The 69,225-nt window shown below is 39.0% G+C and overlaps 1 protein-coding gene across 1 annotated transcript; it reads left to right on the plus strand.

Annotated features, from left to right (window-relative positions):
• Positions 1-2,449: 2,449 nt before the first annotated feature.
• LRCH1 (leucine-rich repeats and calponin homology (CH) domain containing 1) lies at positions 2,450-54,340 on the plus strand (the record flags this gene model as incomplete). Its single annotated transcript, XM_010157910.1, is given in 18 exon segments — positions 2,450-2,576; positions 7,939-8,044; positions 8,552-8,688; positions 10,455-10,582; positions 12,333-12,417; positions 15,897-16,002; positions 17,522-17,634; positions 21,086-21,153; positions 22,210-22,296; positions 25,054-25,143; positions 25,258-25,306; positions 27,661-27,708; positions 28,923-28,995; positions 34,970-35,074; positions 40,554-40,663; positions 44,468-44,605; positions 46,385-46,462; positions 54,134-54,340. Coding segments are annotated over 18 exon segments (1,855 nt in total), but the record flags the coding sequence as incomplete, so codon positions are not given.
• Positions 54,341-69,225: the final 14,885 nt, after the last annotated feature.

A 69,225-nucleotide genomic window follows, 5' to 3' on the forward strand; every position in this document is an offset into this window, starting at 1 on the left:
TTTTTTCAGAGGAAGGGGCAAAGAATTAGGCACCTTTGTCTCTTTTCCATTAAAAATGTGTGTGAATACTAATCGATATGGAGAATTGCTACAGGTTAAAGTGCAGGTGGATGCATATTTGCTTTTGAGAGAGGGAGTGTTAGCACTTTCACTTGAGACAAGGTGTGGAGGTTTACTGGCAGTTGAGTATGTAAAAAAACTGTAATGATGAAGATATAATTAACTGGTCTTTGTGAGAATGAAGTTTGGGCAGGGGGCAAAGTGGCTCTTGGGCTTTTAAATTCAAGATATAAAGGCTTGATCATTTGTTACGTAAACACTGAGGATGTTTCTCAAGACTTCTGTATTGTTACTGTACTGCAGTTTTGGCCACTGAGGAGTACTGTACTGAGTTTTGGCCACTCTAATTTTTGCTCTGAAAATTGAAATGTCCTGTGTATCTGCACACATGTAAGGCGTAGGACTTGAAATTTTGAAATAGTATTTTAGAGATACACAGAGAAAGTAAGACTGGATGAAATTGTTAGGTTTACATAAAACATCTTAGTAAACTTAAGAATTAGAATGAGCTCTATTAGAACAGTGTAGTGAACTAGTGAATTAGAACTTGACAGTGATGGAATTAGTGGGAATACGGACAGACCCTGAATAGTCACAGAGTTAATATCACATAAATTACACAATCAAAACGAAAGGAAATTTTTCAAGTTTTACTAAATAAGGTAATTTCCCTCAGTTTAAAATCTCCTCTTTACTTGGATGTGCCCTTCCCCTGTGTAAGTTGAACAGTCAGCAGTCTGTAGAAGAAAATTATATCCTTGACTTGATAACCATATTGCTTCTTGGCAAGAAAAATGTCATAGATTTAAAATTAATATTTTTCTGCCTGTTACCAGCAGAGTCCATATGCTAAATAGAATTAAAGTGATGCCAAGAGATATACATACCCTTTGGACCTTGGTGGATACTGTTCCTGTTTTATTTAAAGAAATTCCCTTTAAATTAATGATGATTTATTACTCGCCCTGGTTATGTGCTGTTCCTTTTCCCTTAGTGGGTTGCTTCTTAGTTCTATAGAGATTAAAGATTATTTTTGCTTATTTTTTTTTCCCTCATCTGCAACGTAGTATAACTTTGCAGACTTCCTCAATTTGAGTTCTTTAGAACTTAAAATTATTTCTACTTATTTTTTTAGAATAAGTTGTGTCTTGGTCTTCTGTAAAGACACTAGAATTGAGTAGCCTGACTCAACAATAAGCCATGATTCTTTTTTTTTTAACTACTGCTGGTTAGTAGCTGGATTTCTCATTTTTAATATCCTTGGGTTTGTTATTTGATACCTGCCTGTCCCCTAGCCTGTGTCAGATAGAAATGATGATAGTTTGCCTTGTAAAACATTTTGAGACTGTTGTGTGGAGCCTGAATATACGTCTTTATATCAGTTTTGTAGTAGACCACTGGACTGGCAGTTGAAGAAGAAAATTTTGAGACTTGTGGAATTTTGAACTTTGTTTCCTTTTGTTTCAATTCATTGTTGCAACTCTTACTGAAATTACACAGGACAATTTTTGCCATCTGTTTTCAGAGTTCAGTCATGCATATTTGTTCTCTGGAGCCTTAGTAGTTATGCAGAAGCTAACTAAAATAGTTCTTACTGTGATAACATTTTAAGTTATGTTCATTGCTTTTCTACAGGTGAACATCCATTAAAAAGAAAAAGTTGTATTTTAAGAAAACCTTCAAATATTCTAGTAAAGACAGTAGTTAATATGTTATTCTGCTGATCTTTAAAGTTTCTTCTGTGAAAATCTGCTCACTTTTTTTTTTCTTAAAAGAAATTGTTTTATCCATTATAGCTATAAGTAAAGTACAGAGGTAAAATTGCTCAATATGAGTATTGGATAGAAATGATCCATTGGCCACAGAATTTTTCACTGTATTCACCTGGATTAATATCATAGAATCATGGAACAAGTACCAAGTAATCTTCAACTCGAAGTGCTTTAAAGTAACTGAGAAAATAACTATTATCTGTGATTTATTTATTTGTCTTTCAGTTGGAACAAAGGACATCCACTCTACTGCCACATAAAACCATAGGAATGTTTAAATACTTGCAAAATACTGTCTCAGTTGACTTTCCTTGTATTCATTAGGAAGGGAAACAGCTGTTCTAGGTGACAAACAGACTTGTTACAATATTATTAAACTGATACAATGCTTTTTTTCCAGAGTGGTAATTAGTGTTTAGTCAGTTGTTTAGTCAGTTCAGATATTTTTGATGTGCAAGTGTTTCTTCATGATTCCACTTGAAAATTTAAGTTTTATATGTATAAATCTGACCCATCAAAATGAAGGAAGCCTACAACTCTCAGGCTTTATGTGAGTATACAGTAGAACGTCACTGGTGGTTTTAATGGTTGGGATTTTTTGTTTTGTTTTGTTGCAGTCGAAATCAGCTTTCTTCTTTGCCAGCTTGCCTGTGTGGTCTTCCTCTAAAAGTCTTAATTGCAAGTAACAATAAGCTAGGTTCCCTTCCAGAAGAGATAGGTCAGCTAAAACAGTTAATGGAACTGGTATGTTACTGATCTTTTTTTATTTGTTTTATTTTTACCTTTTTTTTTTAATTATTTAACTAGAAATTTGCATTGCAAATATCTTCGAACAAATGCCTAATATTATAATGCTGGTTAAAAACTTAACTTTTGACCTTCTCAAGTGTGTTGGGTAGTAACACAATAAGAGTTTCCATGTTCTTCAGGACCCTTCTGAACAGCATCGTTGGCCTTGGTTCATTGAAAACAGCTTCTAACTTCATCATCTTTACTCAGTGCCTGCACTGGCTCCCTGTTTTGCTGTATGGAGTAGTTCAGAGTTCTGACCTCAGGCTCTGCAAAGCTGTATCCCCCTCTGTAGCACACTCCCCTTCTGCTTCCGTTCTTTGTTACCACATGGCATTCCACTAGTGATACTGGTCTTATCAGTCTATTTTCATTCTATTTCACTATTTTTTTTTTCATGCAACCCTCCTTTCCTGGGACACCCACCTAAACAGATTTACAAAATGATTATGTTCCTCTTGTTTTTGAAGCTGTCCATGTGACTACTGTTTCTGCAAGCAGTAGTTCTGTCATATATTGCCTAATAAATGGGAATGTGAAAAGGCAACAATTATTCGGTACCTTCACTTAAAATCAATTTAATTGCACATGTTTTTTTTAAGTTTGTATATGGAAAATGTTTATAAGAATACTTCCTTTTCTTGCCCTTTATCTTCCTCTTTTGTGTACTGTAGGCTGAGACTCTGAATTCTGTGCGGCATGTGCGTTATCTTCTGGTTATTTCTGTTCACCTTGACCTCTTTAAGAAGCAAATTGACAAATAAACTACTTTTTTCACTGATAATTTATGCACAGTAAAACAATAAGATTTGAACTTTTTCTCAGCTGCTGTTGTCTCTGTTGACAGCGTTCATCTTGCACATCTTTTCTGTATCTGAAAGTGCCTGTGTATCATATTTTTATAGTATTAGTTTCTCGGCTAAATTATGTTATAGAAATTGAAGTCACCTTGCTTTAGGCTCCAGCCCTGCTACTGGTTCTTCATTTGTGGACTTAAGTGGCAATTGTGGGGCTTTTTTTCCTTCTAGTATCCTTTTTGTACATCATCCTGCATTATCAGGCTTCTATTATTTTTTACAACTGATCTGACTGTTGGTGGGGGTTTTGGGGTAGTTACCTTTTTTCTTTCTATGTTATACCTGAGCTAAAGACTACCAACTTCATTTTGTTTTGTTTTGGAAGCATTATTAATTTATCTAATCAAACAATTTAATTTTTGTGTGTGATGGGATTAATTAGATTACTAAAATTGTTTTGATTTAATTAACCTTCAATAAAAATATGTTAAGGTATACCATTGTTTCTGTTTACTTAAAATAGATTCAGAAAAAGATTATGGCTCTGGTCTTCATATATATGAAGTTGAACAGTATTAAACACATCTCAATATAGGGGATAGGTTGACTTCATATATAATACCTCTTGATTGCCTCTAGGTTAAATGTAGCCAAGCTTAGTGGTTGGGGGTCTCATGTGAAATAATTGAAAGACTTGGCCTGACTGTCTGGTCAAAATCATTCATTTTATTTATATTAACTGAGATCTGTGATAATATTTTCAGTAAAGAGCTGCTGAAGTGCCCTCATATCTAATTTCTCCTCCAATATCAAGTCAGAACCTTTGCAGCAAAATGAACTAGCATTGCTGATGCTGGAAGTGTTTCATTTGTTAGTAAGAGTTTGTACATAGCTTAATAGTAGCCCTTATCCTTATTTTAGAATTTTGAAAAGTTAAAAACTAGAGGCTTGAAAATCAATCTGGATTATACTCAAAGGAGATAGTTTGTTTTGTTTTATTGAGCGGTTTTTAATTTTTTTTTTAATGAATCCTTTTTAAATTAATTTCTGGAATAGTGGATTTTCATATTTCTTTCCAGTTACAGTATGGTTTCCATGTTACTCTGTCATGAAGAATACAAGAATTCTTGCTCTAAAAATATTTCAAGTGAGAGGCTATAGCAACATGCCACTTTGGTAGTCTAGAAGAATTATGGAAGCTGAAGAAGGTTTGAGGCTAGTTCTTTGTGATTAGAAGGCGGAGGGGGGAGAAGTGAATGACAAGTTATTCTTAAATTGGGCGCAGTTCTGTTCAGTTGACCTGGCTGATTACTTTGATGCCACCTTAAGTGTTTGCTACATTTCCAGTGAAATGAATTGCATTATTTAGCTGGAAATGACTGGACTGTGATGTATGCAAATAGTGCTGGGATTGAGAGCCACTGTCTGTATTGGCATATATAATACAGATGAGAAGGTGGTCATTGTTCTAAAACAAGTGAAAAGATAAAATTAATTCTTAAGTCATGCTGCAGTTGTTGCTCAAAACATTCAGCTCTGTGAGAGCAATGCCAGCCTAAATAGCATGTGGCCTCCAAGCGACATCGCAGCCCAGCCCTCTGGCAGGGCACGCTGTTGTTGTGGGACACAGGCAGTGCAGGAGCTAAGCTTGCCCATGGGATCAATCCCGAGAGGTGACAGATGGCACCTGTGGCTGCATTTGCCACGTTCTTGTATTACTAGGACTTTGCCAAGCACCCTCAGGTTTTCAGTGTTTTGCAGCTTTTCACAGGCTGCGTGCAGTGAAATCTGTCTGTGTGTAGCAAATGGATTATTTTTTCTTGTTATTTAGCTTCTTAAAACAAATTTTACCTCTGTAGTCACTTCTAATTGACACAAGCATAGGTTGCTGCAAATTGGATCAAATCTTTCCAACTAACTTTCTTGCCTCCCTCCTCCAAAATGGAGTAGGTGGTTCTTTTTCTTTAACATATATAAATCTCTGTGTCACAAGTATAACTTAGATAGCACATGCAGTGAATTTTTAGGTATTCTTTTAAATTTTAGTGTTCAGATATCAGGAAGAAATTCTTCCCAGAGAGGGTGGTGAGGCACTGGAACAGGTTGCCCAGAGAAGCTGTGGATGCCCCATCCCTGGAAGTGTTCAAGGCCAGGCTGGATGAGGCTTTGAGCAACCTGGTCTAGTGGAAGGTGTCCCTGCCCATGGCAGGGGGGTTGGAACTAGATGGTCTTTCAGGTCCCTTCCAATCCAAACCATTCTGTGATTCTATGACAGCTATTTTACAAGCATCAAAATAACATATAAATTATTCTCTCTGCAGGATATATTCAAACTATAATGTTAAATTTAAACAGGCCTTACACTGATCTTGAATTGTGTCTGTGTTGTCATGACAGGACGAAATATAATTAGTGCAACAAGTCAGACCTTCAGCAAAAACGAGCCCCCAAAACTTGAGTAGGTGTTTGGATTTCAGTTGTCCATGAAACGAAGTTCCAAACTGCATGGATATCTAGGATTTTTAAAAAAAATTATTAGCCTGAAAACCATAGGCATTTGACTTGGATAGCGTTGCTTCCGTTACTGCCAAGGTAATGGGAAAGATGAACACTGTCTCTGTCACATACACACTCACGTAATTTTATAATAGTCAAGTTCATAACTAGAAATAATGGTATGCATCCTTGTTTTCCACAGCTGTTCAATCAAAACAATTTAAAAAAAAATTGGATTGCAGTATTTAGTAGGATAAAGGATACTACTGCCTTTAGAGATCTTTTGAATGCTGACATGCTGTCATAACAGATCAGTCTTACTGAGGATGTTTTGAAAGGTTGTAAGTGGACTTTGTTTTTGAGGCTACACACTGCCAGGTTTTTGGGTTTTTGACAAACACACACCTCCTTCCTTTAAAATTCTGCCTTTCCCTGACTTGTCCTGGTGTGTGTTACACATGGGCTAGAATTTCTCTGCCACAAGGTGACTTTAAAATCTAAATTCTGTGCTCTAAAAGTTGTGTATCTAATTATGAACTTGTTTAAAGTCTGTAGATTAAAAAGAGGACAGTAAAGCTTTAAAAATAAATGATCTGGGAATAGTGCAATTAACCGTACTTTGTGGCAACTTGGGCAAAAGATGCACTCATTAACTGGGATTTTTAATTTCCTTGTTGAAAAGCTAGAATTACTTCCCGACTCAGTTTTGACAAGGGAAGGAAGCTTTGGCAGCAGTGGGATTCTGTTGCGAGAAGGAACTTGTCTGATACAGCAAGTAGCGTTGCCAGGTCACATTTTGCTTTTACTATCATTTTTGTTGACTAATTTTTAGATTTGAAGATAGTGTTAATGAAACACTTTTGACTGGTATTAAAGCAGCAGTCTTCAGAGAGATGACTTGGAAATCTGACTGACTTTTAGGAATTTTGTAGTCTGAAGGTTCCTAGTTACTGTATAAATCTATCATTTGAAACAATCAGGAGATCAGGAGTGAACATCCTAAAAGTATTCCTTTGGCTCTGCAGGAAAATTCCCCACTTCGTTCTCATACAATGAAGCACTGTTTTCCTATTTTTAAGGAATGTTACCCAAATTTACAGGTTACCTGGAATGTAAGCAGAGGTTTCAATGTCCTTTTGATTTCACGTTGAATATAGATGGTTTGGCAATAAAAATGTCAGCTAGTATCTGAAAACTATCTAATTTTAGGCTGACTTAATCCAAGAAATTGATCTTTAGTACACATTCATAGTAGTTTCATGTTAGCAATAGTGTTAAAGTATAGTATTTATTACAGTAATACTACCATATATAAACTTGTTACTTGAGATTATGCTTAGTATAGACAATCAGACTTGGTTAGATTAGGCTCATAAGGAGTACCTTTTAAAACAATTATGTTGAATACCTGTAAAATACCAAGCAAGTCTTTATTATGTCCTCCTTTTTGATGTGATAATCAAACATAAGCCTTTCTTGAGCATCATTACAGGATGCTATTGCTGTTTTATGGTGGATTTTGTGGTTCTTTTGTTGCTGTTTGGTGTGTGGGTTTTTTTTTTCTGTTGGTTGGTTTATTTAACACTCTTGAGTAAATACTCCCTCTAGGACAACAGGAATCTTTTTTTTTAAAAAAAAAAAACACAACAGATTCACACAGTAGCAATTTATACTTCACCTAAACATATTTGGTAATACTGTCATGGTACTGAGTTCTTCAGATGAACAAAAGTTAAGATCAAAAAGGCAGAACATCTCAAGTAAATGGTTTTTAATGTTTCTAAAGAAATTAACTTTCAAAATCAACTTCTTCTCCAAATAAGTATTTGCCCTGGTTTTTGAGTAATGTGTAAACATTTTCTCATGTATCTAGTTTTGCATTGTATAGACAGAACATAGATAGTTGCGTGTTTTCAGGTTAATAAAATGTTGCAACAGGAATAGCAAGTTAGCTACAGTTTTACATCTGTATTATTTAATACTTAGGAAGCAGAAGTTCATTATTTATGTTACTTTTGCTTTAGGATGTCAGCTGTAATGAAATCACAGCATTGCCACAGCAGATAGGTCAGCTGAAATCTTTAAAAGAACTGAATGTCAGAAGAAATTACCTCGAAGTTTTACCCCAAGGTAAAAAAAAAAAAAAAAATCCTAATACCTTTATGGTAGCTCTTCTTATTAGAATTTTAATAGTATGTTTTATCATGTAAGTGAATATGATTAAAAAGTAGTAATTACCTTGTGTCCAAGCTTATTCTATTTGAGTTTGCAGAATATAACATTCAGTGGTGCTCTCTTGCTCGCTAAATAAGCGTGAGTTTTATAAAATGAATTATCTTTATGATTTAGGCATCTTCTAAGTTGCAGAAATACTTGCCTGTGAATGCAGTATAGGAACTGTCAGCTGAGTTGCGGGAGAAAAAAAAAGTTGAAAGGATTTATTTTAAAATTTATAATCATTTGTTTATTGATAACACTGTTCATTTCCTGGTATAGAATGAGGCAAATGTTGACTGTATTCCTGTCTGAGTTTGCATTTTCCTGTGTGCAAAAGTAGGTTTATTCAGAAAAAAATTATTACCTTATGGCAAAACTAAATAAAGTTATAACACCTTCTCTCTTTTTTGTTACATTTAGAACTAGTACAGCTCCCCTTGGTAAAGTTCGACTTTTCCTGCAATAAAGTGCTTGTGATTCCAATTTGTTTTAGAAAGATGGCACAGTTACAAGTATTACTGCTTGAGAATAATCCTTTGCAATCTCCACCAGCACAAGTAAGTGAATTGTACCTTAATATTGGGTGGACAAAAATAAATTATAGGGTATAAAATGTCACATTTCTGCAGTTGCAGACTTCTGAACTTCAGTCATCACCAACATTAGTTGTTGATATAGAAATAAGGCATTAAAAATATCATATGTTCTGTGTATGAGTTTGTGCACCAGTTGAACCAACGTGACTCTAGAAGAATTCCATTCTTTTCGATTCTCGTTTATTTTTGTCATTCCTATCTGCATCTAAAACTTCGTGTTCTAATATGTATGTAATTTTGAAAAAGAGAAGTGAGAAACTTCCTGGATACATTTTCTCTGTTAATATGAGACCAGTTCTAGAAGGTTCTACAGTGGTTTACCATTAACTTAAAAACTCTGCAGACAGTCTAGAATGAGATCCATATGAAATCAAACTCCTGAACTGTTGGCCATGCTGAGAAATCATGGTGCTTGTTGCTTAAGGACAGCAGGTTCAAACTACGTCTCTGAAAGCTACAATTGTTCTAGATCAACAGCTATTGAAATGCTTGAGAGACTTTATTGCACTGGGGAAATGCTTTTCGTAGCAGCTCCGAGGGATGAAAAACTGAACATGAGCCGGCAGTGTGCACTGGCAGCCCAGAAAGCCAACCGTATCCTGGGCTGTATCCAGAGAAGTGTGGCCAGCAGGTCGAGGGAGGTGATTCTGCCCCTGTCCTCTGCCCTGATGAGACCCCACCTGGAGTGCTGCATCCAGCTGTGGAGCCCTCAACATCAGAAGGATATTGACCAGTTGGAGCGAGTCCAGAGGAGGCCACGAAGATGATCAGAGGGCTGCAGCACCTCTCCTATGATGAAAGGCTGCAAGAATTGGGCTTGTTCAGCCTGGAGAAGAGGAGGCTCCGAGGAGACCTCATTGCAGCTTGCCAGTATCTGAAGGGGGCCTACAAGGGTCTGGGCGAGGACTTTTTACAAGGGCTTGTAGTGATAGGACAAGGGGTAATGGGTACAAATTGAAATCAGGGAGGTGTAGATTAGATATCAGGAAGAAATTCTTCCCAGAGAGGGTGGTGAGGCGCTGGCCCAGGTTGGCCAGAGAAGCTGTGGATGCCCCATCCCTGGAAGTGTTCAAGGCCAGGCTGGATGAGGCTTTGAGCAACCTGGTCTAGTGGAAGGTGTCCCTACCCATGGCAGGGGGGTTGGAACTAGATGATCTTTAAGGTCCCTTCCAACCCAAACCATTCTGTGATTCTATAACCAGTGGCGATGCCGTTACTATGCGGAAAAAATACGGAGCACGTTTCAGCAAGCACTTCAGCTAGAAGTGTGCAGTTAAAGAAAAAAATTCTAAAATACTGGTGAAATGCATCATAAAGATGCATGGACACTAGTAAAATCCATGTGACTAAGAGTATAAAGAACATGCTGAATAATTAGATGTCATTATTAACTAATTCTGAAAAATAATAATTCAATTTACAGTTAGTAATAGGCTGTTTGGTATATTTTATAATTATTTTTGAGTGAAAAGCCTTTTTTTTTTTAGTAGAATACATTCTTTTCTTGTTTTTTGTCTTCCTGTGGGTATTTATACCAGTACACACAAATAATTTATTGGGTAGTTGAAGCAGTTTTTAGTAATTAAAAAAAGAATAAAATCCATCTACATAGTATCAGTTGTGACGATGTGAGTTGGTTTTCAGGGAGCTTTACGTTGAGTTATGTCTGGAATAAAGTATTTCTTTCATTCTAGTTACAAGTCTAGCTGTTTTTTCTTGTCTAACAGATTTGTACAAAGGGTAAGGTGCATATATTCAAGTATCTGACTGTACAGGCCTGTCGGATTAAAACAGCGGACTCATTGTATCTTAATGCCATGGAACAACAGCATTTGCCACAGCCCGTGGAAGAGAGGTATGTATGAAACTCACAGAGGTTTTTCATATAATACTTGTGAACAAAGTGAAATAAGTTTATTTATATCTTTAGCTTCTAGACTTTCATTTGTTTAGATGCTGTTTAGAGTGTACCTTTTTGAAGAGAGATTCGTTTTGCTGTAATATATTTTATTTTAGTGAAACCCTTGTAAGAGTTTAGAACAAACTATTTCTAACAGTCGGTTCTGATTAAAGTTAGCATATAGGAACGATCTCATGAATGTTGAGGCCCTTTAAAGTGAAATGTGCTAATTAGGAAAGTGAAAGACAGTCTTTAATGTTTTATATCAACCACCTGGGAAATGTCGTCTTGCATTGTAGTTTAAGGACAGGAACTAGCTACAAAGCAGCTCCTTTTTATGAGACTTCCCGTAGCTAATTGGAGACCAGTTTTTAGCCAGCTCTTTCTTTGCTGCTGTGGGAGGTATAATATAACCAGTCAGAGAAAGTAGGATAATGCCTTACTTTTGGAGAAAAGTACTTAATAAAAACGAAGTGTTGATGTAAATAAAAATGTTGCTGCTAACACCCTTGGAAAAAAAGAACTGTGATGGAACTTTCCTGTCAGGCAAATAGGTAAGGTGGCAAATAGGTAACAATTTTCAAGCAAATTGTTTTCTTCCATATGTGTTTTCAGACACTGTTGTGGATTTCTGTCAGATAAATCCCAAAAGTAGGAAGAATCCAGCTTTCCCTTTGGGAAAACACCTTCTGGTTTTTCTAGGTCTTTTAGTATATAAAAAAATTAATGGGAATGTCATGTCCTGTATGACATTTTGGTCATATAGGAGCATACAGGTTAGGGTAGGGGGATGGTACAAGTAGGTACCAGTTGGTAACTAACAGCCCAATGCTCTATCACATAATACTTATTAAATTGTTTTTTTGGAGTTTAGCTTTACGCTTCTAAAGAAAAAGCATATCCAGCTTAGGATTTCCATATGCAGTTTCTACTCAAAATCCTTAGTGTTTACTGATTTACTGATTACTAATTTAAGATTGTTAGATACCCTGTTCATGTGAAGACTGATAAAGTTCTTTCTAAATTTCGGTGTCAATCTAAGTTCAGGATTAGAACTTTTAGTATTGCAAATGAGAGGATAATAAAGCGTAATAAAAAAAGTTAGGTGATGAGTGTATTGTATCTAATAGTGTACTTTCAAATGAGCAGAGGTCGTACTAGTTAATGAAACCAGAAGAGAGAGCAGTTGCCATTATTATAGTCATTGTCTTAAAAACCTAAATTTCAAAGTCTATTTTAAAGCACAAGAAGGAGGTTTCTGTGTTAATAATTACTCCAAGCCACAGGGAAATATCAGTTCATTTTTAATGCACCAATGGTTACAGTCAAATCAGTTGACTCCAGTTTGAGTTCAACTAGTTCAGTTGATTATCCCGTGGCTAAATGACTTCAGTCGGCCTCCTGTGCTACTTAGCTAGTAACTTAAGCCTTTTTTACCTAGTGTATGGAAAAAAGTAAGCTTTATAGGAGATTATTTCTGTTGTTTTCATTAATCATTAGGCTAACCAGCCATTCCATCTGGTCTGTTTTACTATCACCAGACAGCAAATATGTAGTTTGTAACCATACTAGGCTGTTTTGCCCTCTACCAAGACTGGTTGCAATTTTGCATTGATTAAAGTGAAAGCAGGACAGAATACGAATGGTAAATGCTATGATAGCTTTTTATTGTCTTTTTTTTTTTTTTTTTTTAATTCACATCTAGCATTGATGACATCTACCCAAGTAAAAAGGACTCAGATTCAGGTGTTGGTAGTGATAATGGAGATAAACGTTTGTCAGCAACAGAGGTAAGTTGCTTGAGTTTAGTGTCCAGTTCTCCTTCCATCCACACCCATATTTTCATGGAATCACAGAATGGTTTGGGTTGGAAGGGACCTTAGAGGTCATCTAGTTCCAAACCCCTGCCATGGGCAGGGACACCCTCCACTAGAAGGTGACTGTCTTTTAAGCTGGGTAACAACACAAATACATTTTTAGCCATCAGAACTCTGCAACCACATCCTCGGCAAGAGTTTCTTGGTAAGAAATAAGTAAAACAAAGATAAAAGGAGGCTGGGGTTTTGTGGGGTTTTCTTTGTTTGTTGTTTGGTTGTTTGGTTTTTTGGGTTTTTTTTGTCTGTATGCTTTCTGGAGAGGGCAGAGAGCTACTTGTTTATAAATGGTCAACAACCTACCAATAGTGAAAATTCGCTACAACTTACATAATCTGGAGAATGAGGACCAAACCAGAATCCACATGTGCTGTTTCCATTGAAGTAAATGTCCTAACAGGTTACATGCCCGATGGCTTTCACATGTTTTCTCTGACTGATGATGTTTTCCTGATGGGAATTCACAGGAGTTCAGTATGCCCAGTCCCAGTATGTTGTGTGGTGTCGTGGCTATGGGAGTTTGCTGTAGTGTAGGAACTTCAGAAACTTTGCAGATCTTAGTGTGTTTACATGCTCCGGCAGTTAGGCAGTGCCAGAAAGAAGCATTCAGAACTTCCTGAACCTCGTTGTCTGACTGAGCAAAGAGAAAGGATGGCTTTCTGAGACTAGTGTTATCCAAAGCAGTTGTAGCTGACTTTTCTAGACCTTTTTTCTGGGGTGCACTGCTCAGCCGAAACAGGGCACTAAATCTGATTGGAGTTGAACCGAGTAAATAATGATCAATAAGTAAATAATTTGCAATATAATTCAGTAACGATCTTTTAGCAATGTACAGATAATGAAATTTGTGGTCTAACCTTATGGGAAATATTCAGGTCACTTAAATAAAAGAAGGGCCTTCTTGCTGCTTAGAATAATTTTACACTGATTCTTTAGTGTTTCTTTCCTCCAACAGGAGATTCTGTTGCTTTGGAAATAAATGTATAAAGAATCACGAATCAATGTATAAAGAATCGAGCTTAGATGCTGAATTTGTAGCTACTACAGATGCAAACTGAAACCAAATCCACTTGCATCGTGATGGATCTGTTAAATACAAAAGCACTAAAAACCCCCCACAGTGGTTTCCAAGTATTTGGGCAAGTTTCTTGCTAGAATGAAATGCAGCTACTAATAGAGTTATTCTAATTTCTAGCCAGACCTCTAATGTTTTCCCTCTAGTTCTTAGAGCATGCATTCCATTCAGAGAGGCTTGCAAACTGTTTTGCCTTTCTTACACTTCCTAAAGCTGAGTTAGCTTGTTAATGAAACTGTTACTCTGGAATTTCCTCTTTGGCTATAAATAAAACCTTTAGAAAATAGATCCTTTTTCCTGTAATCAAAACGTAGCAATTGGAATGCTGCAAAAATTTGGTTTGAAGACAAGCAATGGTGAACCAATAAATTTTTATTAGCACAAAGACTTTGTATATGAGAACTATTTACTCATTCCATCCCTGCCTGACTACTGCTCTGGTAAGGAAAAAATAGATGCTGAGATCAGTAATCCCAAATGTGTTCGATAGTAAATTCACCACTCACTTTTCCTTCTGAGGCAGCCTTTAATACTTGTGTTACACATGAGGGTTGTGCAAGAGATCCTTGCATATTGCAAATACACATTCACGTACATTGTTAAGTACAATCAGAAATCTCTATATCAAACATTAGATAAACATTAAATGATCAAAGTGATGATTAAAACACATTTTGAGGGGTTTTTATAAATACAGCAGACATACAAAACCAAATTACAGCTTAGTCTGATGCCTAATGGCTTTGGAGTTTCAGCTCCTTTACAGAAAATAATGCAAGGTCATTTTGCATTTAGGTAACTTAAAACCAGTAACTGAAATGAATCACTTTTTTGATTGCTAATGTATTTTTTAGGAAGTCTGCTAATTAGCTCTGGGTCCATAAACATACAAGGGAGTACTTGATGAAATGAACAATTTACATGTTTCTGGCTAGTTGATAGCGTCATTACAGGCTCAGTTCTTCGGAGCTATAGTCATCTTGGGCATTTCAAGTGAAAGATGTTTTGTGGCGTTGCTGTAAAAGTGATTGTGGCAACTTGGGAGGCAAATTGTGCTTTAAGATAGTGCACTTGTACTTCATCTTTTAGGAACGGTGTAGCATTTCAATTCATTTTCCACCTCCCTTTGCCCTTATTTTTTCCTTAGTTAGAATTCGTTAGAACAACAGGGTACTCGTTAAGATCCAGATGGTGTCCCTGCTTCATTTACTCGTTAGAGTGACGGTTTAGTACCAGCAAGAATGTACATGAAGATTCTTTCAAAATACATCATCTGAATTCAGTGTTGGAATGATGTTAGGTATTTAAAATGAAAGTTGGACTCTTCATCTGTCTTTTTGATCCCTATATGTCTACTGTTCTCTTGTTAGCTGAATAAAAATAAAACTGTGGACAAAGAGGTGGGATACAGTATTCCGCCTGTGAAGGAGTAATACTTTTGTATTATCTCAAGCTACATTGGATAGTTTCTATTTTGTGGTGTACTAGCAGGAAGCACCTGGAAAATCAATTGCAGAAGTCTATAGGTCCAGAAAGTGAGACATAGCCTGTTAAAGAATGATTTTTATTTCCAAACTGAATGATCCATGACTTTTTTTTTTTACACCACACTCAAATATTTTCCTAATATCTATGTGTTACTGTGCTGAGAAAAAATCCTGTGTGTTTTAGTGTTCAGAATTTGCAATAATGCATATAAGAACATTTTACTGTGATATTTTCAAATGATAGTTTCAAAATTACCAAAATGTGAATCTTTGATCTACAGTAACTAAATTTAGTACTGAAATGTCACATGAAATAGAGCCTGGAAGAAAGAGAAGGAACTTCGCTGTAACCTTGGCTGTCTGAATGAATTTACTCTGTACATGTCTTTTTATAAGGCTTTATCACGTCCTGAACATCCTTTTGAATTTTGTTCTCTTTAAGCAGAAGAATACATTCAGTGAATTTATAGAGTTAACAACATGCAGTTTATTCACAAAGAACAACATTTATGGTGGTCCATATTTACAAAAGGTGTTAATTCAGGGTATTCTTGACAAATAGGAAAACCACGTGTATATTTGATACAGCTTTTTAAGAGGAAAGCGATTTGCTCTATCTCTTGCCACAAACCATACCTGCAGGATTTCCAAAAAAAAAAAAAAATGTTTCTACATGGAATATGAACGTATAAACATAGAAGGAATGGCGTAATTAGATGCTCTGGTATCCTCTCCCATATTAGTTTCCCATGCTTTACTGAGCATTCTTCTTAATATGTGTGTGTTTATCAGTCTTGGTTTAAGCTGAAACCAGTGTTTCTCTTATTTCTTAGCCATCCGATGAAGACACTGTCAGCTTTAATGTTCCAATGTCGGACATCATGGAAGAAGATCAGGTTGTAAAGGAAGATTCAGGTCACCATGCTAACTCAAGAAAAGGTTGGAATGTAAAAGAGGTGGAAGTTAAATACAGGGAAATTCTGTTGATTATTATATGTGTAAGGCTGTAAATTCAGTTTGTAAAAATGACACCCTAAGAAGCATCAGTCTTTCAGGAGTCTACAAACATCATCTTTAAATTTGTTCCATTTTATTTACTGATATTTTTCCTTGGAATTTTAGGTGTTTAATTTTGCGTGGGATAAATGCCTTATTAAATTGATTTTTCTTGATGATTTTCTAGTTGAACATCAGGTATATTCACTACACTGTGCGTTTTAATTTTTTTGTAATAAATGCCTGCATCCCCAAAGGCTTTGAGCATGCATATGCAGTCATGTTAAAAAAAAAAAAAAAAAAAGTTCTACTTAGAGCATTTTTAACTCTGCTTAATTGAGGTCCTTATAGTCATTTTCCATAGCAACTCCAACGAAGTTGTTCCACCTTGTCGCAAGAGTTAGTAAGTTCTGGTTCTGACTGAGGGGAGAAAAGTGAGAATCAGTTTAAACCTTTCTTCCCAACCGGTAATATCAATGCGTAATAACTTGTACCAAGTGATAACCCAGATTCTGAGTTAGTAATGTACAGAAGCAGAGTCCATTTCTGTAGCTGGACTTAATGCATATAAAAAGCTTTATTAATCAAAGTCGGTGTTACCTCTGGAAAGAAGTAAATCTCTTCAGAATTTGAGAGAAGGTATAATTTTATCTAAATTTTATTGAAGTAACTTATTTTTCTAAATTATATCTACATGCTGATAAACAATGTTTCTCCAACATTTGCACATGCTAATGGTAAATGGCAGGATGAAGCCAGTGAGTTGCATAAGGAAACCACCATAAACAGGAGATCAGCTTTTCCCTGTTGCTACACACTACATTAAGTGAACCTAAGTTGAGATACTCATCAGAATTTATTAGAATATGAAGTGAGGTAGTAAGAGCATTACATCCTACAGTGTTTATTAGCACATTGGAGAGGGTAAGTTATAGGATAAGACCCCATTAAACAGAGTAGAAAATTACTACTGCCCCATACCCCTGGAAGTAGTAGATGTAAGCAAGAGATTGGCCTATGCTCTGAATCATTTTGTTTGAGTTCTGCTAAGAGTTAGTGTGTTTGTTTCCAGAGTAACGACTCTGAAATTACATTAAACTGCAAGTAGGTGAGATATTTGAATGTCTTAAAATACTCTGCAGCTGTCCATCTGTGTTCTTGCACTGGTACTGGCAAGACGTACTTGGTGTGGTTCAAAACTGACTCCATCAATGCCTGTTGTGGTGCCTCTGATCTACAACTGTATGAGCCCAGGGTATTGATTTATTGCAACTTCAAAATCAGTTGACATACCTCATGAAAATGCAGAAGTCTTTGCTGATTTGAAGGTTTGAATATGCTTTGAATGTAAACTTGGTTTGGTTTTGAGCTTTATAATTTAATACTATTAAATTATGTTGAGTAACAAATGTTGACCTGAACCAGAAATCATTCTTCTATCTTTTTTTACTGTCATTATTAGTGGAATTCCATCAGGGATCTTCTCACTTGATTGTCAATGATAAGTCAAGAGAAACAGGAAACCAGTTTGATGAATCGGATACTCTTACTACTGAATTTATGAGTTACATTAAGGCAAGTTTGTGACAATTTTAAGGGGGGGGGAGAGGGATATCTTCACTACTTTAATAAGTATAGTGCGAACAGGAATGACAGACTGAAGATGTTTTAAATAGGAGACCGCAATTGATATTCATTGTTGTAAAAGATACAGAAGGCAGAAATAAGCAGTTAGGTTTAAAGCGATGATAATTAATCTAGGAAGTTAATTTACCCATAACTCTCTAGTATATGTGAGAGTTATCTTTTAATTATGTTTAAGGCTTTAAAAACACTGGCAAGTACGTGCTCTATGATACACTTTATATTTTGAATTGAGCAATTTTTGCATTTGTTACTGAAAGTCGTCTTGGAATTTACTCATGTGTTAGCTGTGGTGGCTGAAGTTGTGAAATAACATTACAGTATTGAAAGACTTTTTGTCTTGAACGTTTTAAAATTACTATAGTAGAAAAGGAGAGATCTATAAAGACAAACGACACTCATGAACTTTGTAGATGATCTAGGTGATAGGAGAGTGCTGGTTGCACTTGTCACAGGCAGTTGCTTAATCTGTTTGAAAGTATTATTCTCATCCTTCTCTCATGGTTAATGAGATGTGACTGCCTAACAGTCATGTGACGTCTTCCTGACGAGTGACTTCTTGTTGGGGAACTACCAACTGTGCTTTCTTTTCAAACTGTTCTTCGTAATGAATGACCTTTTAGAAATTGTTCTGCTGTGCCTCTTTGGTTTAAGTTGTATTTTCCCCATTTGTATTGTTATTTTTTTTTTTCTATCTGTGGCATTAGGTTTAGTGGAATATGTCCAGACTTAAGTGTCTGAGAGAGGCAGAGACATGTACTACGAATCATTAGTGATTGCTGTTGTGGGGTAACTCATGAAATTCGCTTGCTTTTTTATATAGCAAGAACTGCCTTAAGAATTTCTAAATTAAATGTACTTAGGAAGACTGAGGAGTTTTTGAAAGATTCTAGAGAAATTTTGAGCAAGCGGGTTTTCTTGCTTTGAAGAACTTGCTGGACACTTTTCCTAGATCCGTTGTAATGCAGAGATGTTTGAGAAATAGCTGTATTTTGTAGCATTCCTGTGGACATGATGTCTTCTCTTGATTTATAGGCCAGAAGGGATTATCTAGTATGGGTTTTTTTCGACTTTTTCTCCTTCTGTGGAGATTCTTAAGGGTGCAAAGAGGTATTGCATCACTTCTATCCTTTATAGGAAAAAAAGTGCTGGGGAGTAATAGTGGAAAGAGAAAGGATGTTGCCTTTCAGCTTCTTGGAAACAGACTGCTGGTTCTGTAAAAGATCTCTTTATCTGAGCAACCTTTTTGTTTTTTTCTAGCAACAAAACTCTTGCAGATCATCTTGAGCTAGTTGCAGTCTGAGGTGGCAGACACAGAGGATTGGCATTTAAAAACAATGGGGGGAAAAAAACAACAAACTTTTCCCTTTTGTAGTTACTGAAGACATGTAGTTAAGAGAGAACTTTACTTACACAGAAAATTCATGTTGCTTATTTTTTGTTATTTACAAATACAAATGTGAATTCTGTAGAGTTGATTATTATGGAAGTTATTTATGGATGCTGGATGTTTAGGACACTATAGGTTGCCTTATATTGACTTGTTCTTCTGTGACTCTTATACTAAAAAATGATTGAGGGATTTTTCAAGATAATTAAAATGCTATTATTAGTAGTATTTCATGATAGTTAATATTAACAAATGATTGTAGGTTTCCTGCATACAGATTTTCAGCAAGTGCACACGTTTGAGGTGAACGAGCTAGGTAAAAGGGGATAGAACACTTTCATCCTCCCCTGACAAAGGGGTACACACATCTGAAGCTGACTGTACATTATATTGTGTTTATACTTTGTATTTCCTTTCCTTGTTCTTCTCACTTCATCATCTTGATTTTCAGTAGTGTACCATTTGAAGACTTGGAAATGCCTTCTGTCATCATAATATTAGCTGAAATAACATGTTGCAGACAGTGGTTCACTAAAACACAGGTTACTTTATTGAATGTCAGTAGAAGAATATTGCTAAAGCATATTTAGAGTTTAATTTATTTTAATTTTGACATCTTCTTAACGTTATGGCAGTTGAGATCAGCAGTTGGTAACTTGAACAGGTACCATGTTCATTTCAACCTGAGGATTTTGAACTCAGGGCCCCTTCTTTCTTGTGCAGATTTCCGAGTCTGTTGTGTTCTTTGGTTTAGGTTTAGTCATGTACTAGATGCCTTCTGGGACACAGGGGGTCTTCTAAAATTGAAATTCTGGTTAACCAAAGCATATCTAAAATAAGTACAGCCTGCAGTGCAAGAGAGGACCTTAGGCTTGCAGGATTTTGTAATTTTTCAAATGTTAGTCCTAATTTATTTGGCTTTATTTATCTTATCTATATAAATATACCCAGAGACTGAGGATCACCCTCTAGAATAAACATTGCAGTTTTGTCATCTTATGATATGTGCCTTTTTTATGGGAAAAATCAAGTAATTAATTCCTGTAAGAAGGAAAGTAAAGACTGGCTTTGTGCATTGGAACAGGCCATCTTTGGGTAATGTTAGAGAAGCTGGTTCACTCTTCAGTGACACATCTGGCAGACTTGAATAGCATTTATTGGTACAGAGTGATGCGACTGATGTGCCAAATATGACTCAAAAGAGGATAAGCCTCTCTTTTCTGCTGTTCATTCTCTGCTAGCACAAGTGCACGTCCATTCAGAGAGCCTTCTGTCTTTACTGGCAGCTGAACTGCAGTGTTCCTGCCTGTCTGAGGTGAAGGAGAAAAGAAAGTTGCAAAGCACCAAATGGAAGCATAAAAGAGGCAATCAAGTTTTCTAATAAGTAGCACTCCATAGTTACAGGTAGGACAGTGAGGGCTCTCGTTTACGCCTACATTGTACCCAAAATAACCGGTTGACTGAATTGTTGTATGCAGATTTTATTCTGATTTGTTTTAAAAAAAAAATTATTCAGGGCTGTTAAAATTGTCAAGTAGCAATCCTGTTAATAATTATGGATGAAGTACATAATTGCTACTGTTTGCATATTTGGAATTTCCTTGCTCTGTAAACAAATCTGGCTGTGGGAGGAGAGCAAGTAGGAGGTGAGTTAGGGTCGTGCTTAATTGAAGCATTGTTTGCATATACCACAAAAGCATAAATGAAATCTACAGTGTAGAATAAAGGATTCTCATGCTGCTTGACTTTCTTCTAACAGTTAAAGGAGGGTAAGGGCTGTTGACCTCAATTAAATCTGAACAGTGAATAGAAGGTCTTGTAATCAGTATTGCTCTACTAAGGGAATAGAGTGAGGAGTGGAGCAGAAGCACTGAATTGCTTCAACTAGCCACCCTAAACTGTTACGTAAATTAGGTCAGAGCTGAGTCTGAAGCAAAATTTATCTGCCTACTTAACTGCAAAGTTCAGTTCTCAGTATCACTTTGTCTACAGAGCAGAGCAGCGGAGTGTGATGAATTATTGAGGATAGAAGAGGACACACAATGGCAAACAGACGAAATGTAAGTATTTTTTATGTGTCTATAAGTAATTAGCTGTGTCACTTCCTTAGTCTGACCAGAACTGGCATTTCCTTACGGTTAATGATTTTGTAGACTTGGAGGCATGACAGCAGCACAGACTTGCACTTCATGTGCTCTTAAGTTTTATACATTATTGTGGAATAAAATGGATGTTATATTACAACTAAATAATTTGTATGCACCAATAATGCTGTCATATTTTTACCTATGTAGAGTGCAAGCTTTTTAATTAAGTATTTTGATATTTAGTGTGTTAATGGCATCGGTAAGAAAGGATTTCATGAAAACTTGTAGGATCTAAATTTAATGTACGTGTTAAAAAGTGTAATTTAGTTGGAAAAAATCCCTCAATCTTTTTTGCTTCTTTTGTCATAATTTTAACCCTGAAGCAGTCATTAATTCATAGACGTTAATTCAAGAGCAGGGCAAGTGAACATCAGTTGCTGAGGGCATTTAGCATGACTGTGGTCACTCCCAGAATAGCGGAGTCTTACACGATTTAAAAACCAAAACTGAAGGAAGGGAAGAATAGGTACTTTCTGAAGGAGCCTTATTGGCAGAACTAACAGGTAATTATGTTTCTAAACCCCAAAAAGAATTGCACATGTGGAAAAGCAAAAGAAGGCATGCTGGTCTTTTTAAAAGAATCGTCGTATTTTGTACTTGTGTTAAAACAGTACATGTGATGTGTGGAGTTAATGTCAAATAGATTCATTTTCAGTTTTAATTCATTTTCATTTTCAGTAAATTCATTTTCAGTTTTAGAAGTCTGTTTGATTAAACACCAAAAGTTCATCTCATTTCTTTATGTGTCTTTGTCCTTCACAAAGCCCCTCAGCGTAAGTGCTGGAGATTTTTTTCAGAAGAAAGTTCCTTTAATTCAGCACATACGAGTGTGCACGGAGGCCGGTTTTTTTCCCCCCTATAGTGTTTGCATGCCAGTTGGAAGACACAGACACAGCTCATAAATTTCAGACTACCCTTGATAATTGTTGTAACACGTCTTTTTTTGAATGCTTTTGTTTTCTGTTATAGAATAAATTTATCAGAAGAACAAACTATTGATATAACAATGATAGAACAACTAAGAGAAGCAGTAGATTTATTACAAGATCCCAGCAGGTATGCTTACACTAGCTGATGTGTTAATGTATTTAAAATTCTTGTAAATTACTTCAGAGCTCTTTTTTAACTAAGTTCTCTCAAGTTATGCAGGGCTTTGTTAACATATTGATGTTTTTCAGGAGGAGCTCACATAGTTAAGAAGGAAACCTGCATTCTGTCCCTAGACAAGATTCCCAGTAAATAAAGGATTTCAAGTTTAAAAGAAACCTAAATTTAGAGGTGGAGACACCTCCTAACCATTCATTTAGTGTACACTACTGTGATTTTCTGAAGTTTTGTCTAGGATAGTCTAACTTTTTCTAGGGACTGTAAACTCTCCTCTACTTATTAATGCTTGATGTATCATGTGGGGATTGGAGAAGGTCTTTGGACCAGCTTCATCCCACCTCAGTGCAGCACATAAATCAGGTGCCTGAATTAGTGGTCGAGTTTCTGTAGTGTCCCTCTAAAAAAGAGAAAGAGGAAGAGGCAGCTAGAGAAAGCTATTTAGAGTTCCCATGACTACAGAAGGCGAGGCCTTATAATTTAGGTGCCTGTTTTAAGTGGCTGAAGTCAAGTGGAATGACTCCAGATCTGTGAATAAACAAAAGAATAAGTATGTTAAAGAAGATAAATGCTTGTCCTACTAAAAAAGACTGACAAGAGTGGTGTAGCTAGTTCTGTCCAGATGCCTTCTGTTGCCTTTTTTTTTTTTTTGTGTAACCAGCTTCAGAAATTAAGTTAATTTCAAAACCAGGTAACTCATCTTTCTACATTACTTCTATGAGTTAACTGGTTGAAAGCTTGCTTTCTCTTAAGACTAGAAACCTCCTTTTCACTTCCAGCCTAAAGTATCCTTGTTTCTTCTTCCTCCCTTGGCTAGTTCACTGTAGCTGTTTGTTCTTGCAAATACACTGTTATTTAGTTTAAATGCCTATTTTGATACGGCTTTTTTGCCGAGCAGACCTTTGTACTTTTTAGGGCAGAAAGTCACTCCTGTTAGTATTTCTAGACTCACAACTATCTGGCTTCATTTTGAATCATATAAAGAATACTTGAATTTTTGAATTGTACACTAAATACTTGAATCACAAGTATTTTTGCTTACTAAAGTAATTCAAATTAGGAAAGCTTTTTAGTTTCTGTGGGATAGTATACCATTGCTTCTCCACCTCATATGGGGCTTATTACTTTGTGGGAGAGGTGTTGCAATTAAAGGAAAAAGTCTGGTTTGGAAAAAAAACCAAACACATTAAAAAAGTTTGTTGTTAGTCTTAAAAATTTTGTCCTTTTTTGTCAAATACTGCCCCAGTATTTCCTATAGATTTGGGTTTTCTTATTAAATTCAAAAGGGCAATAAAATATAGAAACTTAACCTGTTTCTCCATGCGTATTCAGATGTGCTTTCATTAGTAATACTACATTAAATTTGAAATGTGGCTTTTAAAAGTGGCTAATCATGTCATGCATGTCTGTATTTTTCTACTGGTTTTTTTTTTACATTGAATGGTATTTTTTGGAGTTTTTTTGGGGTCTTGTGGGTGCACTTTCTTTTTTTTAACCTTAAAATATGAGTATTTATTTTTAATTTACTGAGTGCTATATACGCTTTTCAATGTATGCCTCCTGTATGTTAACATACAGCCTTACCCAGCAAGATACACCTGAGTGCCTAATACTTGCCAAATGATGCCTCAGACTTTCAATCCTCTGGGCCCTGTGTTCCAAATCATTGCTTTTGTAATTACTGGATTACATGGCAGCTTTATATATACTTGCATTATTTAGAGCAGTGTGAGAAAATTTTGATTTTCATACTGAATAGTTTTTGTGTCTTTATCTTGATCCACAAAGGAATTTAAATGCTTCCATTACTCCTTAGTTTAAGATGCACAAAAGCCTTTGGGTGCTTTTAACTGAAACCTAGGGCACGTCAAAAATCATATCTTTCCCCAAAGAGGTTTCCATTGTGCATCAGTGTAACTCTGATCACCTAGTCAGGTTAACTGAGTTGAAATAACAAACTCTAGCCAGAGTTATCTTTAACTCACACTGAAGGCCATTTATTAGGTAGAAGCCACTACAGGGGCTGCAACAGCAGGTGATGCTGACACATCTAACATGCACTGACTAGAGTTCAGTGTTGAGCATATCAACTGGGGCTATTTTCACCAACAGATACTACTATTAAACTTGTAAAATGCTTGTCCAGTTACTGTTGTCCTAGAGTTTCGCAGAGTTTCAAATCTGCATACCCTATGTGCACATAAACAGCATCTCAGTTCTGGAAAGGAAAAAAAAAAATTCAGACTCAACCTTTTTCAGTATTCCAGATGTTTGTTTCAGATTCCCGTATTCCCTTTCCTATATTCCCTGCTTTCTTTTCTGATCACTGTCTGTTGTGAATTTATTGTTGTGCTGCTTTATTTTCATCCACTGTAAAAAAAATTTGAATATCTAATCAGGGCTGTGGCTTCTCTTTGAACACAGGGTGCTAGAAGTTGGATGTAGAAGTCTGCAGTCTTCTAGATAATGGCACAAAGCTATTGCTCAGGGTGACATTTTGCCAAGGAAAGCAGTAACGTTGCTTTGACTGAACTGATGGTAGCGAAGCATCAGCAGGCATTTAAAAAAGTTTTTAAGAGATAAGACTGAGCAGGTTAGAAACATGATTAGAAAAGTATTTCATATATCCATTTGTTTGAAATTAAGTACTGAACAGAATTGTTACCAAAGCTATACCCCAGTGCAATGTTTTTATTTCAAACCTTGCAGATTAAGCATGGATATTTCAGAGAGCAGTGGTGTGAATCTATATCCCATGGAACCAGCAACAGCTTTAGAATTTCAGGAGTCTACAGTAAAGTGTGTTTATCTACCTTTCTTTTTAGACAAAATAAAATGCATTTGTTAGATTCATCATATTCAAGTTTCTATGCAATGAATTACATATTTGCATTTGTTTATCTTTATACATAGCGGTCAAATGCAGATGGAGATGTCTTCCCTTGGTCAGGTACGTTAATGAGTGTATTATTGCAGCATATTTGGGGGGAAGACAGGAAATGAGCCAACAATTTAATCAATTATTAATCTACCAAGTAGGGAGTAGGTTGGAGGATAAAACTAATTGTTCTTTAACATTTTTATGGAATTTTTTAATTCTTTATATGTGCATATGTAATTTTTTTTTCTAGGTTTATCAGTTATTTTTCATCTTAAGCTTTTTTTTTTTCCCTGTGTGCAGCTTTGAAGTGTGCCAGTTCATAGCTCAGCTACGCATACCCATCTACCATCTCAGCCCCCTATCTCCCTGATTTGTGTAGGAAAACAGTACATACATTAAAGGATAACACAAAAATATTTTGTAAACTTAAAATTCACGTTTTACCAGAGCCCTGTCACTATAGCTACAGTGTATATAAAGTACGATTTGGAGTTTTACATTGGGACATATGCTGCTTATTATTTGATCTGTATCCTGCTGGTGAACTGGAATTCTTTGTGACGTGCTTTGTTTAGATTTACATTATCTACCTATTAGCACTGAAACTGCAAGTATATAGTATCTGCTTACATCTTTGTTCACTTTTCATCACAGTATTTGTAGGAAATACTTCTGAGGTAGTGTTATGCAAAGAAAGATATAGTTCTGTTTCCGGTGATACACAATCTAAAGAGTTACTTATCTTGCAGAGAGAAAATGCTGAAGAAGAACTAGAATTTCAGAGGAGGAGGGGGTTGATTATGGAGAAAACAAAGCCCGAAATGAGAACTTGTGAACAGGGTGAAAAATGGTCGTTGAGTCAGGTATGGAGGTGTCTAGATGCTCTAAGTGTGGAAACATGTGGAATGGATCATTGCATTCTGTCAGTTTGTGTGTGGAGATAATAGTGGGTTTAGGCCTGTTGTGGTTGGGTTTCTTGCCTTAGCCTGGATCTCAAGGTTTGGCTGTAAATGGGAAGTTGATTAAGACCCATGTCTCAGGAAAAAAATGATATAATGAAATTAATAAAACTCTCTACATTGTAGTAGTTGTAGTGGTTGCATTCCCCTAGAAAAAATAAGTTGCCCCTAAGTTAGATCTTCAGTAAAATAGAACAGCTGATTCCTTTTCCCCCTCATACCAAATACTCTTAGAATCACAGAATGGTTTGGGTTGGAAGGGACCTTAAAGACCATCTAGTTCCAACCCCCCTGCCATGGGCAGGGACACCTTCCACTAGACCAGGTTGCTCAAAGCCTCATCCAGCCTGGCCTTGAACACTCCCAGGGATGGGGCATCCACAGCTTCTCTGGGCAACCTGTTCCAGTGCCTCACCACCCTCTCCATGAAGAAGGTACTGGTACTTCAGGTACTGGAAGGTGCTATAAGGTCTCCCCGGAGCCTTCTCTTCTCTGTTGTGAGAGAGAGCAGAGCTGCAGCGATAGGCATAACCAGCAGGTCTGTCAGAAGAACATAGGCCCTGAGCACAGGAGTGCTCAAGCATGTGAGACCGCAGGTAGAACTGGCTGGGGTCAGGTGAATAAGGTTTTTTCCTGTTTATTCTAGGTATTACAGTGGTTGAGATAATATGAAAGTTGTCTAAAGCTGAAGAATTTTTGTAAGCTTGAAAAGTAGCCAAGAAAGGTCATGAAGCAATATGGGTGTGTAGTCTTAGTCTTCCTTCCCATCTTGCTGACATTTTGGAAAGCTCAGTGACTGTTGGGACTAAGTGTTCCTAGTGCTGTCTTTTATTTTTGTTTCTGTTTTTTTTTTTATCAATTAAAAAAAAGTTGACCCTAAGGAAATGATTTTGAGTTGAATTGTAATTTGGTTTTGCTTATGCTGGCTCTGGTTTTGCTGATGAGTTATGAGTGATACAGAATTAATGATTGAATTTCAATTTTGTTAATGTGATTTACATGTTTCCAATCTAACTATAGTAGAACTGGTAACAGAAGGTATGTTATATTGCAGTTATAAAATGAGCTGCTTACGGAATGCTTCTGTTTCCATATCCATATTAAAAATCTGGAAACGATTTTTAAAATCGATAAAAATCATACGAAACTCAGTGATAGTTTCATTGCAAAATCTGAAACAAAATTGGGCACTGCATGTGAACTAAGAAACATTAAAATATTATAAAGGCAGTTATAATCACTTAGGATTGAAGCTGAAAAACTAATCACAAATCTGCAAATAATTTCCGCAAGTGTTCTTTAAATTGTTGTTCAACTAGCAATAACAGTATTTATTATTCATGAAAATTAATTGTTTCTGTGAAAAAATAATTAAGTATTAATGTGCACCTGAATACCATGAGTGAAATATTCTTTTGTGGTATATCACTAATACAGTTAGTGAAATGGTCTTTTTTTTTTCCCCCAAACATGTAGAATGATATAATTGTTTGGAATACAAGTGGGCAAACCTCTCACAATGAGGTAAGATGTTGGTACCATTTGTTTTCTCTTACATGTTATATACGAATGGTTCATACACTGAATGAAACATGAGGTTAAATATCACAGAAAATATGACTGAGTTCACCAGTAATGGCTTTGTTATGGTATATTTGGCTTGTTTATTTTATACTCTAGTATAAAGTATAACAAGATACTTTCTGATAAGCATGTTAGTTATGCAGTTTAGCATAAAACGTTAATTTATTTTTACATTTTATAAAATTTACATTTGTAAAATGCACATTTTCCTTTTTTTGATTCTTCCTTGTTCCACAACAGTTTCTGTTGACTTCAATGAAATTTCTTTTTTAAAAGTTGTCATGCCCTTGATTAATTTTCAGAGAGGAGTCTGATTTTATTGATCCCATCACTGTCACAGTGTAAATCTCAGCAGAAGGTCAAAAAGGTTAACTGTAGGAAGCTCCTTATGGAGATATTTTTTTTCCCCCTTCATGTTTTCTGTGAAGGAATAGCACTTTTCACTCCGCATTGCACTATGTATAAGCATCTTGCAAATTCATGAACACCCAGCCACCTTCCACCAGTCTTAGTGATGGAACTTTTATCGTTCCTGGCTCCCTGAGGAATCATTTTTTTAAACAGGATTCCCATTATGGAGTTTGGTTATAGGACTCTTCCTGTGTTATCATTGGTGGTATGATTATCCACACCTTCTCCCCGAATGTTGCTACTCCATCTTATCTGCTGCAACTGTTAGCCTAGTTTCAGACTCAAGGGCAATCCTGCTCGGAGGTGTATGCATAACTTCCTCTTTTCTGCTTTTTAGACAGAAATTGAGTGTTTCATGAAAAGTACCATGAAGAAGGGTAATTAATTCTGTGAAAGACACAAATGCATCTATGGAAAAAATGTCTTTCCTTTGTTTTTCTAAATGTACTATGCCACACAAATCTATGTTTGATGGAACCAGGTGATTACATAGGAGAAAACTAGGAAATAACAGAGCTTCTTTTTAGCTGGGGAGAGTTTCTTGCTGTCTTTGGTCAGAAACTCATCTTTTCCAGCAAAGGAATGAAAAAGTGAGATTATTGTAGGTTTGAGGCTATATTGTGATCAGATTATGGTGGAGTAGTAGTGTGCGGTATCGTTAATTTCTGTATTTTATACAGTCAGTTGTGCTGAGGTACTCTGGATGTTGCTCTTACTTAGATTTATGTTCTTGAATTACACAGAACAAGGATAAGAGTCCGACAATGTCTCCTACTACAAACGCCACAAGCCCTTTTGGCCTGAAGCCACGATCAGGTAATGTGGGAAAGAAAATGAACCAATTTGTGTGTCCTTCTTTTTTTTACATCTGTGTTATTAAGGGAAAAAATCAAGACATCTATTAAGAAGGCAGTGATGAAACATTTTCTATGCAACAGTTAGAAGAAGATTAGAACATTTTAAGGCTATATGTTTGAATCAAGATTGATTTTGTAACAAGTAAGTATTTGGCACGTTATATATGGATCAGTTTTCATCACTTCATAATAAATTAGGTGTTTTATGAAATTATATGTATGTTTAAAAAATGTGTGTATATAAATACACGTATTTTATATGTGTATACATATATCTCATCTATGCTGACACAGTAATTGCGATACGATTTTTGCCTAATTGGTAAGTAGTGATACAGTTTAGATTTTGTTGAATAATTTATGTGAATAATTAGGCTTGTTTGGAAAACGCTTATGCATTGCTCTGAGAATTGCTCATGGCAATGAGTCTTTCAGTAGTTATTCTTGTGTAAGGATCAAGCGTTATAGGAAGAGTAGATGTTTACTTCAGCCAGCAGCTGAGTTTAATGAATTTGCAATGAATTAAATCTGCATAACCAGCAATCTTTTAACAAGCAGCAGTTTGTTTAAAAAAAACAAAACAAAACAAAACCCCCAAACCAACCACAAAAGGAAACCAAAAAAACCACCCATTGATGCATTTGAGGGCTTGAATAGCAACATCCTTTAAAAACAGGCTTAGCTACAGGAGTAAACTCTGTTTTTATCTTCTCCATGCTGAGGTAGCTAGTAGTGTTAAGTCATCTTGCATCACCTCTGAAGAGTAACCGTAGCTTTTTCAGGATGTTTCAGTGTCCTAAGACTAATTCGGATTTCTCACGCTCACCACAAGTGCTTTTAATCAAATGCTGGTAAACCATGACAAACTTGTAGTTTCCATAACACAGTATGTTGGCAATAATGGCAGCAGTTTCACAATTGAATTTTTAAGAACTTGTACCCATAGATTTGACTTTTTTTAAAGAAAGTTTTAAAAAGCAAAGAAAATGGTGTTGAACCAACCTTGTTTCATCAAGAGTATATTTTAAATTTCTCATATAGTTATGATACACAGTTTGACAGATCTGTTCAGTTGCATTTCTTAGTTGGTTGGACTGTTAAACTCCTCCTCTTCTTGTATGTTCCTGATGCTTTAGAGGTGTTGTTAGTTCTCTATATATTTAAAGTACAGGTTAAATGATGAGCAGATGGGTCCTTAATAAAACACTGAGTAGTATTGCACAGTCCAATGGCAGCATTGTGATAACACTGTTAGGAGAAGGACTTGTGAAAGCAAACAGGCCCATGCCATGTTGCTCCTTTCATGGGATGTAGCCTGTGTTCTACTGAGCTGCCAGTGGAATCTGGGGACTGGAGGCAGCCTTGTGAGAGAGAATGCAAGCCTGTGACTTCTTGTTCAAGTGTTGGCTTAATGTGAGCTTCCGAATCTTGGTATGTCAGTGTGCCAAGATCATAGAATCACAGAATGGTTTGGGTTGGAAGGAGCCTTAAAGATCATCTAGTTCCAACCCCCCTGCCATGGGCAGGGACACCTTCCACTAGACCAGGTTGCTCAAAGCCGCATCCAGCCTGGCCTTGAACACTCCCAGGAATGGGGCATCCACAGCTTCTCTGGGCGACCTGTTCCAGTGCCTCACCACCCTCTCTGGGAAGAATTTCTTCCTGATATCTAATCTAAACCTCCCCATTTTCAATTTAAACCCGTTACCCCTTGTCCTGTCACTACAGGCCCTTGTAAAAAGTCCCCCCCAGCTTCTTTGTAGCCCCTTCAGGTACTAGAAGGTGCTATAAGGTCTCCCTGGAGCCTTCTCTTCTCCAGGCTGAACAAGCTCAACTCTCTCAGCCTGTCCCCATAGCAGAGGTGCTCCAGCCCTCTGAGCATCTTCATGGCCTCCCCTGGACTTGCTCCAACCAGTCTATGTCCTTCTGATGTTGTGGGTTCCACAGCTGGACACAGTACTCCAGGTGGGGTCTCATAACAGCAGATTGTCTTATAATTAATGATTATAAAAGGTCAGGGCAAAAATAGCGTAGTGAATCTTTTCACAGAGGATTCCCAGGAAGACTGGATTGCAGTGGTCGCAGTCCTTTGCAAAAAATCCTCCAAGTCACGTGATGGAAGACCAGACGTCCTACAGTTCTTCCCCTGTCTTTACTGAAGCTGTGTATAGCCCCATTTAAGTACCAAAATCAGTTATAATGTTAATTTTCTGCAGCGTCCCAATTCAAATTCATATATTTGAATCTCTTTGAGTATGCCAGCGGGTTGCAGAAAACTTGATAATCTGAATTTATTTTCCTTTCCATATCGTATACTACATAGTCACCAACCTAGAGCCATTACTGCACTATTTTACACCTCATCACATCCAGTTTGTCATGTTACCTTAGATTCATACTACAGTAAGACAAGGGAATTTGGCAATCATAAAACTTTAGGTCCAACTTCAGATAAAAAGACATTATATTGGCTAGGTAGCACAATGTAACAAAATTAAACCTTGCAAAGGGGTAGTGAAGTAGTAGTGAAGCTGGATATTGTTTCCTCTCCTGCTCCCACCCTAGGGTTACTCTAAAAGTAGTATTAAAATTTGTTTTGTCAGTGCATCAGAATAATTTACAGATAGTAGTAGTACATGACTGAAAATACTGGCGTCTTGGTGAATCCTACATGATTTTCCTGTTAAAGCTGGTTGGCTTCCCATATCTCTAGTTTCTCCACTGTATTTCCTTTATAACTTTGTGCAAGTTTTGTGTGAGTTTGAACCATCCTATCACTGTCTGAATTTGTGCTTGTTAATTATATGCTGCTTTATTGCTCTAGAGCTGAGCTAGTCTTGGAGTCCAGCAATTCCATGATCCAAGGAAGTTTTTGAGCTCAGTTTATAGCTTATTTTAAGAGCTGCTTTCCCCCCCCAATTAAGTTCTTCCTGGCCTTAGGGGAAACCTTGAAACTCATTGGAAATGAGTTTTAGCTATTTAACTTCATTAGAGTTTAAATTTGAATTACTTGCTTCTATAAATCTTTTGAATCTGAGTGCAAGGCTAAAAGAACATTAAAATATTCTAACTAAAATGTGTACATCATGCACTGTGGAAAAAATAGTGACAAATTTTCAGTGGAAATGCATGCAACCATACCTTTCTGAAATTTGAGAGTTTATTTGCACTGTGTTTATTTTCATCCACTTTAAATGAATGTTGCTTTCTATTTGACGCACACACCCCACATCCCCCCCCTTAATTCTTAATTTCATAAGGATTTATGTCTCTTGGAAGGGTGAAAGTAAACAGTCTTAGACTTCTAGTAAGGATTCCATTTTTTTGAAGTATACACACAAATGGAAGTGTTTCCAGAGGATAAACCACAGTGGCTTAAACTTCTGGGTTAGTACATACGGGTATGTGTTCAGGACTGAAGGTCCTTTTATTCTTTCATTTTGAAGCTAGGCAAAACATTGGAAAAATTTATATCTGGTGGCTGACATGGTCCCCAAACAAAATATTTTGGAAGGCGATGAATGTGTTTTGACTTCTTGACAGATTCTTTTCAAGGGTTAGATGTTTACATAAAAGGTCAAAAGAGAGATTTTTAATTTTTCAGAATATTTCCTGCTGTATTTCAAGTGCTTTCGTAGAGTGTGGGCTTCTCAAATTCACATTAACTTTGAAAACCTAAAAAAATTACTACAGAAAAGAACCAACAACCACGTTTTCTTAGAACCATAGGTTTGCTCTTGGAAAGTGCCTTTGCTCTCTAAAAAGGAATCACTCAAAATAGTCAATTCATGAATCAAGCACAGGGAGTTTAAATTTATTAACTAAAATGTTTCGAGTGGTGCTGATTGTCAGAACAGAGTGTTGCAAAGTTCTTGTCACAGTATCATTACTGTGCAACAGCTTGAAGCCTGAACATATACTACCTGTCTTGCGGTACTCACAGATATTTTTCTGCTGTTGTCCTCTGTCACTTTGAGGTCATAGTTTCTTCTGATGGCAGCACAGAGAAACAAACAAAATAATTGTAGCTTCAGAGGCTAGAAGAAGCACTGACAAAACTCCAAATCACACAGCAGTTTGTGTTGTGAAATGAAAAGTTGTTCCCTTGCAGCTGTTTGCTTAGCGTTATCTTAGGTGGGAATCCAGTGTCTTCATTTTGGTGACTTGCAGGGGATTTGAAGCACGATGTTAGTATCTGTGGATGTGTCTGCCTCCCTCCCTTTCAAATTCCAAGTTTGCTGGCACACCTAATGATCGTTAGAACTTGGCAGTATTTTTCCCTCTCTTGAGTGCTAGTTACTGGGTTTCTAATCTCTGGATATTTATTCCTTTCATACTTTTTTCTTCCCTAACTGCTTTATCCATATACTTTGGAAAATAATGAGAATCCTAATTGCCAGCATAATTAAAGACTGTTTTTCTTATGCCATAAATCTGTAATCTGTTACCCAGTGTTGACTCTGCTCAGAGGTTAAGTTGTCCTGACTCAGGTGCAGCTGATCTGGTGTCCCAACAGCCAAAAGCAGTAGACTGGCTTTGGAAAAGGCATCGCCAAAGAGAGCGAGCCCTTGAAGGGTTGAATGTGAAGAGAAGTTTAAGGTGAAGTTTTATACAACACTGTTAGAATTATCATGTGTCCCTGCCCATGGCAGGGGGGTTGGAACTAGATGATCTTTAAGGTCCCTTCCAACACTAACCATTCTATGATTCTATGATCATCATTTTTATACAGACTCCAGGATTGTGGGAAGGAGAAAGTCTGTGTGATTAAGGTCCTTGTGATTATTAATTTGAAATGGTATAAAATAGGGACTTTCTGTGCTTACTGACACTTTACCTTGGACTTTCTTTGATCTACGTGGAAATTTAAAATTTATTTAGGGTTATGGTTCAGCATTTAGAGTAGTTTATAATCTCCAGTTTAGTTTGAGGAGCATGATGTTACTTGTGTGTGGGATTCAGTAGATAACACCTGGAAATATATGTAGGAAACCAAGAAATGAGTGATTCATCATTTTTCTGGCAGAAGTGGTAAGGAACACTGTGATCAGATACAGGAAAAACTCATTAAGGAATGACATTGTTACAGAGAACAGAGGAGAGAATCCAAGGGGTGATGTAGTTGCTGCTTATCAAAATCATAGAATCACAAAACGGTTTGGGCTGGAAGGGCCCTTAAAGACCATCTAGTTCCAACCCCCCTGCCATGGGCAGGGCCACCTTCCACTAGACCAGGTTGCTCAAAGCCTCATCCAGCCTGGCCTTGAACACTTCCAGGGATGGGACATCCACAGCTTCTCTGGGCAACCTGTTCCAGTGCCTCACCACCCTCTCCGGGAAGAACTTCTTCCTGATCTCTAATCTAAACCTCACCACTTTCACTTTAACCCCGACCCAGCTAGGAAGCTGTAATGGTTTTTTAATGTAATATTTTCATAAGGATGTGTAAATTTTCTTTCTTTGGGGGAGGAACTCTTTATTACTAGTTACAAAAAAATACCAAAATTATTATTCTCTGAACTTTTCACTGCTGAAACTTCACAACTGATCTATTTACCTTCTGATTCACAGATTTAAGGTTTTTGTTAGGTTATAATGTAAAATCTATGGGTACTTTTTCTTAAAACTTGGTTGCAAACAAGTTGTGTGGAGTGCTGTGGTTACAATGATCTTGCAATCTTAACAGCTTTAACTGCGCATAGAATGTATGATTTGCAAGTACTAACGTGTAACTCTTCATTCTCTTTATTCTGCACCATCTTTCATTCTTTTCTCAAAAATTACACATTTTATATTAATCACCTTTGAATTACATCTTTGTCATTACCATACGATCCTAATGCCATATATGAACTGCTGCTGCCCCTTTTTATCCCCCCACCTCTGGTCCTTACGCCACCGTGGTTGGACTGGCTATCACTCCCCTCCAGCAGACCCATCCCTCAGTCTTCCTCCTATCTCCTTCAACACACTTACGCAGGCACAAACATGGGACAACTTTAGCTACAGTATCCCATCTGAAGGAGACAGTGACAATGGTAGGTGTTCCATATATAATTTACTTAATTTTGTGTTTTCAAAACCCTGAATATATGGCAAATGGCCCATGTGACTAAGGACGAAAGACAGTACTCCTGAGGGGATGGGTGTAAAAGTAAATACCTCAGAGGATGCACGCTAATTTACTATACGATATGTAGTATCAAAAGTAAATGAGTGTCACTGTTTTCAAGTTTGGCAAAACAACTTTTCCCATGGTATCCACTCCAAGAACTACTTTCAATATAGGCCTGTTTACTTGCTTTACTTTCAAGGGTTTATAAAAGTCATACTCAAACAGCAATTAATTTTGCTACTCTATTTTCAGTTTTTATTTATTTATGGATAGATACTGCCTCTTAATAAAAATATCCTGTTCCCATCTGTGGTTATTGATGGATAGATACTGCCTCTTAATAAAAATATCCTGCTCCCATCTGTGGTTATTGATGCAGGTGCATAGCCAACTTAATTAAAGAGGAATGCATGAAGAAACAAAGCTGAAACAATCAGCTAAGCAAAAATAGTGACTTCTGTCCAACAGAAACGGCTAGTAAGCTAACTTCTCTGTGCATAGTGGATGTCATTACTGCTTCTTTTGTTTTATTTTTCTCCAAGGTGTTATTGTCATAGTACACTGAGTCTTGGCACTGATATGCAAAGCTGGCCAGGTTTGGGCCGTGAGAGTCATCTGTTGCATTAATAGTTAAATGTCAGGCAGAAGAAGCAGAACCTACACAATTTAAACCATTTACAAATATTTGATAGCCAGATGTATTTTTTTTTTTTTTTAAATGGGCTGTAGTTTTTCCAGTTGCTCTAAATTAGATGGGTGTTTAGGTACTGGAAAGGCAATGAAACTGTCAAAAGCATCAGATTGAAACCATGGCCACGAATCTTGAATGATGAATGCCAACGTTTAGTTTAGAACGCCTACGTTCTTAGTTCAGTTCTTTACTTGACAGTACTCACTATTGCCACATGACACTAAAACTGTCGAAGACAGCGTCTGTAAGGAATCAGCTCAGTAAAGGTAAAGAGCATGGAATATAGGAATTGTGATTATGGTAGGTTGAAGAACTGAATTTAGTTCTTGATGGTATGAAATGTAACAGCGTTTTGCTGATGATATTCTAGCAGAAAAGGGAAAGCTAGAGGTAATTCTAGCAGTGCAGAATTTTTTCAGTGTTAATCGAGAACTGTTAGTGTTTTCTCTTCTAAATGAAATGAGCAGTATAGGCTAGCGTGTGCATGTGCATTTGGAACAGAGAGATGTCTCGTCATTCAAATCTTAAGCCAAATGCAAATATTAGTGTTTATTACCTTAGGCTGTTAAAATAGAAAACTGCATTTACATAGTTTTTTGGGGAGGGGGTGGGGGAGTGGTGGTGTGCCTTTTTTTTTTTTTTTTTTTTAAATAATCAGAACTGTTGCATTCCTGTTTAGGGTTTGTTATTTAAGGTTTATCTTCCTATGGTAGGAAGTAAAGTTGCCCAGACACCATTCTCTGGCACTGAGGTTAGTTGGCACAGCATGATTCAAGTCCATACCTAAGCACTTTCACTGTCCAAACCAGGATGGCTGTATTTAAGCTGCCTTTGGGGACTGTCCTTTTCCTGTGCTATTCCTCAGGCTGTACCAAGACTTTGCATGGAAGAGAGGTGGGTTTGCACAGACCAAAACTGTACCAGGAGGTGACAGCGTTAACAGTATCCATGTGTGCAGGCCAGTGCTGAGGATCCATGCACCAGCACTGTGTAGCTTGCTAGTATAGGTCTAGCCTTTGATGAAGAAAAGCCACGAATCAGTGTAGTATCCTAATACTTGATATCATCTGGCAACAACTCTCTAATAGAGGCGGCCGAGTCCATAATTTCAAAGAGAAACCTAACTATAAACTTTTAGCCTAACTTCATTTCTGCCCGTCATTCGTCCAACCTTCTTTTTGTCTATCGTTTTTAGTCAGGTTAAGTCACATTGTTGTTTACCTGAAGGATGATGATGTCAAACTAATGTGCTATAAATAGTGCACCTGTGTGCATTGAAACACAGTACACAAATGAAAATTTTCACAAGGAGGTTTGTCCTTGACTGTCATATATCGAATACATATCGTGTTATTAATTAGTACCCATTTAACTTGTTGAGACTTCTACAAAATACTTACACAAAAATCATTGGACCGTGGGTTCAGAAAGCAGAAGCTCAGTATTGGAGTCAAAACCAGACCTTCAGGTCTGTGTGAGATACGGGCTCCCCCTTGCTGGAAAATGTGTGTAGTGCAGAGAAGCAAGCAGTACTCAGGACTGCTGTAACTTCCTGGATTAGAACATTTTTCTTCAGTTTCAGTTATATACTGAATTTAATAGCTAATACTTTAGAGTGTGGGGTTTTTTTGTTTTGTTCTGTTCATCATTTAAACTTATTTTATTAAGAAATATTTAACTGTATTTTCCCACTGCCATGAGATTAGCTTGCCTTTTTCCTTGTGGTGGAATGTATGTCCCATTAATGAACAGAATTGAATGTATTTTCAGATATGTGTAGTATGAAATCAGAAGGAGGTAGATCTTGAAACATTCATATTGACTGATAAAGGGCCTGAACAAAGTTAGCTGTTGCCAGGCTGAATGATGTCCATGATAATACTCTGATACGTGCATAACTGAAGATAAATATGAACTAATGTGTTCGTAGAGAAGCTTTTGAAATACTGCTGCTGCTAATAAAGCTGCAGTGGCATTTGAATGCCATTTAAACGTGGTATCACACTTCAAGCATGAATTTAAATAGGTACGTCATCTGTAAGAGGCCTCAAGGCTCAATTATTAGTGTTACAATGAACTATTTCTAAAATTAGCCTTAGAAATTGCGACTGCAGTTTCTAATAAAAGCAGTAACATATTTTTATTCCACCTCTTAAAACATTAGGAGCGTTCTCCAATGAATTGTTAGAGTTGCTAATGCAGAAATTTTAATTCATTACACTTCTGGAGTTTTAACTCCTGGGTAAGAGTTTCTGTATTTTGAAAACTTGGGAGTTGATTTTTTTTTTTTGTTGTTATTGTAGCCATCCTAAACTGTATGATTTACTAGATGAATTATTAAAGTAACATTTTAGAGATTTCTAATTGTTTAATTTTCACTGTATGCAGGTACCTTCCTCAGAACTTTACTGATGCACTGATTAGTTTAACATTATCAAAATCAGTACGGATGCTTTTGAAATGGCATGGTTAAGAGGCATATGGGTTGCTATACTTCATAACAGCAGCTGTAGCTGCTAACTTCCTTTGTATGTCAGGTTATGTGCAGTCATAGTGCTACATATGCCTCTCTACAAAATACTAAGAAGCACATACCTGTTGATACACTGGTAGTCCTTGGCAATAAGAGTTCTATTCCAAGCTTGCAGCTTGCCTTTTGCAAATGCCAAGATTAAACGTCAGTACAACTGTGGGCCTATTGCACCTGAAGGCATGGCTCTGCTACTCTCATGTTTTGTGCTGGGAGGTCAGCATAATGAATGTTTTTATGAATGATGTGTGCACTTGTGTGTAGATTCTTCTCAATGGTGATGCTGGTGAAGCTATATAGTCTGCCTGGAGGAGGGAATTGAGCTGCATTTGGTGTCTAGAGTTCTGTCCTGCACATTCTCTCTGGGACACACTCAGAGTCTGCCAGTGGGATTTCTGATTACATTAAAAAGGATAGAGTTTATTAACATAAAACTGTAATATTTAGGTGTTAAAAGCAGTTTTATTTAACAAATAGCCTTTAATATGGCATTTCCTAAAATTACTGGTTTAATGGTAGTATAGCAAATTTTAGTTGCCTGTTAACAAGTTAAAACTATGACTGAGTCAAGTAGTGGAAGGAAGCAAGTTTAGTAATTGGCCGTAGTTTATTCTGTCTTGATGCCTCAGATAAGTGACCTGAGGATATGTTGCCTTAAGATCTTTTTTTAGTAAATGAGGGAAAGAACAACTGCCTATTGGCTGAACAGGTGGTGTCTGCCTGTCCCTTTGGCTAGAGAAGTAGCTTAGATTATGAATTTTGTTACTTAACAAACGTGCCTAGGGTAGGTGAGATCCCTGGTGACTAGACGTGTCTGAGATATCAAAGTATTTCACATATAGAAACTTTATCTTGTTTATGTGAGCCCTAGATGGCAAAGGGTGCAGTTTTGTATGTCGACCCTGATCTGAGGGCTTCATTAAACAGTTCACTTCTGGTCAGAATGTAGATGACGTTTCCTCCTACCAGCAGTTCAGTTTTTAAAAATTTGTTAGAGGACTGATTTTTATAAGTCAACCCATTACCCAAATCATGACCTAAATAAAATGAGTGATGAGCCACAATTTTTAATGGAACATCAGAGTTACTGTGATTACACCCATGGGTAGCTTTCTATCAGTCAAGACTAATGCATCCTTTTTCTCTCCTCTAGTAGGTGCTATTGGCAATTCATATTCTTAACACTTCCAATTTTTTGATGTGCCTTTTAGGAAACAAAAGGCTCCTGTCTTCTATCCTGTTACTTATTGACCCAGAAATTATCCTTTCTTTCTTTAATGGCCTTAGATTAACAAAATTGAGACCAAGCGTAGCTCTCTGTAGAGACTGAGGTTTCTAGGCTTTGAACTTTGCATCCAATTAATTGGTACTTAGGGTGTCATGTTGCATTCAGCAGCAGAGATGAGAAGTAATAATACAAAATGCTTCTTTATTTTAAGCAGTATCATTTTCCATAACAAGAAAGTTGGCCTATGATTTGAGTGGCAAACAGGTGACAGTTGCATTTTGAGTGCACATCATCTTGTTCTTCAGAAGTATTCAATGCTGTCATTGGACACAAAAAAAACCCCACAACTGTAGAGGTGCATATATGCAGGGACTTCATGTAATTATTTCAAGGAGCTATATGTGGGCAAAGGGATACAGTCGACAGAACTAGGATTGGTGGGAGGGAGCACCACGAAGAGGTGGTTTGCAATAATCCAGACAGACTCAGTGAATGGCTAAGTCTGCCTACATCAGTCTTTGGTTGGTGGGTGGGGTTTTTTTTAGTATAACCTTATCTGGTATGCAGTTTGTCCTGTGTAGGAAGATGCTTGTCACAGCTCGTTACACAATTCAGCATCTTGTATGAGAGGGTTCTGCTTAAAGAATAAGTAGTGTTTCCTGCCATGTTAGGTGAAGTTTTGTACAGACCTAAGGGACAGTGCTGGTGCTTAATCATCTGACAAAACTTTACTTGTTGAGGTTAGGATGAAAAATTATCCTCTCCATTGATGGCATATGATGCCATGCAGAGCAACATCCAGAAAATATCCATTTATGATTGTAATCCAAGATCAGAGGAATTTTCTAATAGCTTTTGTTGGAGGCAGTGCCTAAGGATTTTGTTTCATTTAGAAATTAATAAATCAAGGTGTTCATTTTTTAAACTAATATCTGTCTTTTTTAAAATCATAGTGTTCTTAAGACCACAGAGAAATTTGGAATCAATAGACCCACAATTTACAATCCGAAGGAAAATGGAGCAGATGAGAGAAGAGAGAGAGCTTGTGGAACAGCTACGTGAGGTATGTGTTGGTAGAATTAATTTGTGCTAATGGAATGTACTTTTTAAATTTTTCTTTGGGAAAGTTGTCTAAGTGGGAGAATATTGAAAAGGTTAAACGAGACAATGTGACTTCTGCAAATCACATTGATGAGACTATTCCTGAAGTGCTTTATCACAGCCAGATGTCTGTACTTGAGGAAAGGGTTTGTAAAAATGGGACATAATAATGGGAGTTACCTGAATGGCATACTGTTAAACAGCATGCCTGGCACTGGTGGAATGAAGAACTTATTTCATTTCATCAGACAGGATGAAGTGAGCACTTAAGAGGTAGAGAGGTCTCAAAGCTCTTCCCTAACAGTTGGAGAAGTCTTCAGTCTAGCAGGTTAAAGGCATAATGAAAGCTATTAGTTAAAGCTGAAGTTAGAAACTGGTTTTTTTGTGCAGCTAACTGATGCTTGAAACAACTTTCTTAGAAATTAATTGAATATTTCATCACCTGAAGATCTGAATATACAAGTGGGTTTCCTGATATATTGTCTTGAATACAGAAGCTGGAACATGACGCAGAAATTGCTGCATGTGATTGCATGTAGGGTCTGTGTTAGACAGATGATACCTAGGTAATGCTGTTTGTGTGACATCTATTTGTGTCAAAAAAAGAAAATCAGATGACAGCCTTTGCCACAAGGAATGTTGCAAGGCTGGTATCATTGCACTCCACAATGCAGTGCAAATCTCGAAGTGTGGTAGGTGATTTTGATACCACAACCGAATTACAAGATTATTTGTTCTTATGTTATTAGCTTAATGGAATGACTACTTCCAAAATTATTCATTTAAATAAAATAACATACATTGTATTATTTAATTTTAAAGCAAGAGGGTTCACCTTTTTTGTCCTTACCAAATAGTCTTTAAAAGGTGGGTTGTTTAATGTAGAACTATGAGGACTTTTAGATCTTCATTCACTTACCTCAAGCCCTCACCTACTTTAAGTCTGGTTTAATCTTGTTTTGCTGATTTTTTGAACAGAACAGATCTTGTTGAAGATTCAGTGTAGTTGATTCAATGTAGAATATTACCGATTCTAAACTTGGGTGGGGCCAAAGTTCAATCTGCAGGAATTAGATGAGACTGTCTTATTGGTAATAGAGAAGAAAATGGAAGTAGCAGTAATAAGATGCAGTAGGATGTAGTTATGAGCATAGTCTAGTCAGCAGCAGCAATGCAGGTTTTTTACATTTCTTTTAAGAATTATAACAAGTATGTAGCAAGTTCCTAAAAATAACGTCCTCAAGGTTTCTGCCTTGTGCATTAGTTCAGCTAATCCTCACCATGAAAAGTAGAGCACGGTTATTCACCATATCAGGCATGCTCGTGCAGACTTAATAGGGATCTCTCTACACTGTATTAGTATTAGGTATTCCCAGTAATACTGGTTTAATGTGTTACTGACCATCAGCTCCAGGCACTATCCTTCTCTGCCCTCACCCTGAAGCATTGTGTCCTGAAACGAAAGTTTTGTTGTCTCTTGTGAGAAGTTTGATTGCAAGTCAAGGAGTGGTGTCAGAAACTAGAAGATTAGCCCTGTTTGAAGCACGTAGTGAGATTTTTTTGAATTAATAAAGTTTAATCTGGCATACTGGGTCCTTTAGTGAGAGAAGCAACCTCCAGACCATCTCATTATGTACTGTACAAGAAAATAGCCCAGAACATGTTAGTAATGAAGTTCAGACTTATTGAATAAACATACCTGTTAGTATATCTTTCCTTTTGAATTGTTTCATGGTATGTTAGAATATAGTGAGACTCCACAGAACCTTCATCTTTAACTACACTGGGCACTGAACAAGAAGGAACTATTACAGTACTCAGGTTCCTTATCCAGAAATAGGATAGGCACAGGTACCTTTAGCTCAACTGCTTCACCTGAAGTGTATATTGTGAGAACACTGGTGTTTCTTTCATACATTCCCCCCATTTTCTTTAGAGTGCTGTGTTCTTTACAGAAATTGTTCCATTTCATAAAACTTCTTCAGAGACATACTTCCTTATGCCCTATTTGAGCCATTTGATTTTGTGTACATCCACGGTCACTACAGACAGTTATCATTTCGAGAGTGATTCGCCACTTATTCTTGAGTAGTAGAGTCTAGCAAGAAATACTGGTTGATTTGTGTCACTCAAAGGGTAAAACGTCAATAGTTTTGATGTGCTAAGTGGAACAAATTACAGCTGTAATATGGGTGGTTTTGAAAAAGCAGTTCTTCAGTGGTGACAAAATCAAAAGAGAATTGATCCACTTCTTAAAGTCTTAGATTTTCATTAAATCTAGTCTCAAACCATGAACTGGCATTGAAATAGTGTTGCAGGTGCGTGCTGCACTCATAAAAAATAAAAGGCACCCTGATCTATAACTGAGTAATCTCCCAACAGGCAAGTCAGTTTTTTAAGAGAAGGAATTTTTAATTCATGAACTTATAAACCTGTTTGTAACAGATTTGGAAAAAAGTCTTAATATTCACTCTTAATGTATAACTTTCTGTACATATCTCATATGGCAGAATGTTTTCTAATGCATGAATTAATCCAAGATGAAATCAAAACATATTGGCATACATGATGCACTCCCTTGTTCAGCACTTGTGAGACCATACTTGTGGGTACTTGAGTAGTGTGTCTAGTAAAAGAAAAACTGGGAAGATATAATGAAACCGCGGGGTGAGTTCAGTGGAGGCTACTTCATGGTGAGGCCACTCAAACAAAGGATGTATGAGGAAGAAGCTAAGAGCTGAATTTCTTTTGCTTGGAGGAAAGAGTGCTGAGAATATCATATGACTGTCCTCAGCTGCCTGAAGGGTAGTAATAGGGAAGATAAAGGCAGGCTTTTCAAAGATGCACAGTCAAAGAATGAGGGGCAGAGGCACAGATTGCAGAGAGAGGAATTTCAGGTAACTGTAAGGAGAAAATTCTTTGCAGTAACGGTGGTGAAACACTGAACAAGGTTGCCTGAGGATGGGGAATTCTTCTTCTTTGCAGATATCCAGAACTTAACTTACCAAGGCTCTGATCTCATTTCAAATTTGTTAGACCAGGACACCTTCAGAAAACCCTTTCAACCTACACCCTCTTTTGATTCTAAAGAGAATAATCTATTTTCTTGTAAAATACCCAGCAGAGATTGAGGTAATGTATTAATAGGGAGTAGTGATGTTACGGAGGTTCAGCTAGGAATAAGAAATACCAATTTTAAACTAATGGATGTAATTATCTCAGGGTTAATCTGAGAGTTAACCAAGCACTTTAGTGTTGGAATGTTTTCAAGATCAGAGCGTAATTTAGGAAAGTCATCATATGTCACAATCTTCTTGTAGGTAGGGTTTTCTTTTGAGAAGTTCTCAAATATTTTCAAAATACTTTATTTTCTAATATCAAATTCTGATACCAAGTTCTGGTTCAAAGAAAATAGAAGACTTTAGGGAATGGTGAAAGGAAGGAGCCATATGTAAGGCTATCACGTGGCTAATTGCCTGCATATGTGGGTCTATATGGGTGTATAAAAATGAATGCATGTTGGGACAGCAGCATTTGAAGTGTTGAGTTCTTTTAAAGAAGTTTACATAATTCAGTGACCAACATAGGGTCGAGGGGGTTGGTTTTTGGTTTTTAAAAAATTAGTTATGTGAAGGCAGTGTGTTTCTTGGTAAACCAAAACTGGCTATGTGTCTACAGCATGGGAGAAGATGAGGATATGTATTCCCTTTTTTCCCCCCATTCATCCTTTTTTACATAAAAGCGTGGATGTGTTCTTCCTTTGCAGAACATTGAAACAAGACTAAAGATTTGTTTGCCTGAAGACTTAGGCTCTGCTCTGATGGATGGTGTAGTTCTCTGCCATTTAGTAAATCACGTTCGTCCTCGCTCTGTCGGAAGTATCCACGTACCTTCACCAGCAGTAGTAAGTTGAATGTTTCATGTTACATTGGGACGGGGGGCAGGAACATTTAAAAAATTGCTGGTTTATTGCCAAATGATATTTGGTTACATAAAACAGGTTGCTGTTCAATGAATGTTCTTTGCTGTTATGGACAGCATGTACATTATTACAATTTCAAATGTTCATTTATTTTTATATATTATATATACATGGCGTGTGTATATATACACACATCTGTAAGTGGATAAAATTATCCTGCCTTTCTCTGATCTAGCAACAGGTCAGATTTTTTTTTCAGAATGGTCTCTTTGTTAAGTAGACTATGAAATTCTGTGGTTACAAGATTTTATTATAGGAGACACTTTTTTAAAAAGAAAATTAGCCCCTTGTTGTTGACTGAAGAAATATGAGGTTAACTTCAGCAATGTCTGGCTTAGCACATGCCATGTAATTGAAGCACTTACAGGACTTGGGTTAAATGTAGACATCATCCCTCTTACCTGCAGACAGAATGGAATAGAAACATGCAATATAGTGGTTTTATATTGTCTTGCCACACCTAAAGACCTGAAGATTTCAGAACATAAAATCTATGTAACCTGATTTCTTGAAACTTAATTTTCTTAGTATTTTCTCTGTTTATTGATGTCTTTTCTTGGTCAGATCTCTGTTCCAGGTTCCTGATACCATTTTGGTTCTGAAGAGGTTTTGTATGTTTTTAGACTATCTGCCCCCCTTTTTTTAATGTACATATTACAAAATATCTGCTGTGTACAGCCTGATACTCAATTCTGAGAACAGCATGTGGATTTCAGAGCCACTCTATAAGAACTTCCAAGAAGACAGAAGTTAAGAAAAAGACATTGTCTCAGATGGTCTAGCGAAGTTTCTTTTATTGTTGCTTGGTTTTATATTATTTCTGCCTTTGGTAAAAAGATCATATTGACAAAATATGCAAACCTGAATTTCTGGGGCAAAAACTTAAGGTGTGGGGGGTTTTTTTTGTTTGTTTAAGATGATAAAAATCTTGTGGTGTTTTCTGTAACAAAAAATATTTTAAATCCATTTTCGTTTTGTTTCAACCTTGTATTGATGATGTTGTCTTGCTTGAAACAGTCTTTAGCCTAGAAAATTAGCTTTAAAGTTCCGGCTACTATAGCGAATTCTTGGTTTAAGTGGATGTTGAGGAATTACCATTGCTTCACATCTTGTATTGAGGAAGTAAAATAATGAGTTGTTGGGGTGGGTTTTCTGGTAAGATGAACTTTCTGTATTTGGTGAGTAGTCCTGAGTGAGACAAAATTATGGAAGTGTTTGTCATTCTACAGTAATGAGAAATTTCTTCTTCAGAGACCTTAAAATTGTATATAGTTACTACAATAGTGAGTACCTAAAATATTTTAAAAGTAAGAGCCTGTTAATTACATTTAAGCCTGTTCCTTATGAAGTATATTGAAATCCTTCACCAGTTTACTTGCTGTCCAGAAAATCAGTGCTGTCTATCACAAGTTATAAGAGTTGTGTTTTAGAGCCTCACAAGCTGCATGTGAACAAGTAGAAATCTAAATGTGCTGGTGACTTTAATGTAATAAAAGCAAACGACATCCACAACTTATGTATTCAGATCTTATTTGTAGGCGTGTTTAGAGTGGTAGGGAAGAAAAGGAATTTAATGCATTGTTTTCAGGAGAAATATGGAAGCAGTGCATCAGTACAAGGATAGTGCAATAGATGAATCTATTGACTGAATGAATGTTGTTGGCTTCTTTTACCATAAGCTATATTTTCTTGTTTTTACAGCCTAAACTTAGTATGGCCAAATGCAGAAGAAACGTGGAAAACTTTCTGGATGCATGTAGGAAACTGGGGATACCAGAGGTAATTTAATACTACTTTTAGTGTATTTAAGTGGCTCATATCATAGCGCTTAAGAACTTTTGCCTTAAATTAGTAATTCAGTATTATCCCCAGTACCTCCTTTTCTTTGTCATGAAAGATACATAAGGAAGGTGCTAATTAGGTAATATGTGATGTGTAGTTAGGCAAAACTTTGCTATTTTTTCGTTATATAACTTAACTGCATTTTTACATTGTGGTTTTAGATATGGACTTCATTCTTTTTAATTATTGATTTTCCTTTTTTAACAATATTAAGTACTCTACAGTATGCATTGTAAAAGTGACTAGTAACACATCCAGCTCTTATACCGAAACACTTCTGCAGTGATGTCAAGAAAACCCATTGTGTGTTAGGTGTGGAATGTACATATGGGTATGGTTGTTTTATAATGCAGATGTAAGTTTGACACGTTACTACACTACACGTTGGAAATAGGGAGTTTGCAGTACTTGGTGTTTTCTGTTTTTCATTTAAGAATGGCAGCATTTATCATGTAGTTTATTCTTATAATAATAAGGAAAAATATCTTCTTAACTAACTTCCTGAATTCTGGAGAATCATTGGGAATATTTCAAAGACTCCCTCATACTCTGGAGTACCTATTAAGAGAAAGTCAATTTCAAATACATGACTCTCAAAAGAAGGTAAAAGTGGTTTGCAAGTCCTTTTTAATCTGAAAACATGAAAATTGCATGATGTATTTTTCCCTGTGCTGTTGCCTACATATGACAATATAATTAAGACTGAGGTTTTTTTAGTATGTATTTCAAGAATACTGAAACAAAAGGATGTTTTGTGTATCTCCCCCACCATCCCCTTGGGGAGCAGATGGTAAAGCAAAGACTTCACACTGGGAAAGAATTCCAGTTTGAATTCTTTATATTTTAGCCATATTTTAGCACTTGATTTGCGGGACAGCAAAAGTAACAGTTCATTTTTGCTATTTCTAGGAATTTTGAGGAGGTAGACTTTTGTCTTAAAACTCCAATGAATGGTTCATCATAAATGTAACTTGAGAATTCAGTGTTATGGGCTGGGCCTCTAAGTTGTAATGCTTGATTTAGTTCTTAGAATAATGTAATCTATTATGTTAGAAAGATTTCATATTAAACATAAAATTTCACTTCAGAGAAGACCAAAATCTCAGTGTTGTGGGCTTGTAGACGTGGTGTGTTTCTTAAGCTGCCCCAAAATTCGTTGTCTTCTGATGCATCATAAATTATTCAGTGAATGAGAATGCAAGTCGGGTTTTCCTGGATATAGCTTGTTAGGAAAGAGAAGGCCAAGAGCTCTTTTCACTGTTGTCGAGAGATCATTCAGAAATGGAAATAAACCAGGAACATTTAAAAAGATCCTTGCAGTGGCATGTTCCAGCTGGGCAAGCCAGGCCTTCACTTTGATATTTTTTTTTTTTTTTAAGTTGGATTTCACTAAGTAAGTTTTGTGGAAAAATGCCTTTTCATTTTCTATTAATAGACTTTTTAATATACTTGTTTACCCTGGCTCTTTATTGCTTCTGTTGAAATTAGTGTAGAATTTTTAAGGATTTTTTTTTTCTGTGTCTTATTAAAGTATCTTTGTTGCAGAGTTGCACAGAGCATTAAGCACAAGGCCAGATCTTACCAATCTGATTTATAAACCAGCCATCCTTATGAATCTAAATGGACATTAACTTCTCTGAGGGGAAAACCTCATTTGCTTAAATATTAAATGAACATCTTGCAATTGTAAATTTATGACAGATTTTAAGTACTCCGAGGATATTCTTTTTGATTAGCTGTCAGTAATTTGCAAATGCAGCTGTTTGCTATACATTGTGAAAATCCGTCGGGCTGTGGAACTAGATGGTAGTTTAATAGAACCTTGTTGCATGTTGGAGGAATAAAAAGTTGTACGATAGCAAGTGTAACAGTAACTGTCAAAGTTGTTAAAGAACTACAGATGGTGTGTTTAATGCTGCTTCGGATTGGTGAGTTGTACATTGCCTGACTACCTCTGGACAAACCAGTAAGAGGAATGCAGTGAATTCCTTCCTTTTTTTTTTTTAAAACAAGCTTCTGATGGGAAAACGATAGGTTCCACTTATCACCCTAATAAATATGGGTATTAGGATCTATGCTTATATCCATGTTTAGTTCCTGGGAACTAACTTGAAATTCTACTGCATGAGGGTTTTTTTTAAGGATTTAAAACCGTCATCCCTCCTGTTGGTTTGTTTTCAGTTATTTATGGGATGGATTAGAGTATGTGGTATTTCCTGAACTCCACTGGTTTAGAGTAACATCCTGTCAAAGCATGTAAAAAGTAAACAAGAAAATAGCTAAGTAATTATTGTGCTGATGCGCAGGGTCTTTTGCTTCTGTGGCTTTCAGCATTCAGTTCTTGGGTCAAAATTGCTTTCCCCAGAATGATCCTGGGAAACTTCATCCGAGTGGACAAAAACGCAGTTGGTATCCTTATCCGAATGTATAAGCATCAGGAGTTGGTTTCTTGACCCAAGAATCACAAATAGAAGATTCAGGTGCGCGAGCATCTCTCTCTAATGGCCTGGTATGTAGAACATTCTGGAACTGTGTGCCAAGTGGTACACAGCCAGCCATTACCTGCCAGGTGAGAAGTTCAGTACAGTGCGTGCCACGTTGAAATCTTCACTTGCTGTGAAATTGGCCATACGATGCTCCGGATCACCTGCAGAAGGGATATGTTGTATCATAAGCGAAAGGACTATTTTAGGAATATGGTTCTGACCCTTAAATAAGAGACTAAATGGCTCTTACTGCACCTAGAGTCTGTCAAAGTGTGAGGATTGTTGGAAAGGCAACTTCTATCTGGTTTTACCCCTAACTTTTCCTATAGAACTTTTTTTTATTCCAAACTATCAGAGATGTTTATAAATTACAGTTTTTTGAGACAAAAAAGAATTTTTGTTTGATGTGAGAAAGGGACGGTGGCAGGTAAGCATCTGAAAGCCTGAAGATTCAGAAAAATGTCTTTGCTGTGCCCCTCAAGACGTGTATGGCAGAGAAGGTACAATCTTTGTCACTTAGAAAAGTACAAAAGAAGACTTTATTTTACACTCTTAACTAAAAGCTGTCAGATTGCCTAATCTCCTCTGTAATAGCCATAGAATGACAAACGCTCCTAATTTTTGGCTGATGCAGATTGAATAAGCAAGTAGCAGTAGGTATGAAGTAGGTAGGGGTGCCTGCCCCACTGCATTTTTTAGAACGACATGCAGTACTTCCACGCTGCCATTCGTAGGAGTAGATTGTTAATGTCATATGAAGCCAGTACTGATATCACCTATAATGCTCCTCCATGTATATTGAACCCACCATTTCACACTTTCTGGGTTTAGAATATAAAGCTATTTGGGGGATTTTTTTAAATTTCTGTTTAAATGTGGCATGCAAAGTGACAAATGTACCAGTTCTAATGCAGTTTTACTCTTCTTAATGACATCTCCTCCAACAGGTATTTAAAAAGATCAGGAGTGTCTGACTTATTATCACATGAGCATGTATGTAAAGCTAGGGAAGTATTTTGGTTTCAGCTACTCTTTCATAAAGCCAGTAACAATATATGTAAATGAAGACAAAAATATTCATATACATTTCTTGAACTTGTCGGTTGCCACGTCAGAATCAGTATTCACACTAACAGCAAAGAACTAGATTTTCCCAGTTTAACCTGCAAGTCATTAACTTAAGCTTTAGCGTTCGTTCTTGGTTGCTGTTATTCTTGGTAATCCATATGACAGAGCATTATTTTCTTACACACTTTCAGTGACGTTAACAAATATTCCTGTCAAAAGGAAACAACTGATTTGTGGTGGGGTGAATGATACTTCATCGTAAGTGAGATTTAGACCAAAACAAAGCTGGAAACGCTGCATGTTATTTGAAAGGCAGAAGTTGCAAGTTTTGGTCTGTATTTCTTCTAGTTCTCAACTATGAATGAACATGGCGTATCAGAAGTAGGACCTTCTAAGCATTTTGTCAGAAAAGAAATTCAGCAAAGTTATTTTCAATGTTTGTGAGCCAAAAATGCAGAATTTGTCTTTTTACAAAGACACGGACTGGTTATTATGATCTTCAACTTACATTATTGGAATATCTTAACAGTTTAGACACTCGATCATCTTTTGGCCCTTTATGGGGACTCTTCAGGTCAGAGAAATTAGGTAGAGTTATTTTGTAACAAAGGGAAGACAGACCTTCCCCACATGGACAGATACACCATGTCAATCTTCATATAGCTTGAAAAGGGGGAGATTGAAGTTCTCATGATTAATACTAGAACAGTAATTTCTGTGGATAAAGGGTGGTGATGAAATGAAACCTTTCACAGCCAGTTGTTACAGCAGGTTTGTCGACCTTCTGTGTTGCAGTATGTCAGTAGTGGTGCACCAAGGTTTAGTGGGACAAATTATTTCTCATGTGGGAATGAGGGAGACTTCTGCCAAATTTTCAGTCAGCTACTCGGTATACACTTACTGAACAGAACAGAGTGATGGTAAGAAATGGCTTTTTTTGGTCTCAAATAATCATATGAAGATTCAGATTACAAAAGGTTTAGCTGTGCCCCTTCCTGTGATTTTTCGAGTCCTGCAAATGGGGAGCTGTAACTGCATCCCACCTCTGCCTCTGAAAACTAATTCCGCTATGTTGCAATATCAGCCAGAACTGTTCTAAAAATCAATATGATTTGTGTTAGTGTAGGAATTGCTAATTAAGTAAAACAAACAGAAAAAAACCAGGAGACTTGTGTGTGCTAAACCTGGCAGAACAAAGTAAAAGAAGCAACCAAGGAGAGAGCATCAAGTGCTCAATCTTCTATCCACCTACCGTTCAACTGGTAATCATGTTAATGCAGGGCATATTTTCATGGCCAATTACACTTGTTTTCTGAACAACTCACGTAATCAGTTACTTCCCCATAGTTTCATCATGAGACAGCCGTGAAGTTGCAGTAAGTTTTATCAGGTAGGACTCCTTCCTCCACCCTTTCGTTCTGCGGTCGGTAACGTACACCGTGTGCCCTGCGGTGCGGGGCGAAGCTGTTCAGTACGCTGTCAGCTAGAGCCCTGAAGGCAGAACTCTGAGCTCCCCGTTATTTGTGTTCTGAGCATAGCGCATACGTGCAACAGGCTTCATTCCTTAATGCACTTCTGCCATCTTACTCTTGACTTGTTTTACCAGAGTCAAAAACTGAGGTTAGTTTGGAAATGCTGCCTGTTTCCACAGTCGCTGCAGGAGCATGCGGGATGAGGGTGGCTTGTGCACACAAACAACTGGTTATGCTTTTGTCATTCCACTTCCCTCTTACTCTGTTTATTCTGCGTGCATGTTTTTTGGCAGCTGTTCTGATTTAATCACGTAGCTTCATAAAATGTAATGATTAAGTATACGTATCTTTTTAGTTCTTGCCAATAATAATTTCAGCCTCCTCAATGAGAAGGGCAGTGCTTGCGGTGGGTGGGGGGTAGTCCGTGAGTCTTTGGGTGGGGGTCATATGCTCTTTCACTGTTTAATGATGTCATGTTTTATTTAGGTATTTTCATTTCACAGCTTCATAAAATTCTGGTAACTTAAGTGGAAAGACGTTCACAATTACTGAAAAGCTTTATTTCCTTAGGGTTACATTACAGAAGTTTAAAATACCTACAATATAAACGTTTTGCTCAACTTGGTGTTACATTCACACCTCGTTATCCATTGTCACAGAACACACAAAGATAGGTAAAAAAAGATCAGATGTTGCCCAGACTTCCCTGGGTTTCACCGAATCCTAATAAAGCGCAGCATGGCGGTTCCCAGAGGAAGTTTCTTCTGCATGTGTTGGCTGTGTACGCTTCGGCTTCTCCTGTATACTGCTCAGTGTGTTAATCTCTGGCTGACAAGTTCTTCAGTCCCTGTAAAAATTCAACCTATTACCAGCTCTCATTCTCTAACTCTGAAATTGCGTCCTTCTCCATTCGACTGCAGTAGGGATTGGTGGGGTTTTTGGACAAAGATTTTCATAAAGTCTTTGTCTTAAAGTTCTATCTAATTTTTAATATAAAGTTCAATATCTCTTAGATGTGGGATACATTAGCAACAAGTAGGAATAGAGTCTTGTATGCTGTTTTAAAATTAATCTGATATTTGCTGGGTTTCGTGGTGGTTTTGGTAAAAGTGCAATATATTACATAGTTGATAGTCCTGAGTAGTTTGTTTGCCTTCAAATTAATTTCTCTGGTAAACAGCTTGAGGATGTAGATGTTCTTGGATGCAATACTAGTTCTATCCCATTTTTAAGTAAGACCAGCATGTTTTGTTCTGTCTGCGAGTTTTCATCTGTTAGAACAAGCCAAATAAAATCGCATGGAAGTTTCTTATCACACCAGCTTCTTACCGCAGAGTGGTTTTCCACCCCTGTGTATCTGCTGGCCTAAGTAGCAAAATTAAAATGCTGCAGCTTTTGGCTCCTGTTAAAGCTAGAACCAGGCACGGGAAGCAAAAAAGCAAGTGTGTCACTTTTTTGTGTATGAATGACAGTTCTGACTTGCAGTTTCACTAGCCGCTTTCTGGGATAGAAGGACCTTTTAGTTATTTTCAAGTTTAATGTGTTGTCAACTAGACCTTGAAACCTTGCACTAGCAGAAAACAGACATCTGAGCTTCCATGACTTTGCTTATTGGGTGCACTGGCCGTTCGTTAAGCGACTGAAACTGAAAAGCTGCTAAGAAGCGCAAGGGATCTCTCTCCTACTTTGTATAGTTTTATTCTGTAAATATTTCCTTTTCTGTTGATAGTAAGACCTCACTTGCAATGTAAAACAAGATATCTTAGTTTGCATTTTGAAAGTACTTGTTGTTGCCTGGCTTGATTTTGATGTTAAATATTGTGTATGCATATTGATATTATTATTACCTATTACACTTCATTTTGTATAGCTGGTCTAGAGTAAATTGCTACATGAAGTCACTGATATTTTCCAGCACAAGTATGGGAATCTAACTTGCTAATAACTTTTAAAATGTTACCTAAGGAATTTAGTGTCAAATCCTTCAGTTTAGAAACTTTATTAAAATCGCGTGTGATCAGTGCTACATTGATTTTTTTCCGTTTCAGTCCCAGGGTATCATTTAAGATGATATTTGAATACCAAGTTTTAGAGTATTTATTGTGTTAGAGAATTTTGCATACTTGTAACCATTTCTTTAAGTCCTTTTTCTTGAGTCTTCCTATTGCTGCTGTTTGTGCCTTTAACAGCTTTCTAACCCACTGTTTGCTATTGTGTAAGTTAGGTTTTACAACTGGGTCTGTTTAAGCATTTGAATAAGGCTCAGGTGGACAAAGGAGTGCAGATCTCATTGGAATAAGTGGATCACATGCACTTCCTCACCCTGGTGAACCTGGGCATAATTTTGGAAGGATTTGAAGGCCTGAGCTCTTCTATCTTAATATTCTGATACTATGGCTTCAGTACCTAGAGTAAATAAGAAAGCTGAGGTGTCTAGTGACTAAGGCAATACTAGGAAGAAACTATTCCTATATGTTTATGCTAGAATACTGTGATAATTTATTTATCAATATCTTTCTATTTTTGTATTTTTAATTTTATGCACTGTTTTTTTCTGTTCTAATGGCTGCCCTTCGGGATAGGCTGACCTCTGCTCTCCGTATGACATCCTGCAGTCGGATATTCGTCACATTCGAAAGACTGTTGACACTCTGCTCGCCCTCGGGGAGAAAACCCCACAATCAACTTCTACCTTTCGCTCCTGGGATCTAATAGGCTTTTGTCTTTTCCACATACTTTTTATAGTCTTGATGTATATAACTTATCACTGGAATGTGCTAACAGCATAACCTGTTCGCATGTGCACACAAACTTTCTGCTTTGTCTCTGACAAATTACAGGTACTTGATTTCCTTCCTTTGTCTTACAAACTTTCCCTTTCCCTCGCTTCCCTTCCCTGTAATATCTTTATTAATCTCTTAAAATAGGGGAGAGAGGGTGTAGCATCTTGAAGGCGAGTCCCATCTCTTCTCCCCCACCTCCCTCCAGCTGTAGTTTAAGAACTTATGTACCTCTTAATTTACAGTTTGGGGGGGTTTTGTGTTGCCCAGACTACACACTAAATGTGTTAAAGCTACTCTGATCTGCACTTCTGGGTGTAGGCTAGGTGTGTATCACGAGCTAAACAGAACCAAGCCTCTTAGTTTTTGTGAAAGTCACAGAATGCTGCAGATATTGAAGCCGCTGAGGTGGCACTTCAACAGAATATTTTCTGAGAATTATCTTTCAAATTACTGTTACTTTTTAATCCCTTAAATTAACGAGTACTAAGATTGATAGTCATCTCTACTGTTCCGATTAAATTCCGTACTGCAGTAGTTATGTTTTCCTGCTTACAGTTTGGTTTCCTCCAGCCTCCATAGAATAATCTTTTTCTTCCGCCGCACAAAGCAGCATGGGACTGCTTTTAAACACCTGCTATGTTATACCCCAAAGATGGCTGTAAATTAGGAGTGGGTATGGGCAACCCATAATATGCCAGGGACTTCAGAGTGTTTCGGGATGGAGACCGTGGAGTACAGTGTGATAGAGTAAGACAGAGAATAAGCTTTTAGATTCCTGTATCTGCCATTCTTACGTGTGACGTCAAGGAAGTCGCATCACTGTCTTGTCTCTGTTTTGTCACCTGTGAAAACACAGGTAACATTTGTTTGTTTGTTTGTTTTTGTGTAAAATCTGTAACGAAGACAATGTAGACAGGGAAACAGATGGTCTAGGGAGAGTCTAGGTTTTCCATCCTTTAAGGTTTCACAAAATAGGTCAGAGAAACATTAGCCAGGAGGTGTTTTCGTATGTTTGAACTCTGCTTATGGTTAGAGTACTGAACTTCCATTTCCCTTCCAGTTCTGTTGATCTTTTGTAAGACTTGAATAAGACAATATTTTTGTTTGTTTTACTCCTTATCAACATGAAATATACAAATGAAAATTGATTGAAAAATGTAAAACCTCGAATATAAAGCCATATTGATGTTGCATGTTGGCCTAGGTGCTGCTGACTACATTTGTAATTCAGTGTCAGGCTAGCTAACCAAAGGACCCCAGTTCTGTGGCTGTGAAGTGCATTCATTTCTCACTGCCTAGTGTATATAAAAAAATTACCTATAGAATTTTAGAGGATAACTGGCATAAGAACTTCTATGTTGTTGATTATTCCGGCCATATGGTTATGATTTAGTGCTATATTATAAATATCCCCTTTCCATAGATACTTGTAAAATTTTATTTAAAAACTTCAAAATACAGTTCTATTCCTGGTTTCCATGGCTTAAATATATACATGCACACATAAATGAAATTAAATGTATAATTAGGTACATATTTTAGGATGGAAAAATTAATTTCAGATGATGGATAAATCGGATTTTTTAAAAAGGATTTAGTGTCTAGCGGTCTCCAGTGCATACGTATAACAACTCTGTTGTTAAGAGTGTCTTCTGTGACCAGGCATGAGTTCAGTGAGTGCTTCCAGGTTCCAAAGAACTTTCCTTTACTTGAGGAGAAGGTGCTAGTTACTTGGGTGCATAGCTACAGACTGATGTGCCCTCATCCTGCACAGGCCTGTCTCTTAACTGCGTGCCTGGTTTCAGCGATGACAACAGCGGACACTTCCTCACCCAGAGTCAGAGCTTGATGTTTAAGCTTCCACTTCAAGTAGATCTGTCTTGATTTTGGTTGTCTTGTTTCAACAACGTTGCTTTTCTAGTGAAACTGAGAAAGGGCCATAAAGCTCGAATCCGAATCTATTAACTGTATGATTCTTCATCATCCGATGTTGGTATTTGAGAGGTTTGTGATGGCATCACTAGGGCTGGGATTTTACTTCTGCTCCTGTAAGTGGTAAACAGGTTTCCTGTCAGTGCTTTGTGTTGTGCACTCCTTATAGAGTAACTATGTGCATGAGCATATTTGAACGTGTCTTGAAAACAGAAAATCAGGTGGGGAAAGTCGTTGCTACCATCCGGTAGCACACATCTGTCTCATGCTCTAGTATTGTGTCTGATTATCCACTGTATCTGCTAATTTTGGGAGGGAGGTGAGAGAGCGTGTTTTCAGTTTCCAGTGTGCAGAAATGGAAGTTCATGTCTTCAGTGGTTTTGGGTGTTTTATCCAACATATCCCAGTCATAATGACATGTAACTCTCAAACTTGTCCAAACCTTTATCTTCGCGTATGCTTGCTGTGCAAACAGAGTTGTCTTCTAATTGTCTCCTCTGAAGAGATTCCAGTATTGGGACATACAGTTATGTACAGTTGATACTTAGGGCTCACAGCCGGTCACATAATTAAGCTGATGACTTTGGGTTTAAAAACAACGCACACTGTAGTTTACCCGCGTATTCATTGATAACAGGAGTTATATTTCCTCTCCCATTTGTTTGCCATTCTTTATTTTTTGTTTTCACTGCAGTGGTCATCAGAGCTCTTCAAAGAGCGATTTCTGCATAAATTGGCCTCCATGCTAGTCTGTCCTGTGGAGGTGCTGCCATCCCTGCTGCAGTAAAGTTATAAATGCAAATTGTAATGAGTTAATGCAGTATGCATGCAGGTAAAATGTGTTTTGCACTGGATTACAAGGGGCGTTTTGATGTGAGGAGTTGGCTTTTCCCTTGAGCCAGCAAACAGATAAATAGTTTCAAGTGCAGAGGAATGCAGCGTAGTATTCCGTCAAATACCTCTTTCTCCAAAGGTATATTCATAGAATCACAGGATCACAGAATGGTTTGGGTTGGAAGGGACCTTAAAGCCCATCTAGTTCCACCCCCCCTGCCAGGGGCAGGGACACCTTCCACTAGACCAGGTTGCTCAAAGCCTCATCCAGCCTGGCCTTGAACCCTCCCAGGGATGGGGCATCCACAGCTTCTCTGGGCGACCTGTGCCAGTGCCTCACCACCCTCTCTGGGAAGAACTTCTTCCTGAGGTCCAATCTAAACCTCCCCACTTTCAATTTAAACCTGTTACCCCTTGTCCTGTCACTACAGGCCCTTGTAAAAAGTCCCCCCCAGCTTCCTTGTAGTCCCTTCAGGCACTGGAAGGCTGCAATAAGGTCTCCCCGGAGCCTTCTCTTCTCCAGGCTGAACAAGCCCAACTCTCTCAGCCTGTCCCCATAGCAGAGGTGCTCCAGCCCTCTGAGCATCTTCGTGGCCTCCTCTGGACTCACTCCAACCGGTCTATATCCTTCTGATGTTGAGGGCTCCACAGCTGGATGCAGTACTGCAGGTGGGGTCTCACAAGAGCAGAGCAGAGGGGGAGATACTAACAAGCTTTTACAGCTGGAAATGGAAATGGATCCCATTGTGTTCCTAGTAAGTCTTCATGTCTAGCACATAAGCTGTGTTGTGCAGGAAGAGCAGTATGATATACTTTAAGGTAATGACCCCTTCTACTTTGAGACAAAACACTCATTCCTGCACTTTACCTCTCAGAATTTAATGTATAAGCTTATAATTGGTACTTCAAGTGGAAGTATACTTTTCTTTTACTGTTCAGTGTGTGTCTGTCTTCATGAAGTTGTCTGTTCCCTCCAGTTCCAGGTCACTGTTTCCTGCAGCATGTTAGAATGATGCTGTGAAGTGTTTTGGCAAAATACATACGGTCAACTTGGAAAACTTTATGGCTCAAGACCAGATTCTGTAAAGGGATCCAAAGCCCACCATCTGCAAATACAGTTTTGTAAATATTTGCAATCTCTTGCATATTCAGAAGATGCAGGTATTTAGTTATCTAACTGGCTGTAACTCCAATTACAGAACTGCAGCTGCAGTATTGAAGTACTGGGGTGTTCTGGGGTTTTTTTGCTTTGTCAAATCTGGTAGTAAGTGTGTGCTTCACAGAACACACTAATCTTTCCTTTGTATATTAAAAGAAAAAAAAAAAGACAAAATATACCTGTAGCCTGAATTACTGTGCTTTTTCATCTCCTGCTCTTTTGTACTTTGAATGGGAACCTAAGGGCGTTTGGGCACGTACAGACACAATCAGTAATAGTGGATGAGAAAAATACATATAAGACAACATTCAAATTGACATACATATATGAAAAAACAATGTTTTCTATATTTATTTTTCAACTCTTCAGAAAGAACACTCGGCACTGACCTAACAAAATGTCAAGGTTTTATTGATTTTCCATAAGCTTGCTTCAACGTGAGGCCCTGAAGTTTCTTGGGGTGACTTGATGTTTCAGAGTAGTTGGCTCCAAAAATTAAATGATGGGCATTACGTGGACTTATTTTAATTTGTACGTGGAGAAACCACACATTTTAGTATTTCATTGTTTTCTGAATATTTTATTTTTTCCCTGTGGAAAATCTAAAATTTCTGATTCTACAAATAGGAGGAAGAAAGAGAAATGGCTCTTGCCAAAGTGTAGAATTCCATTTCTCTGTATTCTTGTTAACAAATACAGCTTGGCCTTGCTGTTACCAGGATGTGGTTGGTCATTTCTCTACGTCTGCATATGATACAATGGCAACAATTACTAATTTGACAGATAATTACTGTATCTGAATTGTCAAGCTGCCTGCCCTGGCATAAACCAAACGGTTGCCTTGACTTCGAAGGCATCTGATGTCACAGAAGAGAATGTGTGTGTTTGAAGTGCCACGTATCCCGGTGGGATTGGTGTCCTTGCGTATTCCTGTTTTCTTTCACAGCAGCTAAATCGGTCGTTTTGTTCTGGGATTAGCAACTTGCTTTGGCGTGGGTACGCGCCTTGTACTGTCTCTTGTGTTGCTCTGTGACTCAGCCTCCTGGCTGCTGCCTCCTTTTTGTGCCTCCCCCCACTCCCAAAAGGGGTTTGTTCTTCATGATGGGTTTGAAAACAGCTTCCTGGGAAATGGCTGGCTGGCTGTAGAAAATGGTTTGCTCACAGCAAGTAACGAAGTACCTCTGTGCTCTTAGGGAGAAAAATGACGTGAAAAATAGGGATCTTCATGTCTGTAGTAGAGAGACTCATGCTGCTGTGAGTGGAGTGGCAGCCCTCCCCTCCACAGTTGTTTTTAGACTGCTCTCGAGAATTCGTAGCCAGTTCTTCCGTGTCTTCCTGGGTTCGTTCAGCGACGGTGTGCTTTTAGGGAGGTGATTCATGCTACTACATTGAAGTGTTATGGGTTTGATGGGGACACAAATCTTATCCGAGGTGGGGAGACGTGTGTGAGGTTGAGTCCCCGCAGTCACGGGCGGGTTCTTCTCTTGGTTGGTCAGGAATATAGTCTTAAAATACCAGGATTTCCGAAAAGTTTCAAAATCTTCGTGGCTTGCAGCTTTGCAGCTCTGCCATCAGCGGTTCCCAGGCAGCAGCTGAGGTGGGTTAGAGTGAGGCAGAGCACGGAACGTGGACCGTGCCGCGGGGCCAGCGGCTGAGCGTAAGGGTGGAGCCTCCTGGGATCTTGGCCCAAGGTAATTGCTGCTGTGCAGAAAGCCGGGTTGGTTATTCGTGTGCTCTGCATTCCATCCTTGGCAGGTTCCGATGTTTCTTACTCTGAGAAGAGTTCAATGTATTGCTCTGAAGATGTGATTTGAAAAGTATGTGAGGCTGGGCTGATGAAAGCCATTTCCAAAGCTTTGAAGATAGATTAGGGCTCAGACAAGGGAATTGATTTGTGAGACGTGAAGTCAGAGTCTGTCATTTTTAGGAGATGGTATTTTGGAAAGTTCAGCTGCAGAATGATAAGCTATTAACCAAGTTCCACCTACTGCTTAGTAAGAGAAGGCCGTCAATTTTACACATTTCAAGAACTAATGAAGAATGAGGTACAATATAATAAGGTAACATGCTGTGAAACTGGGGTCCTAGAACATAGTCGTAGAGTCCTAATTGTTATACACCTCCTTAAATAACTTTCCTTATTAGCAAATGCAGCAGGTGGAGAGAGGTGGTTTTGCAGAAGTGGGTTATTGTGTTGTATTTAAAGAGAATGAATTATATAATTCTTTTAAAAGGAGAAAAGAATATATTGGATGGGGAGTTTGTATGAAATGGGACATCGAGTCCCTTTCAATTTTAGTTAAAATGTGCTTATAAGCAATTCCCAAATTAAGAAGTCCATGCCTGGCCAGAAAGCATGACGGAATAATTCTCTGAGTGCTATAAGGTGCCACAAAAACAGGAAGTTTAGAAAGTTACGTTTTCCTAAAGGAAACACCCTTCACAGTGGGAGGGATCTTAAGCAAATTTGGCTTCAATATAAGCCTTTGGAATTTTCTCAAACACAAATACCTAGCAAGGTAGGTTGTTTTGGGGCTGGGTTTTTGGATTCAATCCCTTCAGCCTTGTAACACGAATCATTTATTTTTCTGCTCTTTGATTCAGCAGGCATAATTAGTTAATGCCTTTTGTCTAGCGTGGAGGCCTGACTTACTGTTGTGGATGCCCCATCCCTGGGAGTGTTCAAGGCCAGGCTGGATGAGGCTTTGAGCAACCTGGTCTAGTGGAAGGTGTCCCTGCCCATGGCAGGGGGGTTGGAACTAGATGGTCTTTGAGGTCCCTTCCAACCCAAACCATTCCATGATTCTATGATTCTAATGAAATGCTGGCATGTTGTGTGCCACCAGAACCTGTGAACCATGGGAACAAAGTGGAAGAGAGCAAAGAGAACACCGCTGCGTTCCGGATGCCGGACTGGCATTCTCAGGAAATGAGATGAATTTTGGTTGTTTAGGTTTTTTTTTTTTAAAGGTTATCAAGGTGTTTTAGGTTTGTTCGGACTGTGTCCCAAGACATTAGACGGGAAAAACATTTTTAGTAAGATCATACATTTGAAGTAGAGATGTTTTAGGTAGATATCTCTATTGCTCTCTCTCCCTTCTTTTGTAGCTACTCCACTGCTAGTCAGATACCAGTTCAGGCATTTGCATCCTCAAATATACTTAATATATTGTTAAATTTAATATATTATTAAAATTTCTGGAAAAGACACTTTTTTCCGGAGGAATGGAAGTTGGGGAGAGCCTTCTCTGACAGCTCGCAGGTCATTATCATAGTCAGAAGGACAAACAAGAGCGTTCATTGAATGAACAGGCGAATGAAGTGCAGAACCCAGCGCCTCAAATGATCAATCCGGGGCAGGTTTGGAATGGAAATCTGGGTGATGAACCAGAATGGCTATTGTTTTGCGCTGACTGGGTGAACAGCTCCGGCAGAGAGGGCCACAGGAGCAGGCAGGAACGGGGGAAGCAGTTGCCGTAGCTGTTTGGACAGTGTCAGTCGGGATCCACACACTCGATGTTGGAAAACCAGTGCTAGTGGAAAACCAGAGGATGTGGAAACCCAGCCCTAGCAGATCGCCAGAACGTGGCAGCACCCCCGCCCCCCGGGGGGAAATGGGTATTGCCCGTCTCTTGCAGACCCGCTCAGCCACGCTCCTTGAAAATTACCTGTTGGAAATTGTTCCTTGGGTCTGTGTGTGTAGAAGGAGTCGATATTATTTGTTTGGCATTCTGGGCTGTAACCATGAACCTTAAAAATGATTAATTACAAATTAAACTGAAAAATCTTTTAAACATAAAATATGAAAACAGCTTAAATAGTTAATATAAAATGTAAGTTTCAAACATAGATAAATTACGGTTATCGGTACCAGAAGCCATAACTGTGAACTGTTTGCTGTCACTTCTTAGGCTCAGTAGTTAGTAGGTGAGATTGGCAGGTTTTCTGTTGTTGAGGCTGCAGTGCGGTGTGAGGGACTGCACGCAACATTTGAACAAGCAAAGGGTTGGTTGTGCCTAAAGAAAATGCTCGTTTAGGACAAAAAGAAGTCCTAAACATCGAACGAAGCGGAGCAGCTGTTTACTACTGGCCACGTTCTGATGGAGCAGTGGCCAACCGGAGATTGCCTGAGCAAAGCCTGGACAACACTGGCAGCAGCTAAAAGCAATTAAACACAGGTTCATCACATGATAAAACCCGTATTAATTGCTCTTGTACGTCATCACTTCCTGTTCCATCATCCTGAATATTATATTTAGCTTTAGGGGTTTGTAGGGGTTGGGGAAGGGACTAGAGATGAAGAAAATGTGTCATGAGACGAGAGGTTGAAGAGATGAGCAATGTTTAGATTGGATATCAGGAAGAAGTTCTTCCCGGAGAGGGTGGGGAGGCACTGGAACAGGTTGCCCAGAGAAGCTGCGGATGCCCCATCCCTGGGAGTGTTCAAGGCCAGGCTGGATGAGGCTTTGAGCAACCTGGTCTAGTGGAAGGTGTCCCTGCCCATGGCAGGGGGGTTGGAACTAGATGGTCTTTAAGGTCCCTTCCAACCCAAACCATTCTGTGACTCTATGATGTAAATTGGAGATGCAGTCGATGTGAATAGGAGGAAGTGCGACAAGGGACTGTGAATCGCGTATCAGTAAGAGGCTCGTAGCTGACGTTACAGAAGTGACAAGAATAGTCAACAGAAGACAGGCAATTAATTAAAATACAGTCTCAAATGCATCAGTAGTCTTAGAAGCTGTAAGCTGCTGAACAGCCCAGAGATTGAATACTGAGAATATCAGAACAGCCCTCTCCCAAAAAATGAGTATCCTGTGCCTGCCGAGGGTCGCGTGTGGATGCCTAGGGGAGGAGCAGAGCTTACATCACCGAGATGGTGCTTTGTCAAACTTCAGGCAGCCTGACACGTGCAGCTCAAGCAGGTCCTGAGCCCGAGACTTGTTTCCACGTGTTTGTGTTTAATAGCGTTGTTTGGGGTTTTTTTTCTTTCTATCTGTACATTTTTGTCATCCCACGTACGCTTCTGGCTTCTGTGTTGTTGTGGCGACGAGTCTCGCGGATGCGGTCCTGGTGTATGTGATGTAGTCTAGCCTTCCCGTCTGGTTGTTTGTTTCTGCTGCCTGGTTTCATATTTTTGTGACTTTCATCAATGGGAATACCCACTTACACGAAGAAAAACCCCTCTTCAGGGATAGAGCCAGTCATGAGCCCGGGCTGCCTCCCCAGGCGAGGCTTCCTGTAAGGATTCACCGGGGTGCCTTGTTACCGGCAGGAGACGCAGCGTTTAGGGTCTGACTGTCATCTGACGGCCTCTGCGGCCGCTTGTCGCGTCCCTCCTGGCCACGACGGCGGTGTCTAATACTGAGAAAAGTCGATTCCCGGGTAGATTTAAAAATAAGCCGCTAATTACTCGGGAGGAAACGCTCCGCCCGGTCCGTGCGCCTCAGCGCGGACTGTAAAGGCCAAGGGGCGGCTTTCGAGGTGCGTGTCCTGTCACCACGACCTGCCCGTCCGGGGGGCAGCGGCACAGCCTTTTATCGCCTGATACAACCGGGTTTCTGTCCCCAAACTCAGCCCTACATAATGGGTGAATGCCAAACAACCTCACTTTGTAGGTGAAAGGTCAGCGTGTGCTGGCTGGCCCCGCTATAATGCGTGGGTGTAACGAGAGCACAGAGACTGTTGCTATCGCAATTTTTGTTAATTAACGAGACGAAGGGGTTCCTGCTTGTTGGGCTTGTTCCAGCTGCGCTCATGTAAAGCAAAGTTTCCCAGCGAGTACTGAATATCCTCATCTTTACTCCTTTTGTTTGTCTTTTTTCCTAGGAGAAGCTCTGCCTGCCCCATCACATCCTAGAAGAAAAGGGCTTGGTAAAAGTGAGCGTAACAGTTCAAGCATTGCTAGATGTAACCGCAGTGAAACAAGCTTTATTCACGTGAAACCCCTCTCTCTGCTGCTGCCACCTCCACTCTGCCATCGAAGAATCAGAATACTGCCCGTCTTTTCAAACGCTGTTGGAAAAAAAAAAAAAACCACAAAAAACCACCCCAACCAGCGCCCCAAGAGTGTGCTTCTCACTCCCATTTCAACGTCGCCCTTCAGGCTGGACGCCTGTGGGGAACGACAGGCCGGAAACGTCAACAGGGACGTGTTACAGAGCAAATCGGCGCCTCGCTGCTTTTGTCGCTCCCTTCGTCCACAACTTCCTACGCCTCTCTCCCTCCAGGCTTCCAAACGCGTGGGGCACGCGGCTGTCTGGCAGCACGATCCCGTCGGGTTGTTAAATCGTTGTGGGGGGGAGGGTGAATCAGACTTCGACCACGTTGGGTTTTTCCGCAGTTGCTTCAGGCTGTTGCTGCCTCTTAAAAATACCCTGACATCAAATATTTATATAAAAATATTATTTATTAGTGCGTTGTTATTCATCCTTTGGATGCAAAGTGTAAATTAGGAAACTGTATTTTATTACTGCTTTTTTGTGGTTAAACACTTTATTTTAATATAAATATTTAGTTATTTTTTATTCTACTTGGTGTGCGGTAGCTCTAGACATCCGTAAATTGTATTTTCTTAAGATGCAAGATAAAAAGCAAACAAAATAGGTGCTTTTATTCAAAGAACAGCTAGCTGGAACGGCATTCTCCCCTTCCCGAAGCTGTGGATCGTTGGTGAAAAAAATCTGTCTGCATTCCATTGAGTTTCCTACATTCCGGTAGCACTTTTCCCCAACCCCACCCCCTCGCACCAGACTAAATTGGCTGAAACTGAGAGCGCACCCGTTTTATTTGTAGATAGGGGTTTGGAAAAAAAAAAAGAAAAAAAGAACCCAAACAAATGAGGAAAGGTGTAAACTTGAAAAAATAAATGTGAACGAGCATTCCCGATGGCTTCTTCGACTATGCACAAGCCATTTGACTTCCGCCGCCGGAACGCGAGCGGCCTGCGTTAGGATGACGTGGCTTGGAACACCATTTTTTGCACTGTTTGTGTCTTCGAAAGCCTACAGCACTACAGAACAAATAATAAAAAAGCAGCACAACATCGTTCGTTTACCGGAAAGCCAAAAAAATGGTGACTGTTTTCTTCGGCGAATCCTGCGAGAGGAGACGGAATGACGAAAAGTTGCCAAAGGCCGGCTGAGCGCCCTGAGCCCCGCCCCAGCGGGACCTGCTGGGTACCCTGCTGCTCCTTACCCTCTCTGTCGTTTTCCCGCAGAATTAAGCACAAGGGGCTGTAGGGAATGTTTTGCAGGATCAGACCTCTCGTCCCACCTCAGCAATAGGGAATGAGGTTCTTTTTCTTACTGCTACTTTTCGTTTGTTGAAGAGGTTTTTTTGAGACACGATGAGTTTTACATCCGGAAGTTCCAGCGCACTGACTCTCCCGGGGTCTGGGACACCCGTCGTTCTTTCCCGCAAGAGGCCAGAGGGATGCAGCTGGGGCGAGCGGGACAGGAAAGCCGTGTGTGGCGTGGAAGGAGGCAGCGTGGTGGGAGGCCGGAATAACCGAAGCGGGAGGCCGCAGAGAGGACCGTCGTACAAAGAGTTCCTGGAAGAACGCCGCGTGCCCCCGTCCCGGCCGGGCGTCAGGGCCGTCCCGCGCCAGTCTGCGCATGTGGCCTGGAGAACCGCAGCGCTGTTCCAGCCTCGTCGGGAGGCGGGCTGGGGAGCAGGGAGACACATGGTATGCGCGGAATATCCCGTGACTTCAACCAAAGCAGGAGCGCGTATCGCGTAGAGGGGGCGTTGGCTCCGGCCGCGATTCTGATCGGCAGCTAGCGTGTTGTTTCCTATAAACTGTACTGTGCACTTTAACACTAAATTAAAATGTATTTTGGTATCTTACACAGCTGCACAAATACCTGTTTTGTCAGAAAGCACGAGCGGTGTAAAGAAAGTACGTTTTTCAAGGGAGAGTTTTATCGAATTGTCAAAGCATTCAGAGATCGAGTATGAAACTAGGAATGTTGGTTTCTGCATCCCAAGGGATAAACCCCAGGTTTTCCCCGAGTATTTTTTTACAGTGTATATACGGCGCCGTGAAGCTTTGTAATTATTATTTTGACAAATCTTGGGGTTTTTTTTCATGATTAAAAGTTTCGTTCTTCTCCTACTAGCATCTTTCAGTATTTGCTTGAAGTCGGCTGTAAATAAATGGCTCTAAATATTTTGGAATAGGGGTTTTTTTTTTTTTTTTTTCCCCAAACGCAGTCTTAACCTGTACGGCTAAAACCAGGGACCCTTCGTGACCCTTTGTGCGCCGTTCCTGTGCGCGATGAAGCGTGCGTGGCAGACGGCTGACGCCCCGCGCGGTGCGTATACGGCAGACCCTTACTCTGCTTACGGTTACGGGGGATCGTTGGTAGAAACCCTTTAACGAGGGGCCCTGGCACCGACCGTTCCCTGTTAAAGAGAGGGTGGTTGGAGGGTTTAACAGCGGGAAGGCGGCGGGAGAGAGGGTCTGGGGACGGAGATGATGACGATGCGACGCCAACAAAGGGCTATTGCAGCTGAACTAGGAGCGGGATCCCCCTGTTAGCTGTTGGGGTGTCAGCTCCTGCGCCTGGCCGCTCCTCTGGGGAAAAACTGACCAAAGGGCCGGTTGCATCCCGTCCATCCGGCATGAGAGGGCGATCAGGAATGGCGAGAGGAAAGAACGACAGGTCGTTTGAGCCGGGCAGTTGTGGGGGAAAGCTGATGCGGTAATTAATCTCCTGCCGGACTGTAAATTAAGGATGCAGGAAATAAAGCTTCCCCCCCGCCAGCCATCCACAGTATAATGGGAAACTTAGGATTATGCCATATAATTCAATAATAAACATTTTTATTATAAAAGGGGCTTTTCCCCCCGCACGCAAGGCCAGCTGCTTCCACCCATTAACCCAGCAGCTTTAAAACCGTGGTTTAAGGGCGCTTAAGAGTAAATCACGATGTTAAACCTGCTTTCTCGTCGCCTCTAAATACAACATGCGGGTGCATACGGCTCCTGTTAGGGAATGGAAAAAATGGCACATCCCTGTCCCTTAAATACAGCGACCGGAATGCGGTAGGCACAACACCCTCGCTTTGACAGCTGGAGGCGTCTGGAACTGCCCAAAGCGGAGTTCACGGCAAGATGAACAGCCCCCCTGAGCAATCCTGCCCCACCGGCGGCAGAATTACACCCCCGGGGAACCTTCACTCCAGACGGCTCCGTTCAGGAGGGGTGTGAGAGGTCTTTCAGTATCAGCCACAACGGAACTCCTCACACTGTGGGTTCAACGCCAAGAGCAGAGGGCAGCGAACCACGCCGCACAGCAAGTCCCTGTCTGTATCCTCCAACAGACCTCGTCCTTGGAACGCACTCAGGCCAAGGAAAACAAACACATCAACCCTTTCAGTTTAAGTCGCTTGACGGGTTGTGCCGCTAACGACTTCCTTCAGCATTAAGTGAACCCTGGTACCTAATCAGCTGGAGAGGCACGCTGCTGGCATTCACGGCCTCCGCGCAGCCGCACTGGAACCCGTCTGGAGGTGCCACGCGCGTACCCGCGGCCTGGAACCAACTGCTCAGCCCCCCGTTGCCCTGGCATGCAGCGTGCACCTTCGCCGTGCTGCCGGAGCGTGAATCACGCACGACACTTACTCCACACCACAAACACCGAATTAAACAGGACTTTAATCTGTCGTATCGGTACAATCAGAGGAGCTCCGTTCTGCAGGCGCTGCTTCAGCAAAGCGACTGCCCTTTCGTTCACCTCCCCCCCTTGTTCTGCATCGGGCAGACGATGCTCACGTCCACACGGTTCAAGCGTTGAGGTATTTTGCGTGGTGTTTGATGTGGTCGGTAATGAACGTGGCGATGAAAAAATAGCTGTGATCGTAACCCTAGAGAAGAACAACAGTGAAGAAATCAGCAAATATGTGCAGGTCACAATAAAGCAAATGTGAGTTGGAGATGGGTAAGAGCGAGCGCCAGCAATCTGAGAGAACAGTCACCCCCCCGGCGCTGTCCTACGGGTCAATCACGGGGCATGAGGAGAGCCCAGCTCAGGTCTAAGTTACTGCTCCAGCGCTGTGCTCCAGCGCTGAAGCGTTCAGTCTAAACCCACTGCCCCTTGTCCTGTCACTACAGACCCTTGTAAAAAGGCCCCCCCAGCTTCCTTGTAGCCCCTTCAGGCACTGGAAGGTGCTATAAGGTCTCCCCGGAGCCTTCTCTTCTCCAGGCTGAACAAGCCCAACTCTCTCAGCCTGTCCCCATAGCAGAGGGGCTCCAGCCCTCTGAGCATCTTCGTGGCCTCCTCTGGACTCGCTCCAACCAGTCGATATCCTTCTGATGTTGTGGGCCCCAGAGCGGGATGCAGCACTCCAGGTGGGGTCTCACCAGAGCATTCCCCACAGCTGGGCCCCTCATAGGGCCTGGCTTGATGTTTCACCCCGCTCCGTGGTGAAATGCAGCCGACTCTGATGGATACTGCACTCCTTATGGCTGGTATTAGGGAATTGTCACTTCTCACCCTCCTCTTCACTTGCCCAGGGACAGACTCACAGCTAAGTGAGATCCTGCCCCGGTAAGAGACACTCTCCTCACTACCCCACACACAGACCCCAAAATCACAAAGCAACCACCCAACAACCGAGGCCGGCAGACGCAACTTGCCTGCTGCAGTCTAAAGACCACCGGGATTTTCCGCTCTGTGCAGGCAGCGATGAAGTTATCGGGTAGCAACTGGCCCGCTGACAGGAACTGGTCATCTTTGCCTTGATCAATCAAGATGTCCAGGTGAGAGTCCGGACAGGACTTCACAAGTTGTGTCGCATCGTATGCCTGCAGAAACGCAAGAGAAACACCACCAGTCTCACACCTCTGAGTGGGTCAAACTTGCTGACCGCAGGAGATCGGTGTATACAGCCCAACAGGTGAAATTCCAGAAAACTGAAATATAATATCCCCATTTTTAAAAAATCACAGAATCACAGAATG

Source organism: Eurypyga helias, unplaced genomic scaffold (assembly GCF_000690775.1).
Source record: "Eurypyga helias isolate BGI_N326 unplaced genomic scaffold, ASM69077v1 scaffold10478, whole genome shotgun sequence".
NCBI lineage: Eukaryota > Metazoa > Chordata > Aves > Eurypygiformes > Eurypygidae > Eurypyga > Eurypyga helias.